At 39.3% G+C, this 72,089-nt stretch overlaps 1 protein-coding gene across 1 annotated transcript; it reads right to left on the bottom strand.

Annotated features, from left to right (window-relative positions):
* Positions 1 to 1,992: 1,992 nt before the first annotated feature.
* LOC140715102 (G-protein coupled receptor 26-like) lies at positions 1,993 to 54,338 on the bottom strand. The gene is made up of 4 exons (XM_073026835.1): positions 53,671 to 54,338; positions 47,014 to 47,127; positions 24,100 to 24,290; positions 1,993 to 2,077 (listed from the first exon to the last, which is right to left on the bottom strand). Exons 1-4 carry the CDS (start codon positions 54,336 to 54,338, stop codon positions 2,055 to 2,057), a joined length of 996 nt encoding a protein of 331 aa, XP_072882936.1. The 3' UTR covers positions 1,993 to 2,054.
* Between the last annotated feature and the right edge of the window lie 17,751 nt (positions 54,339 to 72,089).

A 72,089-nucleotide genomic window follows, 5' to 3' on the forward strand; every position in this document is an offset into this window, starting at 1 on the left:
TGCCAGAAGATTTACAAGCACACTCTCCGCTCCAATGGAGTACTGCATAAAAGTCTAATGCACCCTAGCTCTGTGTGTGTGTGTGTGTGTGTGTGTGTGTGTGTGTGTGTGTGTGTGTGTGTGTGTGTGTGTGTGTGTGTGTGTGTGTGTGCGCGCGCGCCTAAGACGTTTGCATAGTTTTAAAGAAAGACACACTAAGCTTATCCTGTCATTTGCTTCTATACCATGTATACTCTCCCCCCACCCCCACATTTCTCCTTCATTCCATGCAGTTTAGAAGACAATAATTCTTGCAGAAAAAATGTTGCTGGCAATTCTCCAGCAAATTTCCGAGGGGACTTACTGTTCTCTGAATCCAGACAGGCTAGACACCTGTGGGATATTTGACAGCTGAATATGTTTCTGTTCTGGTTTGATTATCACAAACTAGTGCTCTTTGGTATAGTCATAAGACTGCCAACAACAATAGTAAATCTGGATAATTGGGACACACTACTACCAGTCAATTGGGATTGGTGTTCTGATCTTGGTTACTGATTAGAAGCTCCAGGTCTATAGGGCAGAGTGCTGCCTTCTATTGCTGAGTAGCTGGCCTGTCCACTTAATTGTTATTAATGTTAGTCATAGTGAAAAATATTACATATTTCTTTTCAATTAAGATTTATTTACCATTAAAACGTTAAGTGTCGATCTTCAATCTGTCAATCTTCCCATTTCCAATTTTTTTTGTGCAAGCTGTGAATTTTCTGGAGGAAGTCTTACTGCTGACATTTTTCAGACAGCTTATTATGTTGTCCTCAAATTTCAACTGTTGACATCCTTAAACATCAAGGACAACTGCTCAGAACCAATCTCCCTTCTAAGGTGCTCAAACCCTTTCAGGTTTTCACATCAGCCATCTTGTGTTCTACTTTTGACATTGTTTGGACATATTCATTGGCTGATCATATAAATAACCCAGATAAAAGTTATCATAATCTATTCTATTTCAAAATTATTATGATGAAATACAGGACAGTGGACACATAGAAAGACAAAATATTAGTATTAGTTTATAATTGTCACATATACTAAGGACAGTGAAAAGCTTGCCTTTCAAAGTACAAAGTTTAAATTTCAAAGTAAATTTATTATCAAAGTACATATACAATGCCACTATATACAACCCTGAGATTCATTTTCATGCAGGTATACTCAATAAATCCATCATAAAATAATAACCATAACAGAATCAATGAAACACCGCACCAACATGGGCATTCAACCAATATGCAAAAGACAACAAACTGTGCAAATACAAAAATAATAATAATAATAATAAATAAATAAGCAATAAATATTGAGAGCATTAAGTGAAAGTAAGTCCATAGCTTGTGAGAACATTTCAATGATGGGGCAAGTGAAGTGAAGTTATCTCCTTTGTTCAAGAGGTTGAGGGGTAATAGGTTTTCCTGAATCTGGTGGTGAGAGTCCCAAAGATCTTGTACCTTCTTTCTGATGGCAGCAGTGAGAAGAGAGCATGTCCTGGGTGGTGGGGGTCCCTGATGATGGATGCCATTTTCCTGCAACAGTGTTTCGTGTTGATGTGTGCAAAGGTAGGGAGGCCATTACTCATGTTGGGCTGGGCTGTACCACTAAGTTATATAGGATTTTCCATTCAAGGGCATTGCTGCTTCCATACCAGGCTATGAAGTAGCCAGTTAATATGTCTTCCACTACTCATCTATAGAAGTCTTTCAAGGTTTTAAATGTCATGTCAAATCTTTGCAAACTCCTAAGGAAGTAGAGATACTGTACTTTCTTCGTAATTACACTTACATGCTGGGCCCAGGACATGTCCTCTGAAATAATAACACAGAGGAATTTAAAGCTGTTGACGCTCTCTACCTCTGATCCTCTAATGATGACTGGCTCATGGACCTCTAGTTTCCTTCTCCTGTAGTTAATAATCAGCTCTTTGGTCTTGCTGACATTGAGTAAACGGTTGTTGTTATGGTACCACTCAGCCAGATTCTCAGTCTCCCTCCTATATGCTGATTCATCACCACCTTGATTCAGCCAACAACAATGGTGTCATCTGCAAACAAATATGGCAAATCATTACACAGTGCATTAAGCAAGAATAAGGTAAAACAATAACAATGCAAAATAAAGCATAAATGCAACCAAAAAAATTCAGTGCAGATAGATGATAAAGTGCAAGATCATAAAGAGGTAGATTGTAAGGCCAATAGTCCATTTTATCATACAAGAGGTCCATTGAAGAATTTGATAACAATAAGATGGAAGCAGTCCTTGAGCCCAGTGATATATGCTTTCAGGCACATGGGAGAGGGGAGAAGAGAGAATGTCTGGGGTGGGTGGGATCTTTGATCACACTGACTGAGGTAGCGAAAAATATAGATAGAGTCCATAGAGGGAGGATAATTCTTGTGATGTGCCGAGCTGTGTCCACAGCTCTCTGCAGTTGCCATACCAAGCCTTTATGCATCCAGGTAAAATGTTTTCTATGGTACATTGATAAAAATTGGCAAGAGTTGACATAACATTCTGAATTTCCTTAACCTCCTGAGGAGGTAGAGGTGATGGTGACCTTCCTTGGCCATGACATCAACGTGGTTGGACCAGGACATTCCATTGGTGACGTTTACATCTAGGAGTGTGAAGGTCTCAACACTTTCAACCTCAGCACCACTGATGTCAACCGAAATTATGCACTGCCCCCCCCCCTTCTGAAGTCAATAACCAGCCTTTTTGTTTTATTAACATTGAGGAAAAGGGTGTTGTCCATATCCCATATCAATAAGCTCTCTACATCCTGGTTGCATTCTACCTCATGGTTACTCGAGATGCAGCCCACTACAGTGGTATCAACTGCAAACTTGTAGACAGAGTTAGCGAAGAATTTGGCCACACAGTCAAAGGAGGACAGTAGGGTGCTGAACATGCAACCTTATGGAGCACTAGTGTTGAGAATAGTTGTGTGAGAGGTGTTGATGTCTGTCCCTACTGATTGCAATCTGCTGGTCAGAAAGTCAAGGATCCTGTTGAAGGAGACATTAACTCCTAGGGTCCAAAGTGTGGTAGTAAGTTTGCATGGAATAACAGGTAGCATTGTAGTCAATAAACAATAGTCTGATATTAACACAAGAGATAATTGAGAGCAACACACACAAAACGCTGGAGGAACTCAGCAGGTGAAGCAGCATCTATATAAATGAATGAACAGTGGTGTTTCAGGATGAGACCCTTCACCAGGCCTGAATAAAGGGTCTTGGCCTGAAACTCCGACTGTTTAGTTATTTTCATAGATTCTGCCTGATCTGCTGAATTGCAATAGTCTGACATTGATGTCTTTATTGCCCAGATGCTCCAGAGATGCGTGCAGGGCCAGGGAGATGACATCCGCTGTAGACTTGTTTCAACAGCAGGAAAATTGCAGTGGGTTGAGGTTATCTGGAAAGCTGAAATAGAATCTCAATAAGCAACCGCCAGAATTGCAGCATTATCTTCTTTATGACGGGGCAATCTAGCCGCAACTTGTTTGTTGTACCGCCAGGTTATGTCACCTCCATTATATGAGGTGCCAATGCCACATTTTCTTCTCCAGATCCTCCTCAGTCTCTTGTTATGCGTCTAGTTCTCAGCTACTCAGTTGTGCTCCTTCGTGAATGGAGGATACAAGTAACTGTTCAGCGGCATTTTCAGAGGCAGAGGGAATTGTAAGATCCTGCTGAATATGCTTCCTGAGCTGAGCCATCTTGTACCATTAAGAAAACAGGAATCTACTCTATGATTCCACTTGTGAGGAAAGCGATCACTGCTGAGGAGCGCAGGAGAAGTCTCATGTTTAACAAGGCACTGTACCCCTGCATTCCCAGTTAGTGCTGGTTATTGAACCCCTCGAAAGTGTTGATTGCATTCAGTCCAGACTGGTTGCACTGAAAGTCAGACTTCTAGATACCTTTTTTTTGCTTTGACCGTTTGGGCTTGGTTGCAACCTGCTGAGGCTCACTTTAGAAGGCTCACACTTTGGGTTGAACTGGCCTTAGGCCAGGCAATTAGATTTGAGGTAACCTTGCATCAAATGTCCAACTTTCATTCCTGTGCAAGTGACCCTATCTCTGAAATTCAGAAATCAGCCTTCACTTCAATATAGTGTTGAATATGCTTTGGATCGTTGCAGTACGTTCATATCAGCACTGTGGGATCCAAGGAATTCCCAAGATACAAGCCACTTGCTGTCTTTGAAATTGTTAAGTACCAAAACTTTTTGGTGGTTCTTGCCTTGGCTTGAATCAAACTTTTTTTCCTGTGTTCTTTCTCAGCAATGATCAATGTAGGAGATATTTTAAACTGTACAGATTCCTCAGCCGAATCGGAGCCATAAATGATCTGTGTCCAAATTACCTATGATTTACTATGATCAGGGAAAAAGCAGGTGTTCCATGAGCAAGAAGTTCACAGGTACATTTCCAAGGGCTAATTATTGTATTTCTTTGATTTTGGTGCATTTTAATGATTTAATTTACATTTTATTAGATTTACTTTTAAAGTCAGGTTCCATAAAATAAAGGGTCTAATTTTAAATGCAGTGCAAAATGAGGTGACAAATCAGTAAGCCCTATATGAACTGATAAGCATTACCCCAATTTATTTTCAATTGTCATCTATAACTTCAAAACCATATGTGCAAAGCAGGAGATTGGAAATTAGATCCCTCAGTCAGATAGGCAAACATAGCGGGAGGTGGCAGTATAATAAGGCAGGAAATTCAACTCTGTGAGCAGCAGTGGCTTTCTTATTGAGAAAGAACCATTGGCCACTCTTTGGAAAAGAGCAAACAGTTGACATTTCAGGCTGACACCCTTAATTAGGGCTGGAGAAAAATGACGAGAAGTCAGGACAAGAAGATGGGGGAGGGGAGGAAGAAGTACAAGTTAGTGGGCGATAGAGGGGAATGGGTGAAGTAAAGAGCTGGGATGTTGATTGGTGAAAGAGATACAGGGCTGGAGAAGGGGGAATCTGATAGGGCAGGACAGAAGGCCATAGAAGGAAAGGAAAGGGGAGGAGCACCAGAGGGAAGTGATGGGCAGGTAAGGAGTAACGTGAGAGAGGGAAATGGAAATGGGAAATAGTGAATGGGGGGGGTGCTTTATCCGAAGTTCAAGAAATTGATGTTTATACCATCAGGTTGGAGGCTACCCAGACGGAAAATAACGTGTTGTTGCTCCAACCCGAGTTCCTCATCATGGCGGTAGAGGAGGCCACGGACCGACATGTCGGAATGGGTATGGAAAGTAGAATTAAAATGGGTTGCCTCTGGGAGATCCCCCTTTTTTTCTGGCAGACAGAGCATAGGTGCTTGGTGAAGCAGTCTCCCAAACTACAATATACAGCAGGACACACCAGGAGCACCAGACACAGTACATGACCCCGACAGACACACAGGTAAAGTGTCACCTTACCTGAAAGGACTGTTTGGGGCCCTGAATGGTAGTGAAGGAGGAGGTATAAGGGCAGGTGTAGCCCTTGTTACACTTGCAAGGCTAAGTGCCAGGAGGGAGATCAATGGGGAGGGAGAAATGGACAGTGGAGTTATGTAGATCTGCTTGGTGGTGGGGTCCCGTTGGACATGGCAGAGGCTGGTGGAGCTGTAGGTGAGGATTCTTTCTAGAACAATGAATTGCTGTCAAATTCCAGTTGAAGTTTTCTGATTGCCATAGAAGGAACCAGTTCAGAGATGTTAAGTAACCTTCAGCTTACCAGGAAATTGAACAGATGGATATTTACTTGCTGTGTCGTTGTATCCAAAAGATGAGCATCAATTCCTCGCTTATGTTCTCCCTGTGACCACATGGGTTTCCTCCAGGTAATCTGGTTTCTTATTTACAAAATAACACATGGTTAGGGTTAGTGAGTTGTGGACAAGCTATGTTGGTGCTGGATGCATGGGGACACTTTCAAGCTGCTAAACGCTGATTTGATTTAATGCAAAATGATGTATTTCAGAAATAAAGCTGATATTTTTAAAAATCTATTTCCAATTGTTATCTACCCCTTAAACAATGAGCAGGGGATGGATGAAATTCTCTGCCCTGGGGTCCACTGCTTGCACATCTAGGTCACTAGTTTTTTCTGTATATTGTTAGCCTTGCCTCCCATGGATTCTTTCAACTGCTTTTAGATAAAGCACTCTAAGAGTTTTCCAAATACATCTGATCGCAGCCCTTCATGAGGTCTTTGATTTTGAAAGAGAAATACTAATTATTTAATGGATTTGCACTTCGCTGGTACTTTATATAACAGGGTAATAAATAAAAGTATGCATTCTTTGTTTCTTTGATATCAGTATGCAAATTAAGAATAACTGGGAGATGCTTGCTAATTTAAAAACAATTATGCAGAATGTAAATATTAACATTTTATAAAATCCTCATATTGACACTTCTCTGCATCACACAGGTTTGATGATGAGCACACATCATCCACCATCAGCAATCTATTTGTTTATTTTATAACAGGGTGCGTTATACACATTTATCAAAAGAATGGAAATAAGAGTACGATGTCAACATAACATACAGATCATTAGTCCACTTTTGAGTCCTAAGTGAGTCAAATGCAAAGAGACCCTTAACAGTGTTGATGAGCAGAGGGGTCTTGGTGTCTAAGTTCAAAGTCTCCTGCAGGTGGCTACACAGGACGATAGGGTGGTTAAGAAAACATATTATGCTTGCCTTTATTAGTCGAGGCATTGATTTCAAAACTCAGTCAGTTATCTTTCAGCTTTATAAAACTCTAGTTAGGCTACATCTGGAGTATTGCATATAGTTATGGTCACCTCATTATAGGAAGGATGTCAAGGCTTGGAGAGGGGGTAGAAGAGATTTACCAGGATGCTTGCCTAGATTGGCGGGCATGTGAAAAACCAGAGGTTGGACAAACAAATAGATTGGGGAGGTCAATACTCCCCAATGCCATTAGGCTTTACAATTCAACTGCCAGGACTTAAGAACTTTTTAAAAGCTATTATTAATGCTTTTTGAGATAGTGATTTAGATGCATATCATATTTTTTACTGAGTTAAGTATTGTATGTAATTAGTTTTGCTACAACAAGTGTATGGGACATTGGAAAAAAAGTTGAATTTCCCCATGGGGATGAATAAAGTATCTATCTATCTATCTCTCTAACTTGGGTTATTTTCTCCGGAGTCACGGAGGCTATGGGGAGATCTGATAAATGTTTATAAGGTTATGAGTCGTAGATAGAGAAACAGACAGTATCTTTTTCCCAGTGTTGAAATGTCCAATACCAGAGGGCATGTATTTAAGGTGACAGAGGGTAAATTCAAAGGAGATGTGAGGGGCAACTTTTTTCTTAAACTGAGAGTGGCAGGTGTCTGGAGAATGCCTATCCTGGGTGGTGGCATAAATGACTTTTAAGAGACATTTAGATAGGAACATGAATGTGAGAAAAATGGAAGCATATGGACTCTGTGTATGCAAATTATTTTACTTGTCCATTTGATTATTGATTGAATTGGTTTGCCACAACATTGTGGGCCAAAAGGTTTGTTTCTGTGCTGTACTGTACTTCTCAATGGTTTGTGTTTTAAGGTATTAAGAGCAGTGACATAGCAGAAAGATCACAAAGTGACTATGCGCGAGGTTAAAAATTGTACATTAGCAGCTGTTCAATTAAGGTTGTGTAACATTCATTGATAGCGAGAATATGAAGACAGTTTTGCTCTGAACTTCTAAACTTATTCCTGACACTGGGATGCTCTGACACTGGACAGACATTGTTGTTCTTTGAATCTGTATGAATTTTGAAACTTCCAGGCAAGTGTAGTTCATATGCTAGTATTTGTAATGCAAATATTCTCAGTGGTAGAACAGTGATTTAAAATATCAGGCTTCACAAGCACTGTAACACTTAGAGCAAAAGAACCTGTTTATGTAGCTATACCAATTAAAATTTCATGAAAGGTGATGCAATTTGACTGAGTAGTCATTGTTTCTTAGTCATAATTAGCTGGAGAAACGAAATGCAAAATAATACCATTGGAATGGGATATTTGTCAATCAAATGAGATTAATAATTAAAACAAAGAAAAGGAAATGATTGCCGACATGCATGCGATACACAGACCTCCCAGCTTTATATTTATCAATTCTAATCAGGCAATTTATATTCCATATTCCCAAACCTTTAGCCGTAGAGATAAAATAAATCTTTCTTACAATAAAATGAAGACTGCAAAGTGGGCTCATTAAACCAACATGAAAGACAAATGGATCAAGGAAAGAAAAAGCAGGTAAGACAGAATAAGTAGTCAGTGATAGATGTAAATGATATTGAACAGATGTGTTGTGGGTTTCTTTATAACGTGACAATTACAAAGTCTGAGAACCAGTGGTCTTCTCACAGTGTAGTCCTGAAGTCCAGGATAGGAAGGGCCTCCTCTTGTGCTAAGATGAAGCCACCCTCAGGGTGGAGGAGCAACACCTTATATTCCATCTGGGTATCCTCCAACCTGATGGCACGAATATCAATTTCTTCTTCTGGTAAACAAATTCCTCCCCCACCCCATTGCCCGCTCTGACCTGTTACTTCTCACCAGCCTATTGCTTCCTCCTGGGTCCACTCCTCCTCTCCTTTCTTCTCTCAACTCTTCTCTGCTGTCACATTCCTTCTTCTCCAGCCCTTGACCTTTCCCACCCACCTGGCCTCATCTATCGCCTTCCAGCTATCCTCCTTCCTCTCCCCCCACCTTTTTATTCAGGCATCTTCCCCCTTCCTTCTCAGTCCTGAAGAAGGGCCTCGGCCCAAAACATCGACTGTTTATTCATTTCCATCGACATTGTCTGACCTGATGAACTGCTGTAGCTTTTTGTGTGTGTCACTTTGGATTTCCAGCATCAGCAAACTTTCTCATGTACAAAGGGCCTTTTGTTGACAGTAGCAATTTCTACCAGCTCCTCTGCTGGCTCCCTTGCATTCTCCTAATTAACTCTCCATGAACTTGATCTTCTGTACAATTCCTTGTCAGGGGGTGAGGGTCTGCCAGTTGACCCTGTGCCTCATTAAGTACCACAGCCACATAGAGTCATGGAGTCATAGTGCATTACAGCACAGAAAGAGGCCCTTTGTTCCATCAAGTCAATGCTGAACTATTACTTTGGCTAATCCCATCTCCCTGTACCTGGACAATAGCCCTCCATACCACTCCCATCCAAGCTTCGCTTAAATGTTGTAATTGATCCCACATCTACCACTTCCGCTGCCAACTCATTGCACATTCCCAGCACCCACTGAGCGAGGAACAGCCCACTCATATCCCCCTTAAATATTTCAATTTTCACCTTTATAATTACTTTTAATTTGAGAGATAAATATGAAACATTTTTGGAAATTTGGCGCCCTTATTTACAAAAGACAGGATTAAATATATAGGTGCTCCGAAGATAAAATAATTGGTTATTTGGGGAAAGAAATAAATATATATACTAAAGTTATTATGAACTCCGTGGAGCAAGTGGGGATCTTCCGATATCCAGGCATTCCTTCTTTCTTTCTTTTTCTTTTTCTTTTCTTCTATAGGGATGTTAGGGGGGAGGGGTTAAGGGTAGGGGGGAAGGGTAGACAATTTTTTTTTCTTTCTGTAATTATTTGAAAACACAATAAAAATTATTTGGAAAAAAAAATTTTCACCTTTATCCTATGACCTCTAGTTCCAGTCTCACATTAAAACTTTTAGGAAATCGTTGCTGGGAGAATGGTGTCGATATTTTTATTTCATACAGTTATTGTCAATCTATTTAGCAGTGAGTTTTTAAAAACATTTTATGTTAAAAATAACCAGTAATATTAGCACTTTTTATTTTTTACTACTGCCCTGGGGTTTTTGAATGCCTGTTCAAAAACCCCAGGCTCAGGTAGCCCAGGATCTTGGGAAGTCGGGCATCACTGACTGAAGCATGCAGCAAGTACAGCTGCAAGGACCTATAACATATGACATATTAATCTTTGAACTTTGCACTGCAATCCTCTGTACTGGCTCATGCTGATGTACTAGGAGCAGGACTCCCAGCATGAAGAGATAGCATGGTCGATTGGGTTGTTAGATGGACTGCAGGTGTCTTTGGAAGGTCTGCCCCAGATTTCACTGCATGAATATTGGACTATTCATTTTGAAACCATCACCAAGGCGGCTCTCTACAATTTAGAGGAGTCATTTTGATTACTTAATATATGTGACACTTTACTAATGACTACTGTCAGTGCATATTTTTCAGAAGTAGGAAATTTAATATAATCAACAGCTTCATTATTTTGACCATGAAGTTTGCTTACGAATCTGTTAGCCTTTTTTTTCTAATTCATCAGATTGAAACTGACATTTGTACTGGGATAGTATTTTATAAACCTTAGAGTTTAGGGAAATGTCAAATGATTTCATTGTTGTTCAAAGCCAAAGGGGTTTTTAATCTTTCTCGTCTTTCAAGTTAAACTATGCTTCCAATAAATATTCAACAGATGTAGTCTCAGCCTGTCATGAAAATTTCATTATGCAGGTTCTAAATTACATTTGTAGTTCTGCGTGTCACAACTTTTTTGCAGATTCAGACTGTAACAAGTTAATTGTTTTAGCACTGAAGTTATTGTGTGATTTTCAGTAGAAGTTCTAACATTCTCTGTCACGGAACTGCTGTGATCCCAAAGAAACGTGCAAACAAAGTTACATAATTACTAAAAACACAAAATGCTGGCAGAACTCAGCAGGCCAGACAGCATCTATGGGAGGAGGTAGTGACGACGTTTCGGGCCAAAACCCTTCATCAGGAGTGAAGTAACATGGGATGGTCGACGGGGGATAAGAAGCAGGGGGAGGGATTAAGTGGAGAGCCGGGAAGTGATATGTGACTATAATACCGGGTCTGGGTTAGCGTCTGGTTCAAAAGTTTCAGGGCCGAAGAAATAGTAGGTTGGGAGCAGAGAGAGAGGCTCTCGCTGAACTCCTGTTGGAGAGAAGATCTGAACTTCTTCAGTGTAGGCATCACTGGAAGAGGCTTTGCAGCAGTGAATTCAAAGGCAACACGAGTGAATCTGCAGATGCTGGAAATAAATAAAAACACAAAATGCTGGCACTACTGTTATTGAGAAAAAATATATATGTATACCCAGGCAAAAATAAATTTCAATGGTTATGGTAAACTTTAGAGCATATTCTGGAGTTAGAGTATACAGCAGAATATTAACTACAGCAACCAATCTTTAGACCTGAACGTGGATTGTAGATTAAATTTAAAAAGCAGCTCTGGACAATAGTTTCCTGGCACTGTGGACTCCAGTTAACTGAAAACCAGACGATGCTGAGTAACATTCATTTTGGGTGTCTGGAGTGTGGGTGCGAAGAAGGAGGTGTGAAAATTATATGTCATTCAAAGGAAGCATTGTAGATACATTATCACTACAGAACTGTCCTGCCGCTACCTGTGTTCTTTAGCATATAAAATGTCATGTAATATTGGGTCAAACAGGCCCCTTCCTCTGAGAGTGGCTCGTTTTGTTGAATAAAACATTTCTGTACCATTAGCTTCTCCAGTGACTTTGTTCATATTACAGCAGTGAAGCTACATAGAAGACAGTGGGAAGCATGTCAAGTGATTGGGAATAATTTAATTGACACAGCAAATATTTTCATTGTTTAACATTGATTTAATTTAATAAAATCCCAATAAATATTTTTTGCAAATTCCAACAACATTGCCATATATTAAAAATAGAATACAGTATCTAATATTTCTTTATGCATACACACAGAATCACTTTTAACATCACAGATGTAACATACATCATATCGTGTTAAACACTTTCCAGCCTGGTTCTTGGCAGTTAAAGTTTGTTCACTGTTTCAACGTGCCTTTAGATGAATGCACTGCCACACTGGCATTGCAATGTTAGCAATAGATTCTGTTGCTGCAGTCACAAACAGGCTTTCAAATGCATCGGTCACTATGAACAAGGTCATTTTTCAGCACTGTTAGCTGAAAAAAAACCCACATTAAGCCGCAGATATAACTTGGACGACCACTCAAGAAGCTCTGCCAAGGGAAAATGCGCCACTCCACATAAACTTTTCACAAACAGAAACATAGTCGAATTTTTATGACAATGCATTAGCTAATTGGCCAACAAATGAGACAAAAACATTACTGTACGTGAGCCATCTTTGTCATAAACTTCAAGTGTTTTTAAAGTTATAAATAATCAAGAAATCTAAAGCTATACATGAAATTTAATGAAATAAAACTCTCAGGGATATTTGATTATGTTTCAAAGTTAAGTGGAAAATAAAATCTGTTAAACAACCGATATTGGATAATCAATGATCATTATGTTTTGCCCCAACAACAATATGTCAATAGAATGAAAAATCCATTAAGCATACATAACCTCCAGTAGACTTTATTGTCTCACTGAAAGTAAAGGTTGCACAGGCACTATTCAGACACTAGACTTCAGGAAACTTCATGCTGTTGTAATCTTCAATTGTTCCAGGGAAATAAGTGGAGTAACGGGATTGGTTGGGCAGCTAGCAAAGACTTAATGAGCCAAAGGGTGTCCTTTCATATTGCAGGAAAATATGGAATATAATAGTCATGTCACATGAGTGAAGTCTTAATGACCCAGACACAATTACTTAACACTGGAAACAAATATCAAGTCACACTGAGGTTCGCATTGCTTATTAGCTTGAAGATCACTGAAAGGGAATTCAATGTTTTTGTATATATTAGAAGAATACATAATTGTTTTGTTTTGTTCAAGGACACTGTGAACTGATGTATAATCGTAGTCCATTAAAAATAGGGCAGGGTTGCTTATTTGCTCTGTCATTCGACAGTGTACTGTCAGAATAAGCTACTGAGATAGTACAAGTAAAGACAAATGCAGACTGAAAATAAATACATAGAGGAAGGAAAATACCTGTGATGTGAGTCTACTAACTCTATTTTTGTTTCATACTGCAATAAGACTTGCAAATTAATATTCCCAAAATTAAGACAGAATCTGTAGATTTAACCTTTAAATTAAGATTGACAGTGAAAGTTAATGCTTCTCCCCTATTCCTGTGGGAGTAATGACTTTCGCCTCATAGTTAAGTTAGATTGCTCAGGGGAGTTAGTTTTCAGAAACTAGTCCAATGTGTAGCATTAATCAATTATTGCACAGATTGCAAATCGGGTGCATTCCTCAGAAACGATGCACTTGATTCCATGTTTATTGGATTATCATTAAAATTAGGAAGCGGTGAATACAAAATTACGTGACTTCTATGAGTGCACATCAATCAAAAAAAAATCACCATATACTTAAGTGAAACCCAGTGAGATATGTAGTCAGCAAACCTCACTCCTTATTGATCTAGTAGATTCCCCCTTTATTGAAGATAGTTATATATGGTTATAAGAATTATAGCATTACTGCAGCCAAGTATCTCTATCAATTGAATGTATTCCTTGAAACAAAACAGAGGACTCTTAATGCACTGTACTTAATGTACTTGATGGAGATAGAGAGCCTGTCTGAGATACCAAAGTGCTGGGTTATGGATGGTAGTTTTGATGGACTTTGGATTAAGGTCTCTTTGGGGAGCTTCTGCTGTTGCTTGCTTGTTGATGTGGTGGTGGGGGGGGGGGGGTCAGTGATTCTGTTGGCATGAATTGGGGGGAGGGGTTGATGTTTTTGCTGCCATTTGTGCGAAGGGAGGGGGAGAAAGCACTTTGCTGTTTCTGTTATTCATTCTATGGGGTTTCTTGTTTCATGGATGTCTGTGAAGAGTACGAATTTCAGGTTGTATACTGTATATATTATCTGATATTAGATGAACCTTTGAATTGATTGTGTTCCTCATTTATTAACCTTTACTAGTCTACCTACAAAAAACTAGAATCATAGACACACCCTCACTGCTTTTCCGTTAACTGAAAAAGACAGTACTTAAATTCATCATTTATTTAATGCAACTGAAAAGGTACTTACAGAAGAAAATAGGAATTTCAAGTCAATCTGTAGGGAAATCAACGCAGCATCACTTAATAGATATCAAACGAAATTTGTGAGGTTGCCCTACTAGATGGCAGCAGTCCCTAACATTTTCTATGGTATATTGGATTACAAGATATTTCTGACTTAATTTTTAACAACTAGGTGTATTGTAAAGAAAATGTGTGGCAAACATTGGGAAGAATGCAAATTCTGATAATATTTAACCGTTAATATGTCACGATGAAATAACTGAAGTTTGACTCAGGGCTTTGGCTAATGCAGTTGGGTAAAAATTGAAATTGGTCAATTGCTTCCCAATTGCAGTGATGATGAAATTTACTGGCTAATTTTCAATTATACTATTTGCTATTTTTTAAGTTCTCCAATTAAAACATTGACAAATACTATAAGGACTCTATGGATAAATTTTGATTTCCGCTTTATTTCACAATAGTCAAGTTTACAGATGTTATAGAGTTTCTATTAGTACATTTGGCTCCGAAGGCATCCTAAGCTCTGGTTGAATACTATTAAGGACAAAAAGTTCCTTTTTAGGTCATTTTGCTTTAATCTTTTGACTATAAATTATGAAAACTGCAAAGAACATCAGTAAAGTTTGGCAGCTGGTTTAGTTTGACTTTATCATTATTCTGAGTGAGCTTTATTCATAATAAGAATTTTGACTACTTGAACATTTTTTGATTGACTTTCTCTTTCCATTTGATTGAAGGGAACTATGGTAATTATTTTTTTAGCCCATGGCGTGACTTTTGAGATTGAGAAGATTAAATAGACTACATTATGTATTAATAATGAGAAATATTAATGCAAAAAAATATCCAAATCATCTCCTTTTGACCTTAACACTTTAAGTGTTAGTTATAGCAAAACCTGGAATGATGGAGTGGGGAGGGTGGTTCTACACTATTGAAATTACAGTCTTCCAATACTAAAAGTTAATTTAGCTACAGCTGTCTTTCTAAAATAGACTTTAAAGCTTCCAATATATTGTAGATGGATACTTGTACTATCCTTGTCATTGCTAATGTAAATGTGCTCTCCTATTTCCACCATTACTATATGGTTAAAATAAGTTTTTCATTAGTTGTGACGTGCTTTGGGATTATGTTAGAGTGTTTTTTTTAATTCTGAAATGATTGTACTAATTTCAGAAAGCATTTTTAACTAACTTTGAAAAAACAAGAAGTTTGCATATGCGCTGCTAAATCCACACTTTGGACAGTGTAATTAACAGGAAGTTATATTTACAGAGAAGAAAGCAATAATATAATTACCGAAACCATTTGGGTCTGAAACTAAAGTGCCACAGTGGAAAAACTTCAATTATGAGTAGGAAGATTATGGAATGGATTTGTTTCCACAAATCTCATTTGTGGGACTCAGCACTTAACACTTGAATTCAAAGCTGCAGAGTGTATTGTGATGATAGAAGGGTTGCCTTTCAGTGGAGATATTAAAATAAGCTAACATATTAAGTAAAAATAAAATCTCTAGAAAAGGGGTCAAATGCTTAGTTCAATCTACCAAAACAGATTACTAGCAATGATCACAATGATGTTTTAGCTAACTGGCTGATATGGTGGGGGGGGGGGGGGGGGGGGGGGGGAGGGGGAGACTTCTGCGCTGGATCAAAATAAGCTGAAGAGAGTTGTAAAATTAGTCAGCTTCAACATGGACACTAGCCTCCATAGTAATCAGGACATATTCAAGGAGTGATGCCTCAAAAAGGCAACATCTATCGTTAAAGGATCCAGGCTGCACCACCCAGGACATGCCCTCTTCTCATTGTTACTATCAGGGAGAAGGTACGGAAGCCTGAAGGCACACACTCAATGATCCAGGAATAGCTTCTTCTGTCTGATTTCTGAATGGACAGTGAACCCAAAAACACTGCCTCACTACACTTTTATTTCTTTTTTTGTATTAATTTAACTTAACTATTTAATATATATACTTACTGCAATTCACATTTTTCCTCTCTGTTATCATGTATTGCATTGTACTGCTGCCGCAGAGTTAACAAATTTCACAACATATCCCGGTGAAGTTTAACCTGATTCTGAGATTGTTGCATGCATATTGTCACTTACAATGACAATACGTGAAAACAAACATTGGCTATAAATCATTTTTGGATGACATAATGCCTTTTACGAGGCTGTATAAATCCATGCTTGACCTTTTCTTTCCATCTATGTTGCTAACACGCCTATATTCTAGGGGATCAGCAGCTGCTGTGATCATACGAGGAGGTAGGACGGGCACGACTGGTAGTTAGACAGAGGGCAAACGTTTGGCCTTTTCTTGGGAGAATTCAAAAAGCTACCAGCAGTAGAACAGAGGATAACTGCAGAGAGCAAAGGGATTTGAAGAGGCAAAGGGAAGGTGTATAAAATAGAATGAGTTATGCCAAGTGTGTGGGGGGAGGGGAATGAGAGGGAGGGTGATGACTGAAGGTGAGTAGGTGAAGTGGAGATGGGTGTATTTTCAGAGAACCTCTATATGTATATGTTAATAGAACCAAAGGCCCTCCTTGCCACTGTATCAAGTTCTTACTGTCTTGTCTTTGTGGTAACTGATGGCTTCCTTTCCTCACACTTCTAAAGTGGAAACAAGTCACTCCAAAACCCAATATGACTCCAAGGAAACAGCACATGAAGGATGTAAAAAATGTACTAAATAATACCCTTTGCTTTGCTAATAAGTTTATTCACTCAAACTATCAACGTGTGAAACTAGAAGCATGATTACAAGTGAATAATTGACCTACAGTAATCAATTAGTGAAACTTGAGAATAGAGTAATTTATTTATTTAGAGATACAGTACTGTACAACAATCTTAGGCACATATATATAGCTAGGGTGCCTAAAACGTTTGCATTATACTGTATTTGTCATGGAGAACGAGTTTGTAAATCCGGTGGGAGCAAAGGATGTTGGGAATGGCAAGGGTGGAGTGCCATGGGAGGGGTGTGGGACAGGTGACAGAGAAGGATTTCCAGGGGCTGAGACACCAGGCATAGTAATTTGATTTCTAACAATTGGTTTATGAAACTTAAAGAATGTCTCTTTGGTGCTTCCACTCCCTTCCCTCTCCTTTCCCCTTTTCCCAATCATGATTCCCCTGTCCCTGCCCCTTTCACACTCTCAGTCCTCAATAGAGATCCATATCAGAATCAGGTTTATCATCACTCACGTATGTCATGACATTTGTCTTTTTTGTGTGGCAGCAGTACAGTGCAATACAGACCTGTGCCCAAACAGCCGTGCTGCCTAGCTCCCCACCTACTTAACCTTAGCCTAATCAGAGTGCAATTCACAATGATCAATCAACCTACTAATCAATATGCCTTTGGACTGTGGGAGGAAACCGGATCATCTGGAAGTAACCAATGCACCCATGGGAATAAACAGGAATTTCGAACTCTGCTGGCCCACGCTTCAATAGTATCACACTAACTACCACACCATTCCATGCTGTGGCCAAAATATCAGGTGAACTCATGTTTAATCTCATGTTTAAGCCTTTAATCTTTAGGAGCCCGAGCCCAAGTGCTTATTTGCAGTCTATAGCAAATTTGTACTGACTGATCAATCCAAACTTTCTCAATGGCACGGAATTTTTCTTCTGATTCATAAAATATCAACATAGCCTCACTGTTACAATACCCTAATGAAACAGGATGTGATGAAGATCATCAACCTGAAATGATAACTTGATTCAAACTAATGTGCTGATTTCTTCAGAATTTTCTGGTTTTACTTTCACTGTACAAAGTTACAAAGGGGATAGTTAGAGTTTATGTAAGGGAAGTAAATAATTCTTAATTGAATCTGACATTTTGGCTTTTCAGTTTGACCCAGACAGCTGATGTTTCATTTCCTAAAAGGTGTCCAGAAATACATTGTATCTGATGTTTTCGATAGAAATACTTCCAAAACGTGGGGTGTTGGGGTGGAGATAAGTCTTTGTCAAAGGAGGTGTATGGTGCTCTATCCCTCCATTAGCCTGCAGATCACCCGTGGGCAAGGTTTAGCTCCTGCTTAGCCCTACCCCCCTCCCCAAATCAGGGCCACGTGAAGCCATGGGAGCAGGTGGTGGACGGTCGTATGAGCAGCTGGCGCATATCAGAAGTCCTGGTTATGCGATCACTGATGCCAGGCAGACAATCTCTAAAGAATATTGATCATGGTTGGGGTCACCCGTCTTGTAAAGATACTGCCCAGAAGAAGGCAATGGCAAACCACTTCTGTAGAAATTTTTGCCAAGAACAGTCATGGTCATGGAAAGACCATGATTACCCACGTCATACGACACGGCACATAATGAATGAATGAAAGAACCCCCCCCCCCACCAAAAGAAAGGATTTGGAATGCAATATTATCCCAGAGTACTCTATAAGATGGGAAGTCTTTAGATAATTCATTGCTGCAGCGTCTATCTGTATTAATACCACAGTGATTCTAATTCCTCTGACTGCATCTTAGAACCTATTATTTTCAAACAGTTAAACTATTATTGTACTTACACTGATTTTCCTGGGGCTGAAGTGAAGCTTATTAAAAAAGAATAATAACTATAATGGATTTATGTTTAACTCTGCAAACCCGTCTTCATGGCCACTGCAGTTAATATTTTATTAGGTATTTAGAGAGCAGTGGGGATTTGGTGAGCTATTCTTTATCCTTTAGCTCTCTGGCTTGAAAAATACATTCCACCCTCATAGAATTCAAATAATTTTAAGTACATTGTTTGAAATGAGAGAAAAATATAAATTATATAACAGTTGTTTTTCTCGCTTTATCTATTATAAATGTAGTTTTGCAAATTCCAATTAACCTTTCAAAGTTTGTTAAGGACCTTGGCAAGTTAGTAAGCAGCCTTGTATTTGTTTATGTCAACCATAATAAAAACAGGAGATACTGAAACACTGAGCAGATAATGAGCAGCTTACAGGAAAGATTTACAAAGGTGTTGCTGGGTCTGGAGGACCTGAGTTATAAGGAAAGATTGAGTAGGTTAGGACTGTATTCTTTAGAGTGTAGAAGATTGAGAGAAGATTTGATAGATGGATACAAAATTGTGAGGGGTATAGATAAGGAAAATGCAAGAAGGCTTTTTCCACTGCGATTGGGTGTGTCATGGGTTAAGGGTGAAAGGTGAGAGGTTTAAGGGAAACATGAGAGTAAACTTCTTCATTCAGAGGGTCATGAGAGTGTAGAACGAGCTGCTAGCACAAGTGGTCCATTCAAGCTCGATTTCAACATTTAAGAAAAGTTTGGACAAGTACATGGCTAGTAGGGGTATGGAGGGTTATGGTCCCAGTGCAGATCGATGGGAATAGGCAGTCTAAATAGTTTCAGCATGGACCAGATGGGCCGAAGAGCCTGTTTCTGTGCTGTACTTCTCTGTGACTCTCTGATTCTATCAGGCAGAATCTGTGGTTAGTAATTCAGATCAGAATCTGATGAAGGGTGCCTGACCAGGAGCATTACCTGTTTCTCTCCACACATATACTGCCTGTATTGCTCAAAGTTTCTAATTTTATTAGATTCCATCATCTGAATTCTTCTTGGATTTTCATTTTGCCTCTATAGTATTATAGTGAAAATATGTTTGTTTTTGCATACAGTACGTTCATTTAGTCAGCTCTGGCAGACTGGGCGGATAAGCTCTGCAGAGAAATCTGACAGCCAGGCTACAATGCTGCATGGAGAGCGAAGGGCATGCCCATGTACATGAAATGTTGTGGTCAACCACTGGGACAGCTTGCGACACTCACTCGTACCACCGGACTTGGACTTCTGAGGTCAGGAGCGTGGGACCACCCCAGTGCAATGGCTTTTCCACCTTAAAGACTCTCCACAAGGTTTCCTGTCATTGTCAGATATGACGGACAACCACCACCCACCGATATAAAGAAATATAATCTTTGCAGAGAAGCAGGAATACAGTTTGATTAGTAAATAAAAAAGCTTAGCTAATATCTTAAAGGTTTAAATATGAAGTATGACAATGGGATTTTAATAAGATTTGATTCAATTTCCATGCTGGGAAAAAAAGCCTTTATTCATATTTGTAGTCTCTAATACTCAGTCGATTAGGCCTATCTAATCAAGACAGTAAGATAGTAAGAAATTATAACGTGGGCTCTCCTCTGAAACCTCTCAGCTGAATGCTACCATTTTAGTGTGCAGGAATGTGGGTCACCCTCCAAGACGCAGCCAGCAGGGTAAAGTTGTGAGGAGCAAATTTGTTTGTAAATGAGTGCAGTACTCCTATTCCCCTTAATCCAACAAGAAAAATTTGGATTACACTATGAGCTTTAAAATAAAGTCATTGATCTCTTTCTCCCTCCAGTGATGCAGCCTGACTTACTTTTAACTTCCAACACTTGTTTATTTCACATTTCAGCAACTGCAATATTTTGATTTTGAGCTCTTGGTCCAACAGGAAACAAACTTTATCTTCTCGTTAAGGCTTCTTGGTAAAAAATTTAAGTTGAATTCAGGTGATAGTTCTGTTGCAAGTCTACATGATTAAGGAGGATCTTGCTGCCAGAGGTAATGAGCTCCGCAGGAAAGCGGAGGGAGTTGGGCTCTGAGGTTTTTAGAGAAACCTGATTTGGTTAAATGCTGTTCAACGAGGATCGTTAATCATTTAGAGCTCCTTCTGTTTCTCAAGCGACTTTCCCTTTGTAATGCAGTCTCCTGGTGCTTTTTGTTTAAACTGGTTAAATTTATTTTAATAGGCTCAGGAATGTTGGTTACATTTAAATAGACACCCAATTAGCGCTAATCATAGGGTTCTAGTTTCGAGAATGTTACATCTCGTGGTGAGCCTCCAATGTTCCATGTGAATTCTTATGAATAAACTCTGGAAGGTGTCTCTACATTGGAGTCTGTCTTTCCTCTGCATTTGGGTTCCAGTATTACCAGCACACACCAGATGTCTTCCTTCACTAAATAAATCGGTTATTATTACTTTAAGACAACTGAAATTTGTTGAACCAATATTTAAAACAATGATTTATAGACACTGGATTAAAGAAGATGAGTACCCAGCCAATGATTGAAGATCAGTACCCAGCCACACCAGAATAATTAAGCATCTGGGGTTATTTGAACAGTCAATACACCTGCTGAATTTCTGCCAGGCCATAGAGTTAAAATTGTCCTCATGAAACGATGAATATGGAACCTTTGCAATTCATTCATTTTTGAGATATTGTTGTATGTCACTCTGCTCCTTTGGCAGACAGGTTCATTATGCACCATGTAGTTATCAATGCAGCCTTAAGTTATAATGCAAAGTTATTGTACAAATTCATTTCTGATGCTTTCTAAAATCTGCTTTTATTAACAGAAGAGCAATTTAAAGCCCAATGACAATGGAAGAATAATGTGTAGCAGTGTGAACCTGATCTGAGATTTTTTAACTTCAACCTGCTGAACTAACTAGAGGAGTACTTCGAGGGAAAATCTTTACATGTCCATGTTGAGCAATCTATTTTACTTCGGAGACTGATCTCTTCAGCAAACATAACTATACAGCAGTTTTTCAGAGAAAAATTACATCTCTTGAAATAGTCAAGAGTTCATCCATTGGAATGAATGATCGATATATATTGTCCATTCCAAGGCACTCATAACTCACAGTAGATGAGCTCATAAATCATGGATTTTCACTCTACCAATCAGCTCTAAATTCATGAAATTTGATATTAATATGTATCTCCCTATCACGGACTCTTTGCAACCTGTAACACAGCTAATTTTATGCTGATTGACTAACCTGTCTGGTGTGAAGACAAGCATTTTAGGAAAACTGTAGCAATGATTTTTTTCTATATGTATTATGTATTACATTGTATTGCTGCTGCAAAGTTAACAAATTTCACAACATATGCCAATGATATTAAACCTGAATCTGATTCTGAAAACAGAGAAGGGTAGATCTGCTTTCTTCCATCAATACTATTGCAGGGACTTGATGCCAGCGCTGGTATCAGTCACGGTGGTAGGGGTATTTGCTGCCCATCTCATGATGATCACAAACTGTTTCCTTGGAATCCTCAAGAACTCAGAGAGGAAAGCCATTCTTTAATTAGCCTCACATCTCCTCTGTTGGGAAACTTGCATACTGATCCCACACAAGTTGAAAACAATCTTCACTTGAATGCAAAACAATTAAATAGTAGAAAAAAATAAATATATATATGTCTGAGTGTCTGTGAATATCAATGACATTCAATTATCCCACTCATCTTTAAAGTATCATCTGTCTGGGTATTTCTCTGGACCAACAAAAGCACTGTGCTGCATGAGCCATGCTAAATTGCTTGGAGTTCAGTTCCCAGTGGAAGAGGAATTAGTTACATAGAAACAAGGCAGACTGTGATTCTAGGACACCAAAATTTCTGCTCTATTATACATGGAGTAAACTCCAATGGCCAAATGGCTTAATTTTGCTCCTATATTTTATGGTCGTAAATTTATTTTTGCATTAATTTCTATTCAAATCAAAATCTATATAATCTTCTCAATCAAATATTCTAAGATGCATGTCGATAGTGCAGTTGCGTTACCACTTTTTGGGTGTCTTCTTTAGTTGATAAAAGATAAAAAGAAGGGCATTTGTTGGTATATCAGTTACAAATTTCAAATATTAGACAAGGTGTGAAGAGTGAAACTGATTCCCCATCTATTCATCAATCTACTTCCTGGCCAATTTCTTACTCACTGGAATACCTGACAACATTCTATTATTCTAACAGGGAAAAAATATAATAGCTCAGAACATGTGTTATAATGAAGTTGAAATTTCTCAGTTCTCAGATCACTGGTGTATTCAAGTGTGGAAACCCTGAATCTGTTGAAAATGGTTCCACAGGCTGCAGTCATAGCTATGAACTTTATATGCACTTTCCTCTCAATAAAAGCATTGAAAATTGTGCACTGCATTGAAAAAGGTGAGAAGTTAAACATCATATTGAGTGATATGCTGAACAACTCTCTGGCTCTGAAAAATTTATGTCTTCTATAATACTAATTTGTATAATTATTTTTATATTATTTGGATTAGAAAATGATAAAGTATTTATTTTGTTATTATTTTTCAGCTTGTCCATAATATGTGTGTATTTAACAATATTTATTTTGCTTTCTGCGGAGTGCTTGTGAATCAAAGCTTTTTACCTTCTATTTTGCTATATGTTGGAATTCATCAAATTGGTTGCTTAGTCAAGACAGCAATGGTACTGGATGCCACACATTTCTTACAGAAATTACTTGACAGCATTTCATGTTGAGAAAGGGGAATCCTATCCATCCGAACCTAACGACTGATCTGTGGATTTTTTTTCTTTACTGAGATCAACAGTAGAAACCATTTGGAGACAAAAACCGATGGATAAAAGTGACAAATCTATGATAATGAATCTATGACTGATGTGACAAGGTATTTTATATAGAGATAAAAGTTGGTCCTCATTGCAGAGATGGGTATATCAAATTCTCAGAAAATAACTGGACAAGTAATGGTTTCTCTCTTGGTAGTAATGTTTGATGACGTTCTTGGTTGAAAGCTCAGATTTAACCAAAATGTAATCAATTATTATATACTGATATTAGAATTGGCTGAGATCAAGTTATACTTTTCTATTATCCATATCTCTTAGCTTAAGGTGCAGTATATTCATTTACCGGTATATGCATACCCACTCACAAACCATACTGGGGAAATTTTAAAAAAAAATTACTGAAAACACATGCCAATCATCCAAGAACACTTAAGAAACAAAAAAAATTACAAAAGTGTAAAGGTGATCTGTGAAAACCATTCCTTTAAACATTAATTAAAATATTGTCTAAAGTAGTAGAAAGCAGATTAAGGTCAAAAGTTCCATAACATAGATTTCAGTAAAAATCCAAATACACATGTTTGTCGCACTGTTCTTGTCATGAAATTTATTTCATTCATCTGTTTGTACAAAATTGCTATTTTGTGTTTCACCTGTTAGTGCAGTGGAGTTCAAGGAGCTTCTTTTCAGTAGCCTATTGATAATGTCCATCCATGTCTTCTTATACTGATGTCGCAGCAAAGAGTACACAAAGGGGTCTGAGACTGCTTTGCTGTAAGCCAGACATTTGGAAAGAACTCCCCAGTAAGGATTGATTGGTATTGTCTCAGATAACTCCACCAGCCTGTCAAAAAACAAAATGTTACAAGGAATCTTCTACTGCAAAATTAAGAGATTACACTCTACTGAAATCTGTAAACAGCTTTCTTCCAATCATATTTTTTTACTTCAATACAAGCTCTTAAAAAAAGCAGAGGTTCCGTTACCTTCATATAGTTTTGAAAGATAATTCCAGTCACTCTGTCTTACACATCTTATTGGAAGAGTCACATTTGTTAGTTTTGCTTTCAATGAACTAAACTACAAAATTCATTGCAAATCTAACTATTCATTAATCAGGAGGTGAGGGAAGAAGATGAAATTCACCATCAAGAGGTTATTGCCTCTTACTATTTCAGAGTGTTGGTAGTGTTGGTGACAGTTCACACAGAGTATTATCACAGGTTTCCCTCAGTGTCCCATTATTAATTTTTTCTTAACTGCCCGTAACGCCGCTAACGTATAGAGCAGCACTGGAGGTCCCTCAACTCTGTCTGTTCGTAGTGATGTATACAGATAGAGAAGGATGCTTCATTGCTTTTTCTGTAACAATTTTTTTAGCCCTGAGTTGAATCCCCAAACTCAGAGGACTTGTAGACCACTCTTAGTTTGGCTTCTACCCTTTGACCTGTTTGGCATGGGTGACAAAAGCCAAGGCACAAGGCCCAGACTCTCGCCAGCATAGCTCTCTGGACTACTAAAGGACATAAGCCTCCAAACTCTATGGTGAGGTTGTGGTCCTTTTGGAGGTTCATTATTAATGGTTAACTCAATAAGGAATTGCAGCCATTTATATAATTTTTGCCATTTCCGTTCTCTTGAACTTGTGGATTAATGTTAGGAGACACACACAAAATTTGGAGGCACCTATCAGAAGGTATGTGGTAGGGCTCTCCTTGTGTTTCTGTAGCCTGCTTTTTCATAGTTTACTGTATATCATTAGGGTGGTGGGGTGGAGATTTGTCTCTACCAAAGGAGTTGTAAGGCATTCCTTCCTTCAACTAGCCTGCAGATCACCCTTGGGCAAGGTGTACCACATGCTTAACCCCAGATCACGATCACATGAAGCCAGGGAAGCATGAACAGCTGATGCATATCACAAGTCTTACTTATGTGACCAGTGACACCATGAAGACAATCTCTTAAAGTGTATCGATAATGGCTGGGGTCACTTGTCTTATAAAGACGCTGCCCAGAAGAAGGCAATGACAAACCACTTCTGTAGAAAAATTTGCCAAAAACAATCATGGTCATTGAAAGACCATGATCACTCATGTCATACGGCATGGCACATAATAATGATGATGATGATGACTGTACATTATATCAATGTCTGAGTGAGGCACTTTAAGTGCATGTAAATATCTTTCCATCCTTCCTCCCTCCAAACTTCAGATCACCTGAATGGTCAATGTTAGAGAGTCTCCCAAAGACTCATCCCTGTATATAGATCTTCCATGAGCTCATATTGTCTTACCTCAGCAACTTCCTCCAACCCTCTGCTCTCTTTCACTCATCACAACATTGTTCTATCCCATCTCTCTGAACGTCCTTTTGGGGAACCTTTTTCCTCCCTTAGGCCTAATACATTCATTGTTGGGTTACAATCCATATAGCTCTCAACTTCTTTAGCTCAATGCACATTTTCCTCATGTTGAAGCAAGTTTTCCAAATTAAAAGAGCTGTATGAAAGTAAAATGATCTTGTCATTGGTATGGAGTACTTTGCCACCATCATAATATTAGGGACCATAACACAAAAAATAGGATTTTTTAAAAGATAAATAGAAATTTAGTAGTGTGTTGACAATAATGGCCATGCACTAATTAACTTTTGGACTGGTATTCCTTAATTAAGGCCAATGGGGCTATCAACCATCAAGTGGTATATTATCTCCAACACTGTAAATCCACAAATTAAACATTGCATATAGAACATAGATTATAGAACATTACAGAACAGTACAGGCTCATGACCTTTCAACCTACTCTAAGACCAATCTAACTCTTCCTTCCTACATCACCCTCCATTTTTCTATAATCCATGTGCCCAAGATTTTCTGAAATGTCCCTAATGTATCTGCCTCTACCACCATCCCTGGCAAGATGCTCCACACATCCACCACTCTGTGTAAAAAAATGTACCTTTGACTCCCTATACTTTCCTTCAATTATGTCCCCCTGTATTAGCCATTTCCACCCTGGGAAAAAGTCTCTGGCTACCCACTTATGCCCCTTATTATCTAGTACACCTCTATCAACCTCTTTCACCCCAAAGAGAAAAGCCTTAGCCCCCTCAACCTGTCCTCACATATCTAATTGAAGTGCACACATCCATATAAATTTAAATAACCTACAAGGCAAGAATGATAATTTGAACAACTGAGCAATTTTATGAAAAATTGGAAATGTGAAGAGAAAATAGCTTTCATGCTTGAATATTGTTTGAGAAGCCTGATACATCAGATTGTTTAGAGGCTGCGATTAAAGTGCAGCAGCCTAAATCTGATTAGCAGATTTGGATCTAAATTAAGTTCATATTTTATCCAAAGTCTAAGAGCTGATGAAAGAAATTACCTTTCAGAATTGGAGATAATGTATCACTTGACAAGCTCCTGAAGAAGCTATATTTAAATATGTGCCATGAACCTTCATCTCTCCACCAGTAAGAAGTAAAAAAGAGCAAAAAGTAAGACCCTCGTCATTTCAGCAAATGCAATTGTACATCATGTTTTAATTTAAAGGGTTGACTCCTTTCTTAAAGCTCAGATAGATGCCTTGGATTTGGAGAGTACCTACAAAAGCTCAGTAAAAGACTACACCTGCTATTGTGATAAGTCAAAGGTAAAGTTGAATTTATTGTCATGTCAACAAATTCGGTGATGGGGTGGAGATACATCTCTACCAAAGGAAGTGAAAGGCACTCCTTACCTCTGCTAGCCTGTAGCTCACACTTTAGCAAGGTGCGGCACCTGCTTAGCCCCCACCCCCTACCCCAACGATCAGGGTCACATGAAGCCATGCAGCAGGTGATGGATGGTTGAATGAGCAGCTGGTGCATATCACAAGTCCTAATAATGCGAGCACTGACGCTAGGCAGACGACCTCTGAAGTGTATTGATAATGGCTGGGGTCACCCATCTTGTAAAGACACTGCCCAGAAGATGGCAATGGTAAACCACTTCTGTAGAAATTTTTGCCAAGGACAATCATGGTCATGGGACCATGATCACCCATGTCATACAACACGACGCATAATGAATGATGATGTCAATAATTACATGAGTGCTCGGGTACAATGCAGAACTTCCTTGCAGCTGCATCACAGGCATACAATGTCATATAAATTGTGTATAAATTATATACAGTTTCAACAAGAAACATGCTTTGCAGTAAGTGAATATTTTGCCTTGTGATGCACACTAAGGAAGTAAGCCAAGGGTCTAAAGTGCTGACTCCTAATCCCTGTGGGGCAGGCAAACTGAGGTAAGTTATTAAACTGCTTTGGGGTGAATGACAAACTCCAGAAAATCTGCAGATGCTAGAAATCTGAGCATCACACACAAAAAAAGCTGGAGAAACTCTGCAGGCCAGTCAGCATCTATGGAAAAGTGTAAGCCGTTGAAGTTTAGGTCCGAGACTCTTCATCAGGACTGGGAAAAAAAGATGAGAAGTCAGAGCAAGAGGGTAGGGAGAGAAGAGGTAGAAGTACAAGGTGGTAGGTAATAGATGAAACTGGAAGGGGGAGGGGTGAAGTAAAGAGCTGGGATGTTGATTAGTGGAAGAAATTACAGGCTGGAGAAGGGGAAATCTGATAGGAATGGGTAGAAGATCGTGAAAGACAGGGAAGGGGGAAAATCACAGAGGGAGGTGAAAGGCAGGTAAGGAGATAAGGTGAGAGAGGGAAGTGGGAATGAGGGAACGGTGAAGACAGGGAGGGGCAATTGCCAGAAGTTTGAGAAATCGATGTTCACACCATCAGGTTGGAGGCTGCCCAGACTGATTATAAGGTGTTGCTCCTCCAGCCTGAGTGTGGTCTCATCGTGGTGGCGATATGATGAATGGTCACATGCCATGCTTTGCCTTAGGGGGGTTGGTATTGGCCTAGATCAAGAGTTTGGTAGATGGTTTGTTCTACAATTGAGGAACCTGAAGTATAAGCAGGTAAGTCAATTTCATTCACGGGGCATAACATCCATGAATCAGGTCTTCAATGTCAGCGGAGGTTTACTCAGAACGACTGTAAGGGTCCTATTTAAGAAGTGTGAATGGATTTTCAATTACATTGTTATGAAGGGAAAGAGTCATTCAATTGACTCTCCTGGCTCTGGATAATCAGTCAGGAAGACAGAAAATGTGGATCAATTTGTGATTGGAAAATTGTGACTACATTTAATAGAACTGCATTGGGTCAACATTCAAAGGGGAAAGTCTTCCATTGATCTTCATTTTCCTGCTGCTCGGTGTAGGATGTATACCAAAGGAGCTGAGAAAACGTGGAACAGATTTTGCAGTAAGGTTTTTAGCTTGTAGCAGACCATGAGATCCATTTTGCCAAGAGCTGTCATTCCTCCAGACGGCACCAGTTTGTGGGAGCATTGTTTCCCTCTGTCAGCATACTGCTTCCATTTTGTGCATCCTACACATGTGTGTACATGAATTGGCACTGTGGACCCTAGGTGTATCATCAGTGGATATGCACTTCAGTTCAGTGGCCACCCCAGCGGTTTGCCGAACAAACTCAAATGCACCGGCAAAATCGAGATACGATTTTGTTATCCCCAAAAATTTTCTCCTATTTCCCGAGAAACAGCAGCAAGTTCAGGATCCAGACTTCCAGTGTTCTCTGTCTTGTCTTCAAACATGAGTTCAGAATTAGAATCAGAATCAGGTTTAATATGTCGTGAAAAGTGTTAGCTTTGCAGCAGCAGTACATTGCAATACATGATAATAGAGAGAAAAAAACCAGTGAATTACAATAAGAATATACAGTATAATTAAATAAGTAGAGCAAAAAAATAGGAAATTAAAAGTAGTGAGGTAGTGTTCGTGGGTTCAACGTCCATTCAGAAATCAGATGGCAGAAAGGAAGAAGCTGTTCCTGAAACGTTGAGTGTTGTGGTTTCATGATTCAGTATCTCTTTCCTGATGGTAGCATTGGGAACAAGGCATGTCCTGAGTGGTGAGGGTCCTGAATGATGGACACCACCTTTCCGAGGCAGAAGTTCATGAGAATACCTGACAACAAAGTACAAAAGCTACAGCAATTCCCCAGACAGGGAATCCACTTGTATGACCAGTGGCAGCCAACCTGAAAAGGATCCTTTTATTTCCACTCGCTGCCTCCTACCAATCAGTCAATGCTCTAACCATATTAGTAACTTTCCTGTAATACGATGGGCTCTTAACTTGGTAAGCAGCCTCATGTGTGGCACCTTGTTAAAAGCCTTCTGAAAGTCCAAATATACAACATTTACTACATCCCCTTTATCTATCCTACCTGTAATCTCCTCAAAGAATTCCAACAGGTTTGTCAGGCAGGATTTTCCCTGAAGGAAACCATACTAACTTTGTACTATCTTGTCTGATGTCACCAAGTACTCCATCACCTCATCCTTAACAATTGATTCTAACATCTTCCCAACCACTGAAGTCAGGTTAACTGGTCTATAGTTTCCTTTCTGCTTCTTTCCTCCTTTCTTAAAGAGTGGATCGACATTTGCTATTTTCCAGTCCTCTGGCATCATGCCAGAGTCCAATGATTTTTGAAACATCAATAATCTCTTCCTTCATCAGTCTCAACAATTGCAGCAATGGATGTAGATTTCAAGCATACTCCTGTTTCTGATATATACCATCAATATTGGCCTTTCTCCAATTTAGAACCTCAACCAGTGGACCAGACCTATCTTTTTGCATTTAATTTTGAAGCTATGGCATTGTGATCGCTGGATGCAAAGTGTTTCCCTACACAAACATCTGTCACATGCCCTATTTTATTCCCTATTACACACTCTTGTTGGAACTTCTACATACTAATTAAGGAAACTTTCCTGAACATATTTGACAAACTCTTTCTCATCTTGGCTTTTTACAGTATGGGAGTCACAGTCAATATGTGGAAAGTTCAAACTAACTATAACAGCCTTATATTTCTTGCAAAAGTCTACGATCTACAAATTTGTTCCTCTAAATTCCTTGGACTGTTGGGTGGTTTATAATATAGCCCCATTAATGTCATCATTCCTTTCTTATTCCTCATTTTCACCCACAACACACCACCAGACGAGTTCTCCAGTCTGTCCTGACTGAGATGCTATGATATTTTTCTGACTAGTAATACCACCCCTCCTCCTTTGCTCCCTCCTGCTCTGTCACATCTGAAACAACAGAATCCCAGAATATTGAGTTGCCAGTCCTTCCCTTCCTACAACCAAGTCTCACTAATGGCTACAATGTCATAATTCCAAGTGTTGATCCACGCCATGAGCTCATCTGACGTTCCTACTAGACTTCTTGCATTGAAATATACACAGGTCAGGACATTGGTCGCACCTTACTCAACCTTTTGATTCCTTTGTGTTGATGTATTTCATGTGAAATGCACTGACACAAGTTCTATCACATTTTACCATGAATTCTATTCTCAATTTGCAAGTTCCTCAAAAATAATTTTTTTAAAAAAACAAGGCACATACTATAGCTGCAGGAAATCGAGTAAGAAATCTAATTTGCCAACTGGCTGCAATAGGGGTGAAAATTTAGTCATCTGTAACCAAAAAGGACGGAAGGCAACCTTCTAATTAGTCCTGCGGTAGTTTCTGCACGGATGCTAACAACTAATACTTATTATTATGCATTACCTTTTTTAACGTCCTCGAGAGAAAAATAGAATATAAAAGCTAGGATGAAATGCTGAGGCTATTTAAGGCACGGGTCAGACCGCATTGGAGTATCGTGAGCAATTTTTGTCCCCATATCTAAGATAGGATATGCTGGCACTGGGAAGAGTACAGAGGAAGCTTATGAGAATGAAAGGGTTAATATGCGAGGAGCATTTGATGACCTTGGGCCTAAATTTTCTTTAGAAGAATAATGGTGTGAGGGAAGAATCTCATTGAAACCTACCAAATATTGAAAGGTCTAGACAAAGTGGAAATGGAGAGGATATTTCCTATATTAGATATTATATTTCCTATATTATATTAGACTAGAGGACACAACCTTAAAGTAGAAAAATGTTCTTTAGAACAAAGATGAGGAGGAATTTCTCTAGCTAGAGGGTGGTGATTCTGTGGAATTCATTGCCACAGATGGCTGTGAAGATCAAGTCATTGAGTATATTTAAAGTGGAGGTGTATTGGTTCTTGATTAATATAGACATTAAAGGCTATGGGGAGAAGCCAGGAGAATGAGGTTCAGAGAGAATATAAATCAGCCATTAATGAATGGGTTGAATGGCCTAATGGCTAATGGTCTTATGGTCAAAATAAAACACTGGCCTGTTCAAATGCCCCAGAATGTGGGTATTGCACTTCCCACAATGGAGGTTCATGGATTCTTCTTTTTGTGATTTGGATTCAGGGTTCTGGAGAGGCAACAGACTGATGTTTCTAAGCTCAACATATTAAATTACTAATGGCTCCATTGGGAAAGCCTCGATGTTTATTTTCTGCTTGGTTAAGTCTAAACAGAAAGCAATTGAAGTCAAGAGCAGGCCATTTATAGTAAATTTTATGCTTTCCCTATATAAAACACAGAACACAAGAAAATACAAACAGGAGAACCCATCTTGTCCTTAAAGCCTGGCCTGCTATTTAGCAAATCATAACTGACCTAACTTCTAGACCCAGTAATATAGTCTTGGCTTCTAGTCTCTCCCATGAGGGAAAACAGTTTTCCAACATTTACCCTTAAGAATTTTATCCATTAACATCACCAATGAGTCCAGACCTAGCATGTCCAAACTGTTCCCATAAGCCATTCATTCCATACCTAGCACCGTCCAACTTAACGTGCTCTGGATCCATAACATATACAAACATAACAATCATAGAAATGTACAGCACAGGAACTGGTTCTTTCGTTCACCTCAACCATGCCTACATTTTGCCCATCTTCACTAACCCCATTTGCATGTTATAGATCTGTGTCTTTTAATGACCTGCTGAATTCCTCCAGCAATTTGTGTGTGTTGATTCTATCTATGACTGGCCGACCTAGTGCCTGGATGTTCAGACTCCCAGTCTATTCTGTGGTTGGCCAGCAGGGGCAGACATAGTTTTTTTCCAGAACTGATTGGATTCTCTTATTGATCATTGAATGCACACGTTCCCAATTAACACCTGTGTACTTAAACCTTGCTTCCTGTACAGTATTTTCCTCAGTCTTAAAGTGTGATCTTGTAAGTAGCAAGAGCTTCTATTTTTTTAAAATAAAAATGACTTTTACTGATGTCTGCTTGCTGCCTGCCATTTCCGGATCTTATTTGTGCATCAAGATCTTGGATTACTGACTTTGTGTTTTGATTACTGCATTGTTGAATTGGAATGGTTTTCCCATCCTGGCTAGAAGAAAGTAAAGTTGGCTTTTGAATCTGCATTTCAACTCCTGTCTGCATCGTGGTGTCTGCGGCTGGGTTTACTCACAATCTCTAGTGACCTGAGTTTGATTCCTGATTGGGCCATTTCCCTTGCACCTTTCTAAATGTCTCTTAAATGTAGTGTTTGTATCTGATCCCATCGCCTCCTCATGCAGCAACTTCCAGATATCACCTACTATCTGTGTTGAAAACTTTCCCATAAATTGCCTTTACAATACCTTCATTTCACCTTGAGTATCTACTCCCTTGTTTTTGATATCCCTAGCACAGGCAAAAGGATTTTTACTGTCTACTATCAATGGCTCTATGAACTTCTATCAGGTCATCCCTCAGCCTCTTTCACGAGAGAAAACCAGCCCAGTTTATCCCCATAAAATGCAGTTATCCAATGCAGAACAATGTCCTGATGAATATCCTCTGTATTTTCTTAGGCACATTCCACATTCTTTCTTTGGTGTGATAACCAAAACTGCACCTGATAATAAAATTCAAATAGCTGGAGTAAAAAATCCTTATTTCTATACTTCAAACCACTTGAAAAGAAATTCCAGCATTGAATTTACCTTCCTATTTATGTGCTGCACTTGAATGTCAACTGTCTTGTTTCACATGTAAGGATCTCCAAAATGTTTGGTGCTGTTGGGTTTTTTTTTGCTGCCCTTTATTTAAATAATGCTTTAACTTAAATTATTCTGAGCTCTGATGAAGGGTCTTGACTCAAAATGGACTGTGTATTTTGTGTTGCTCAAGATTTCCAGCAATTGTAGAATCTCTTGTATTTTAAGTCATTCTTCTTTCCAAAGTTGCATAACTTCATATAAAAGCATTATCAAGGATGCATCTCACCCTAACCATGGACTATTTACTCTCCTCCCATCCGGTAGGTGCTACAGGAGCCTCCACTCCCGCACCAGCAGGCACAGGAAGAGCATCTTCCCTGAGGCTGTGACCCTGCTGAACCTCACATCACAGCGCTAAGCAGTATTGCACCCATATTGAACTGTCTCAATACTTTTACATTTGTGTGCTGTAGCACTTTTTATTCGCAGTTATTTTGTAAATAACACTATTCTTAGCATTTCTGGTTAGATGCTAACTGCATTTCATTGGCTTTGTATCTGTACTCGGCACAATGACAATAAAGTTTAATCTAATCTAATAATACTCCATCTGCCAACTTTTTGCCCATTAATTTAACCTAGTAATATCTCTCTGTAAGATGGACTTTCTGTTAGATGTTAGGCTGACTGGCTTGTAGTTACTGCTTTTGGCCTCCCTTTCCTTTTGAATTAGGCTATCACATTGGCACTTTTCCAGAGCTTTGGCACCACTATATTATTGAAGGGCATTTTGAAGGTTACAAAAAAATCCACGTCTCTCTTAGATGCAAACTCTCGGGTCCAGGGACTTAATGGCCTTTTGTTTTTAAAGTTAGACTAATGCTAGTTATGGTGATGATGCTTAATTCCACCCATATATTAGGAAGGGGAGGAGGGAAGAGAAGAGAGCGGTAGTGATAGAGGATTCTATAGTCAGGGGGGCAGATAGGCGATTTTGTGGGGCAGATCGGGAGTCTCGGATGGTATGTTGCCTCCCTGGTGCCGGGGTCCGGGACATCGCAGATCGGGTGCAGGTTATTCTCGAGAGGGAGGGCAAGAACCCAGATGTTGTGGTCCATGTAGGGACCAATGACGTGGGTAGGATGAGTGAGGGGGTCCTGCGTAGTGAGTTCAGGGAGTTGGGTGCGAAGCTGAAGGGCAGGACCTCCAGGGTAACAGTCTCAGGATTGCTACCTGTGCCACGTGCGAGTGAGGCAAGGAACAGAAGGATTATAAAGATTAATACATGGCTGAGAGGATGGTGCAGGAGGGAGGGCTTCAGGTTTTTAGATAATTGGGCTTTGTTCCAGGGAAGGTGGGATCTGTTCCGACGGGACGGTTTACACCTGAACTGGAGTGGTACTAACATTCTTGCAGGAAAGTTTGCTAGTGCTGCTTGGGGGGAGTGGGTTTTAAACTAAATTTGCAGGGGGTGGGGATCCAGAATGTGAGAGAGGATAGCGAGATGAAGAATAAAGGACAGGTGGGGACTACACAGTTCCGGAATATTAAGTGTGTAGTAGAGGAAGGTGGGGCGGAACAAGTGATGAGGACTCATGTAAAGAGGGATGGTCTGATGGAACATGGAGTTAAATGTGCAGAAAGAATAAGTAAATTTAGGAAGGACAACAAAATTCAAGGGCGTAGAGCCCGATGGGAGTTCGGGGAGCTGGGTTAAGCACATTAGGCAGCAATTTAAACAGAGAGAGGAGAAATGGGCTAAAATTTCTATATCTGAATGCATGGTGTCAGAAATAAGGCAGATGAGCTTGAAGCTCAGGCGCGAATGGGTAACTATGATGTTGTTGGGATAACGGAGACATGGCTGCAGGGAGATCAGACCTGGGAAATGAATGTACAAGGGTATACGTGCTATCGTAAGGACAGAAATGTGGGCAGAGGGTGTGGGGTGGCCCTGTTGGTGAGGAATGAGATTCAGTCCTTTGCAAGGGGGGGACATAGGATCAGGAGAAGTAGAGTCTGTGTGGATAGAATTGAGGAACAGTAAGGGCAAAAAGACCCTAATGGGTGTTGTCTACAGGCCCCCAAACAGTAGCATGGATATTGGGTGCAAGTTGAATAGGAAGTTAACATTGGCATGTGGCAAAGGTAATGTCGCAGTAGTTATGGGGGATTTCAACATGCAGGTGAACTGGGAGAATCAGGTTGGTGCTGGACCCCAGGATCGGGAGTTTGTAGAGTGCCTACGGGATGCATTCTTGGAACAGCTTGTACGAGAGCCGACCAGGGACAAGACTATTCTGGATTTAGTGTTATGTAAAGAACAGGATTTGATAAGCGATCTTGAAGTAAAGGAGCCATTAGGAGGTAGTGACCATAATATGATAAGTTTTTATCTGCAATTTGAGAAGGATAAGGGCAGATCGGAGGTGTCAGTGTTGCAGTTGAACAAAGGAGACTATGGAGCCATGAGGCAGGAGCTGGCCAAAGTTAAATGGATGGATATCCTATCAGAAAAGACAGTGGAACAGCAATGGCAGGTATTCTTGGGAATAATGCACAAGGTGCAAAATCAGTTCATCCCCCGGAGAAGGAAGCATTCAAAGGAGAGAAAGGGGCCACAGTGGTTGACAAAGGAAGTCAGAGATTGCATAGCATTAAAAAAAAAAGTATGACAGAGCTAAGGTGAGTGGGAAGACAGATGATTGGGAAATTTTTAAGGAACAACAGAACTTAACTAAAAAGGCAATACGGAGAGAAAAAATGAGGTACGAACGCAAGCTAGCCAGGAATATAAAGGAGGCTAGCAAAAGCTTTTTTAGGAATGTGAAGAGAAAGAAGATAGTTAAGAACAATGTTGGGCCCTTGAAGAATGAATTGGGTGAAATTGTTATGGGGAACAAAGAAATGGCAGAAGAATTTAATAAGTACTTTAGATCTGTCTTCATTAGGGAAGACACAAGCAATCTCCCAGATGTATGGATGGGCCAAGGACATAGGGTAACAGAGGAAATGAAACAGATTGACATTAGGAAGGAAATGGTGATGAGAAGACTGATGGGACTGAAGGCTAACAAATCCACAGGTCCAGATGGTCTGCACCCTAGGGTACTAAAGGAGGTGGCTCTGGAAATTGCGGATGCATTGGTAATCATTTTCCAATGTTCCTTAGATTCAGGATCAGTTCCTGAGGATTGGAGAATGGTTAATGTTATCCCACTTTTTAAGAAAGGAGGGAGGGAGAAAACAGAGAACTATCGTCCTGTCAGCCTAACATCAGTAGTGGGGAAGATGCTAGAGTCCATTATTAAAGATGAAATAGTGGCATATCTAGATAGCAGTGATAGGATTGGGCTGAGCCAGCATGGATTTACCAAGGGCAAATCATGCTTGACTAATCTATTGGAGTTTTTCGAGGATGTAACCAGGAAGTTAGACAAGGGAGATCCAGTGGATGTAGTGTACCTCGATTTTCAGAAGGCATTTGATAAGGTCCCACATAGGAGATTGTTGTGTAAAATCAGAGCTCATGGCATTGGGGGGAAGATATTGACATGGATAGAAAACTGGTTGGCAAATAAAAAGCAAAGGGTAGCAGTTAATGAGTGTTTCTCGGAATGGCAGGTGGTGACTAGTGGGGTGCCACAGGGCTCGGTATTGGGACCACAGCTGTTTACGATTTACATCAATGATTTAGATGAAGGCATTGAGAATAACAATCAGTTTGCTGATGATACTAAGCTGGGTAGCAGTGTGACATATGATGAGGATGTTAGGAGAATTCAGGGTGACTTGGATAGGCTGGGTGAGTGGGCAGATACTTGGCAGATGAAGTTTAATGTGAATAAGAGTGAGGTTATCCACTTTGGGAGTAAGAACAGGAAGGCAGATTATTAACTGAACGGTGTAGAGTTAGGTAAGGGAGAAATACAAAGAGATCTAGGAGTCCTTGTTCATCAGTCACTGAAGGTGAATGAGCAAATACAGCAGGCAGTGAAGAAGGCTAATGGAATGTTGGCCTTTATTACAAAGGGAATTGAGTACAAGAGCAAGGAAATCCTTTTGCATTTGTACAGGGCCCTGGTGAGACCACACCTGGAGTATTGTGTAGAGTTTTGGTCTCCAGGGTTAAGGAAGGACATCCTGGCTGTAGAGGAAGTGCAGCGTAGATTCACAAGGTTAATTCCTGGGATGTCCGGACTGTCTTACGCAGAGAGGTTAGAGAGACTGGGCTTGTACACACTGGAATTAAGGAGATTGAGAGGGGATCTGATTGCAACATATAAGATTATTAAGGGATTGGACAAGATAGAGGCAGGAAATATGTTCCAGATGCTGGGCGATTCCAGTACCAGAGGGCATGGTTTAAGAATAAGGGGTAGGTCATTTAGGACAGAGTTAAGGAAAAACTTCTTCTCCCAGAGAGTTGTGGGGGTGTGGAATGTACTGTCTCAGAAGGCAGTGGAGGCCAATTCTCTGGATGCTTTCAAGAAGGAGCTAGATAGGTATCTTATGGATAGGGGAATCAAGGGATATGGGGACAAGGCAGGAACCGGGTATTGATAGTAGATGATCAGCCATGATCTCAAAATGGCGGTGCAGGCTCAAAGGGCCGAATGGTCTACTTCTGCACTTATTGTCTATTGTCTATATTAGTAAGGTCTTCTATTATAGAGAATTCACTGTCTATGTCCATTACTATTTTGCTGGCCTTCCTATTTAAGGGCCTTTTATTCTCTTTGATCTGCCTCATTCTTTGTATCATCTTGAAGTTCTTATCAGTTGTTGCATTTCTTGCTAGATTACCCTCGTAATTTTATTTAGTTTTACTGGCACAAGATTCTGAATATATCCTAAATTTTACCATGTTACACATTTTCTCCTTTAATAACTTTCTTGGCTAGACTCTGGAGAATCTTTACTTCTCTTTGGCATATATTTTTGCTGGGAGTTATGAATTGTCTCGATGTCTACTTGCCACTGTTTGTCTATCTAACTGCCAGATAATTAATGAGCCCACTTCACTTTTGCCAACTTCCTCCACATTCCTGTGTAATTTAAAATTTAATTTAAAATTAACTCAGTTGTTTCAGACTCAAGTTTCTCACTTTTAAGTTGAATGCTAAGTTTTATCAAGCTCTGTTTACTCTGAGACTGTTTTTTAAATCTAGTTTATCAAATATTACCACATCCAACTTGCATACTGCTCCTTGTTTGTTTCCACAGTGTAATACTCTAGAAAATGATCCTAAATGCATTCTGTGAATTCATTCTCTAAGCCACTATTTTCAATTTACTCATCCATGGGGCACTACAGCACAGAAACAGGCCCTTTGTCCCATTTAGTCCATTCTGCCTAGTCCCATCGACCAACACTTGGAACATTGGCCCTCCATATCACTCCTGTCCATGTACTTATCGAAACTTTTCTTAAAGTTTGGATTCAAGCCCACATCCATCACTTCCTCTGGCAGCTCATTCCATACTCACACCACCCTCTGAGTGGAAAAAGCGCCTTCTCAAATTCCCCCTTAAATATTTCACCTTTCATCCTTAACCTATGACCTCTACTTCTAGTCTCACCCAACCTCAGTAGAAAAGGCCTGCTTTGATATCTATACCCCTCGTAATTCAAGTAAGTCAATTTATACCGGGACTAACATCACTCATGTTTAAAATGCTACTCTTTCTACACACTTCTATTATCCCTTGATGTATACTTTTTACTGGATAATTATCTAGACAATCTATGACATCTATTTTAGTGTATTTACCAAGCTGGTAGTAACATTTTTCACATATTTTATCAAGTTAATTACTGTGTATTGAATAACTTTAAAATGTTTTAGATAGAGACTCAAAAATGACTTGATCTTCACTTTCAGAAAAATAGAACAATTTTGTGAATTTTCATCCCGAGGAACCCAAACTCCAACTGGGAATAATGATCTGGGTGGAGGGTGTTCTAATTTATTCCCATATCCCAAACATGTGCTGGTAAGTTATAAACACAAGAGATTCTACAGATGCTGGAAATCCACACAAAATGCTGGAAAAACTCAGTAGGTCAGGCAGAACTTATGGGGAGGAATAAACAGTCGACATTTTGGGGCCAGATGTCCTGATGAGGTAACAGCAAAAGGCTCAACTTTGTGGACCTGTATTGTGCTGAAGGTTTTCTATGTTTTTATGAATCAGAAGAGGAATTGCTGGTGATGGGTGAGAAAATAAGTTGCCAAGATGTTTTTTTAATTTAATTTTTTCATTTTATGTTTGCTGCCTTCAAAATATAGTTTCTGTTTGGAGAACAAGTTAAAGAAAAACTGTCTCAACTGAAATTGTAAATAAGCATGATTTCATAAGGAGATATATTAATCCATGGATAAAATGATTCTTTTCTAACCAGCTTTGCCATATATTAACAATATGGTTGTTATATGTGATATGATTCTAAGGCATTGTTACAAAAGGAGAGTCACTGTAGTAACAGCAGTCTGAATATTTCTATCATGTCTGCTTTTCAGCTCAGAAAACTTTATATAATTAAGACAGCTCAAGAGATGCTGGAAATCCAAAGCAACATGCACAAAATGCTGAAGGAACTCAGCAGATCAGGCAACATCTATGGAAATGAATAAACAGTTGATGCTTTGGACAGAGACCTTCCATCAGGACCAATCATGCAAAATTATGATAAAATTTCTTCATAAATTCTCCAATTCTAAGTTGTTGACAATTTTTGCTATATTATCTAAAACTTCTCAACATATTTTTAGTGCATGGAAGGTTTCATGGATATAACTTTGTCATTCTACATGTCACCAGAAGATTTCTCATAAGCCCATGTTCAAAATCTGAATTGCTACTTACAAGTAATTGTATTTTCCTCCTGGAGGCTGACTTTACCTGATTAATGTGTCCAACATCATTTGGTAGATACTTTCAATAGGTGAAAGCAGCCAATCGTGAGAAAAAGAAGTGGTAAAGGGGTGTTGTATTATTTATGCAGTCTGGTGTGAGACTGTAGGATTCGAAAACTGACACGATGTGAGCAGAATACCTTTCTTTAATAATTCAGTTATCTAGTCTCCTGGAGATGGAGGACACAGAGAAGACACTCCAGTTTGATCATGTTGAGCCTCCTGTTGATCATGGTGATTTTTCTTTCATTTCCATATCTCCATGCACCAGTGAGGAATCATGGAACCACAAATATTTCTGATATAAAAGGAGGGGGGATCATTCTGTGGTTACAAAATTATGGACAGCATAATTATGGATTAACTAAAATGACAAACCAATCTTCAGGAAATAAAACCTGTATTCAAAAAGCATAAAACCATAAGATATAGGAGTAGATTTAGGTCATTTGGCCCATCAAGTCTGTTCTACCATTTCATCATGTCTGATCTATTTTTGTCTCAGCCTAAATCTCCTGCCTTCTCCCCGATCCCTTCATGCCTTGACAATCAAGAATATGTCAACCTCTACCTTAAATATATGTAAAGACTTGGCCTCCACAGTTGCCTGTAGCAATAAATTTCACAGATTCACCTCTCTAGCTAAAGTAATTTCTATCCATCTCCATTCTAAAAGGACGCCCCTCAATTCTGCGGCTGCGTCTTAGATGCTCCCACCATAGGAAACATCATTTCCACATCCACTCTATCAAGGCCTTTCAACATTCGATAGGTTTCAATGTGGTCACCCTCATTCTTCTGAATGCTAGTGAATACAGACCCAGAGCCATCAAATGCTCTTCATATGACAAGCCATTCAATCCTGGAATCATTTTCGTGAATCTCCTTTGAACCCTTTCCACTTTCAGCACACATCTTTCCTAAGATAAATGGCCCAAAACTGCTCACAATACTCCGTGAGGCTTCACTGGTGCCTTGTAAAGTCTCAACATTACATCCTTGCTTTTATATTCTAGTCCTCTTGAAATGAAGGCTAACATTGTATTTGCCTTGCTCATCACAGACTCAAACTGCAAATTAACCTTTAGAGAATCCTACAAAAGGACTCCCAAATTCCTTTGCACCTTTGATTTTTGCATTTTCTTTCCATTTAGAAAATAGTCAACTCTTTCATACCTTCTACCAAAGTGCATGACAATATACTTCCCAACACTGTATCTGATCTGCCAACTCATTACCCATTCTCCTAATTCGTCAAAGTTCTTCTGTAGCATCTCTACTTCCTCAAAACTACCTGCCCCTTCATCTATCTTCATATTGTCTGCAAACCTTGCAACAAAGCCATCAATTCTGCCATCCAAATCATTGACATATGATGTAAAAATAATTAGTCCCAACTCAGACCTCTAATCACCGGCAGCCAGCCAGAAAAGGTTCCCTTTATTCACAACCTTTGCCTCCTGCCAACCATCCAACAATTTTATCCATGCTACAATCTTTCCTGTAATACCATGGGCTCGTAACTTGTTAAGCAGCCTCATATGTGGAACCTTTTCAAAGCCCTTCTGAAAATCTAAGTACACAACATCAACCAATTCTCCTTTGTCTATCCTGCTTGTTATTTCTTCAAAGAATTCCAACTGATTTGTCAGGCAAGATTTTCCCTTAAGGAAACCATGCTGACTATGGCCTATTTTATGATGTGCATTTAAGTACCTTGAGACCTCATCCTTAACAATCGACTCCAACATCTTCCCAACCACTGAGGTCAGACTAACTGGCCTATAATCTCCTTTCTTCTGCCTTTCTCCTTTCTTGAAGAATGGAGTGACATTTGCAGTTTTCCAGTCTTCCAGAACCTTGTGATTCTTGAAAGATCATTACTAGAGTGCCTCCACAATCTCTTCAGCCACATCTTGCAGAGCCCTGGTGTCCAGGTGACTTTCAGTTTCCCAAGAGCCTTCACATACTAGTAATGACAAATTCACATAGTTATGCCTCCTGACACTTTGGAATTCTCCATACTGCTAGTGTCTTCCACAGTGAAGACTGATACAAAATACTTATTTAGTTCATCTGCCATTTTGTTGTCCCCCAGTACTATCTCTCCACATTGTTTTCCAGTTAATCTATATTCACTCCTGCCTCTGTTTTACACTTTATATATCTGAAGAAACTTTTGGTATCCTCTTTAATATTATTGACTATCATGTGGGTGTGGGATATGGGGAGAGACAAAAGAAGAATTTTTCTGCTATAAACATATTGGGTTGTTAAAGGTGTATCCCTGCCACTTACGAACAGTCCTGGCAACACCAGCCCGTTGCTTCACATCTGACTGTTTCTAATGGAAGCAGACCTCCAAATGACAAGGAATGAGAATGCTAGTGCAGGAGACACAGAATATGTCTCACCAAGTCAGGAATAAAGTGTTAAAGTAATGGGAGGAGACCCTAAGTAAGGGACATTTTTGCTGCCCTACTTAAATAGAACCTCCTTAATGTCTGGCCTTCCTGGGACAGAATTCTGTCTAGGGCCCAAGAGGAGGGTATGTTTGGGATCATTCTGGGGTTATTCAATTATGGATGGAGTAATTATTGATTCGCTAAAATGAAACTATTCTTCAAGAAATAAACCCTTTTCATAACTTCCAGCTGATACTTTGCGGCTTTGGAACATTCTGATTCTGGTCCTTTGAAACTACAAAGGGGAAGGCAATAGAAAAATATTCCTGCTATTAGCCAGTTTGTTGAAAGTGTATCCCTGCCGATTAATACACAGCTCTGAACAGATCTGTTTTGTCACTTAACTTTCTGGTTAGCCATATCTCTCAATAGTGTAACAAAAGGGGAATATTTTTGGTTTCTGGCTTTTGGAATCATACTGAATATTCAGAAGGTTCTGCTGCTTGAGATGTGCTACCATTGGCAAGGATAACTTGATTCACCACAATTCTGAACAGATCCTAGAACATACAGTCTCACTGTATAAGGCTCTACATACAATTCATGTTCTCCATATTAATATTTCTTTATTTGCACAATTTGTCTTTTGCACATTGGTGTTTGTCAGTCTTAGTTTATGTATAGTTTTTCATAAGTTCAATCATAATTGATTTTCCTGTAAATGCCTGCAAAAAATGAACCTCAAAGTAATGTATGGTGTCATAAACATACTTTGATAATAAATTTACTTTGACTTTGACTTGAGTAAGTGGCTTTGGCAGTTGTACTACTGTTGTTCCTCTCAATGCCTATCAGAAGAAATTGTCAATTCTAGGGAAAAATATGGAAGCAATTTTCTCCATAATTAAATCATCATCCATTCCATTCACTCCTTAAGCACAGGGTGCTGCCACATCAGCAGCGGACCATGTAGTTCATCACACTGTGGCCATTATGTTGACAGCACTTCAACAACAGCACAAAGCAGATTGGCTTCTGCAGAATATAACCAGTGTATTCACATTATGTGGGAAGTAGATGGGCTCTGAGGAGAATTCCAAATGTTGGTAGGGCTTATTTGTTTGTTTATAAAGGAGAAGGCTATATATGAGCAAGTAGGAAGAAAAAGGGAATGTGTTTGGAATGTATGATGTACCAGCAAACACCAGAAGGAAGTAATGCAGTAAGATAAATGCCAAACTGACTGAAAGAAAATTAAAATTATCAGGAAGCCGAGAGCTGCAGTTGAGAAGGTAGCCTGCAATGAAAATCTGAACAATGGTCATATAGGTTGATGTGGGACAATTAGAGTTGGGAAGTCAAGTGAGTTCTATGCCTGCATACTGAGTCTCACAAACACGGATTCTGGAATCTGGAGCAAGTGGAGGAGTGCAGCAGGTCGAGCTGCTTACATAGAGGGAAATAGACACGTGACGTTTTGGGTTGAGGCCCTCCATCTGGACTGATTGGGTGGAGATAGCCAGGATAAAAAGGAGAGGGAACAAGACCTGGCAAGCAACAGGATCTTGGTGAAGATGGGGTGACAGGAAGGCCAAGAGTGAAAGTAGCAACAGAGGCTGGGAGATGACAGGTCGAAGCAACAAAGTGCTTTACAAAACAGAGTAACTGTTTCAGTGAGGTGTGCTTATGAAATATATAGAAAGAATATCAGGAAGTCAACCATAATATTTTATCTGAAACATAATATAATCCTATTATTATTATGTTGCTATATTCTCACAACTGATGGTCTCACTTTAAGGACTCTATCTTGTTATCTTATTTCATGCTTTCATTATTTATTGCTGCTTATTTAGATTTGCATTTGCACAGTTTGTTCATTGATCCTGCTCTATAAATTTGCCAAGTATGCCCGCAGAATAAAGAATCTCAGGTGACATGTATGTAGTCTGATAATAAATTTTACTTTGAACTTTGTTAAGTATAATTTCAAATAATGAAAACTTGTGAAACTAACAAATTGTACTCAGTAATATAACAACAAAGTTCTCAACAAGGCCTGAAAACTCACTGATATTGGCCTCGACAAGAATTGACTGAGTACTGATCAAGCTTTATCAAGTATAAATCATATATTCATTTAGCCTAAAAGAGCAGCAGTTCCTGACAGAGTATTTGATTACTCACACTATGCAGGTATAAGAAAATTGGCTACCAGTAACATTCACCTCCATACCTTTGAAGGAATTAAAAGTGTTGAAGTGAGTTGAACTAACAACTGATATTTACAAGCTCATCATTTGTGGCCAAGGATTAACTGATCCCCTTATAAGTTTGCACAATGATCTCACCAGTGCAGTGACAAAACAACTGATGAGAGCTGCCATCTGTTAATGCCACGAAACAACCATTGAAACAACGAACAGTAAAACAAAGTATCTTCATGATCCATAGTTGGCCTCATCTCACCCCAGAGTCAATCAATCCACATCTCAGCTGATTAAAAAAGTAATGTAGTCACAAAAGCAATATCAGACCATCAAGTTTATGCAACGCAAGCCTTTTGTTGTTGCAGCTCATGGGCACATTATCATTTAGCTAGGTAGTCAGCTAAAACATCTGATCATAACAGATGGGGGATTCGCCTGTAGGGAAACCAGTGATGCTGAACCTAAGAGCAGGTTTAAAATGTAAAACACTGGGCAGAAAATACTGCCAGGCAGGGGGCTCCCCAGACCCCTCGGTTAACAATGGGGGGGCGGGGTCCAAGGCACAAATAAAGTTTGCGAGCCCATTCTGTAAAGCATCCTTCAAGCAGCCAGGATTTCAGTGCTTGGCAATTATCTTGCTTTTCAAATGGAAGTTTTATTGAAAACTTTCTGCAAAAACTTTTTTCTGTTGCCCACCAACATTTAATCAACAGCTACAGAAAGCAGAGATCACAATCCACTTTGTCTCACCAGCAACTTCACAACATTCAAAAAGTTGTTTGAGAGCTACTGTTGATTCACACTACTGATGTTCCATCATTGTCCTCAGCAAATATTGAAACATGCTGCCACGTACTTTATATCTGTTGACTATACATTGATAATGCAGATTCTTCACTGCCAGGCAATATTGCTCCACGCTGCTAGGGAATATGGATCAACAGCTATATGCAAACTAGAAAATCAAAGTCACTTGCCTATAAAAATAAAATACTTTAAAAACTTGCACATTTTTTTGCACAAGAGGCAGTCACCCAGTAATATACTCTAAAACAGGAGTTCTCAACCTAGGGTCCATGGACCCGCTGGTTAATGGTAGGGGTCCATGCCATAAAAAAGGTTGAGGACTCCTGGCCTAAAAATATTACATTATTTTCTGCTACAATTTTCTGTTTTCATAATGTTGGAAAGTATTAGTATAACATTTAAATCTCAAAAACAAGACAAAATCTGTAGATGTTGGAAATCCAAGCAACACACACAAAATGGAGGAACTCAGCAGGCCAGGCAGAACCTATGGAAAAAAAGTACAGTTGACATTTTGAGCCGAGACCCTTTGGCAGGGCTGGAGGGGAAAAAAAGATGAGTAGATTTAAAAAGGGGGGAGGGGGAGTGAAAGGTAATAGGTGAAACTGGGAGGGGGAGGGATGAAGTAAAGAGCTGGGAAGTTGATTGGTGAAAGAGATACAGGACTGGAGAAGGGGGAGGCTGATAGTGGAGGACAGAAAGCCATGGAAGAAAGAAAATTGAGGAGAGCACCAGAGGTAAGTGATGGGCAGACAAGTAGATAAGGTGAGAGAGAGAAACAGGGATAGGGACTGGCGAAGGAGAGGGCGGGTGGGGGGGAACAATTATCAGAAGTTTGAGAAATCGATGTTCAGACAGAATATAACGTGTTGCTCTTCCAACCTGAGTGTGGCCTCATCACGACAGTAGAGGAGGCAGCCATGGATAGACATATCAGAGTGGAAATGGGAAAGTGGAATTAAAAATAGGTGGCCACTGGGAGATCCCGCTTCTTCTGGCAGATGCTCAGTGAAACGGTCTCCCAATCTATGTCGTGTCTCACCGATGTACAGAAGACCACACAGGAAGCAGCATTTAAATATCAAAAGATTTAAGTTCATTTCCTTAACAATAAAAACTTGAACTATGCAACTCCACTTATCGCGTCTTACAAATATTGATATCTTTATAATATTCTACAATATCAGGTGACTATTAATGTGCTTCATCATTATTAAAGTATAAGATCACATTTATATATCACACCTTGTAATTACATAAGGTGCAAAGCACAGTATAAAGGTACCGATGAAAGTACTGATCTTCTTTGTTGCTCGTTGTCTTCGTCGCTTCTGCTCTTCCAGGCAGCGTTGCCTTACACTGCAAAGAAATATAGATAAACAACTATACACAAACTATAAAGTCAACATCACTTGCCTGTAAGAGTCAAGTACTTTAAAAATTAGCATTCTTTTTCTGAAAGGCAGTCACCCAGTAATGCACTCTGAAAATATTGCAGTATTTTCTATGGTAATATCAGTATTCATAATGTTGGAAGGTATTAATATAGTTATATAACAGTTATTCTTGCATGAAATGTCAATTTATAAAAAATAGAACAAATCTTTTCAAAATTTCTTTTCTAGTGACCTCAACAGCTGTTAGGTTGGTATATTATTCAAACAGCAATCATTGTCCTGCATTCACAGGAAAGAGAGTTAGAAATGAATTTGCTTGGCACTTATTTATCAAAGGTTGTCTCTGCCAATATCGGCAAACTCAATAAAATAATTCTTGACCCATTCACCTTTATAAGCCGCCACGCCATCCCTAACCTCTCTCTTCCCTTTAATATTCTTGAATGCATTATAGCTGTTCAAATTTGTACCCATCTTATTGGAATTCATTATTTCGATCCCTTCAGTCAGAATTCAACAATTGAATCCATATCACATTGAATCAGATTTATTATCACTGACATATGTTGTGACATTTGTTGTTTTGCAGCAGGAGTATAGTGCAATGCATAAAATATACTATTAAAATATAATAAGAAATATATAAAACATAGAAATAGGGCAAAAAGAGAGCAAAAACATGAGTTAGTGTTAATGGGTTCATTGTCCATTCAGAAATCCAATGGTAGAAGAAAAGAAGCTGTTCCTAAAACTAATCTGTTTCATTGCCACAATATGAATATATTTTTGTTAAAGTCACTAATGATTTCCTATGTGATCATAACAAAGGCAATTTATGCTTCCTTGTCCTGTTCAACTTGTCTGTAACCTGACCATCTCCTCTTCCTCTGAAATCTCTCTACCATCTGGCAGAGGGATGGGGTCATATTCTCTTCAGTCCTAACTTACTTACCTTGGAAATCACCAGTAATGGCATATATTCATATTACAGTGGCACTATCTGACCACCTCCTATTTCTCATTATCCAAAGTGTAGTTTCAGTTTTCACATGTACAGAGATGGCATCCATCCAAATATCTTGACACTTCCAGTATTTCCAAATTGTCATGCTGTTTGTGTTACATTCAGTTGTATATGAACAGAAATTTCCTCAAACCAATTCATAAACTCCAAATACCTTCTTCCCCCTACCAATTGTCTGAAATTGAATCAGTCTGTCGACAAACATGATGTTACTTTGGCCTTAATGTCAGTTTTTACCCAAGTTCTCTAAGATCTCTTATTTCTGCCTCTGTAATATCATCCTGTCCAAAAGCCACGACCATGCATTAGTTACCTCTCAATATGACCAGCCTGCCATGGTACTGACCGGTTTTCCTTGGTCAACTATTCATGATCTTCAGGTCATCCTAAACTATGTAGTTCCTTAATCTGGACCATTTCCCATGTACCTGTGACTCCTACCTTTGCTGGCTTTATATTAATTTTTTGATGTTATCTTTGTTCTCAAGTCTCTCCGAAGACTCATACCTTCTCTTTTCTGTAACATTCTTTGCCTCTACAACTTTCCAAGTTTGTCTGCACTCTGAATTCTTGGCCACTCTTGAACTTAACATTTTGATTACTGACAGCCAAAGGCCGACATCTGGCATTTCATCTCCCAGCCTCTCTACATACGTAATTTTTTTCACCAATTAAGATGGTCCTTGTAACCTTCCTGGTTAACCAAACTTTTACTCATTTGCCTAACATCTTACATGGTCCAGTGTAGATTTTCTTTGATCTGTAATGCTCTGCAAAACGCCCAGGGATGCTTTTGCAATATTAAGAGCATAATATATATAGAACATTTTGTTGTTATCAATAGATCATAGCCAAGGTGGATAGACCTTCAATTGTAATGCAAATCAAACAATGTCTAATATATTATTAGGAGTCCTAAGAAATTGATCTATCTCCAATTTAATATCATATGGAAATTCTAATACTTGTATGACAAAGATTATGTATATGGTTTATGTGATAGCGCTCACTAAAAATAGAGTGCACAAAATTTTGTTCTTAGCTACTTTATATCTGAATTATGTGATCTAGTAAATGAGAGACAAAAGATTCAGCTGTTGTCTATATGGCTTCAAAGAAAAAAATAATTTCTGTTATGTATTTCATTCTAATCAGTGGTGAAAAGGACAGTGTGATTCTGCCTGTATATAATTTAATTGTCCAAGTCAAAGGAAAATAACTTTCTCTATAGGGCAGATTTGTTTCATTTTCAGTTTTTGCTGTTACATGATTATGTGCAGATACAATTGCCAATATATTTTTCATGTTTCATTCTGGGAGAATTCTTGATCAGTGACATACAGTAGATTAACTGGACAGCCAGACTTTTCCCAATGTGAAATGCTGAACACGCTGAGGGGGTAGATCTTTAAGGTGAATGGAGGAAAGTTTCAGGAGGATGTCAGAGATAAGTGTTTTTTTTTTAAATAGTGCGTGGAAAGCTCTGCCAGGGCTGGTGGTAGAAGCAGATACATATTACGAGCATTTAAAAAACTCTTAGAGAGCTGAACTATGTCAGATCAATTGCGAGAATGTGGCACTTGCCACTGATTGATCATGCAGTGAATCGACTGGGCTTCCCGCATGCAGGGGGTTCTCTCTTTTGCCATGGGCTTTCAAGTGTGCATGTTTTTGGCTCGGTGAGCCTGTACAGTGGCTAACGTGACTCAGTAAAAACATTTAATTCCGTTGCTTCATTGTCATTCTTGCTCCGTGCATACAGTATGTAATAATAAGCTCATGGATGAAAGATAAATGGTGGGCTATGTGGGAGGGAAAAGTTAGATTGATCCTAGAGGAGGTTAAAAGGGCAGCACAAGACAAAAGACCAAAGGGCTTTAATTGTACCATAACGTTCAGTGTTCCACCATTTCTTTAACCTAAAACCATTACAACAATTACTGTGATACAAGTTGGACCAAATGTGGCTTAGAGCAAATACTAGCAATAGTCTATGTTCCATACTATGAAGAGAATATAACTAGTCATAGACTATAGCTTAATCCACAGTAATTATTCCTAAAGTAAAGCATTCTACCAGCCTTATGTCAATTGTGTTAATAAATTATTTCAAATATGAACACTACCAAACTTTTCTGCAACAGAAGTTCTCTAGACTCCCCCACTGTCTCTGATACATCACGATGTTTATCTGATGTCCTGAATTGGAGCAGAAGGAATTTCAATCATTCAAACAATGAGAGGTCCTTGTCCCTGGCCATCAGATTGACTTAAGGACTTCACAATCTTGACATCGTTTGTAACACTGAAGTAAGACTCAACTCAATAACTTCTCCTTCATGAATTTTATTTTCTCTCAGATGTACCTACATATCATCATCCATTTCTGCCCCTTCTTGGCTTAGGCCATTCTGTAAAGGAAGTTGGGTGCTTGTTGGACATCCCAGTACTTATTGCTCTGAGCAGGTAGTGGTGAGCCTCCTTTATGAACAACAGCAATCCGTATAGGGAATTCATCTGTATAGGGTGAATTTCTCTTGTCCAAAGTGATGAAGGTCATAATGCAAATTGAGGAAGTGTTAATTGGATGACGCTATTCCTATCAATTTCCTCGTCACTTTGATAATAAACACTGGCCCTCCACCGGATATTAATGGTCACTGTTTTATTGATTGTAATGCTATTCATTATAAGAGGTGTAGACTGCATTTTGTTGAATGCAGCCATTGTCTGAAACTGGTGAAGCGCAAATGGCACTTGCCACTTTAAAGCCATATCCATACTACATGCAAGGAAAAGTGCATCATTATCCAAAGAGCTGCAATTGTAATGTGTGTAATTATCAGCAGCATTCCACATCTGACGTCATGAATTATGAAAATTAATTGAGAAGCAGCTGACGGTTGCACCTACGCACATTCTAGGTTGTGCTACCTGCACTCTACTTCGACTAAAGCTAGTTCACCCATGCCACTTGTTCTCCTGAGTCACATGGCTTTTTGATCCAGTGTTGTTTCAACATTAGCGTTCTGTTCCTTGCTCTCTGTTCCCTCCAAAACATTGCTCCTCCATATCCTCCACCTCTATTACCCTGTGGGACATCTGTTCTGTTCCACTCTTGAGCTTTGTCATTCCTAACTTTAATTACTTCATCGCTAGGTCTCTCCCTGCATCTACTCAGGCCATCTCCCCTCCCTAACTCTTCTTGCACCCCTACCTCTTCCTCCTCTTTTTAAATGCTCCCAGATGGCTCAGACTTAAATTTTACTTGTTAACTGTCCTGTGAAGCATCTTGAGATATGCCTTAACCTTGGATAAATGGTTGTATACACTGTTATTATAACTTTGAGCCATTATATCTAATTTAACTGGCTGAATTTCTGATGTCATTCAATGACTGTAGATTTGCTTCTCAAAGGTAATTACATTTAATAAGAATTCAGGTGGAGGTAGCATATATCATGGTTATGTTGAAGCACTGTCTGGGAGACAAGGAGGCATTTCATTGGCCAGTGAATGGTGAATCTGCAGAATTCTTTGCCACAGGTGGCTGTGGAGGCCAAGACACTGGGTATATTTAAGGCAGAGATTGATAAATTCTTGATTTGCCAGGGCATAAAGGGTTAAAAAGGATTGTGGGCCGAAGGGCCTGTACTGTGCTGTGCTATTCTATGTTCTATGTTATAGAAAGAGAGCAGGAGATTGGGGCTAAAAGGGAAATGGATCAGCCAAGATAAAATAGCGGAGCAGACTTGAAGACCCAAATGGCCTAATTCTGCTCCTATATCTTATGGTCCTATGGTCTCTTATTTAACATTTAGATATAAAAAATGATTACATGGCACTGCATCCACAGGAAAGTGACCAACTATGGATGTTCATCAATATTGGTACCCTAGTTAATCTGTTCAAATCTGAACAGAGGAAAATTTAAGATTGTGGACAGTGCTGAAGTTTGTTGGTTGTTCAACAATGAGAAACCTTTTCATATTGGATGTGCAGGAGTACATCCTGCAGTTTAAGAGACAAAGTGATAGGAAAGCTGGGCTCTATCAGAAAAAAATAATATAAATAAAAATATAACTTTCCACTGCTCAGAGTTTACTGTGGAGAAAAGTTAGATAAAACTGGTCCTAATGATCACTATAATTTAAGAATATTTTAAAACTAAAACACTTTTGCTTAGAGACGCAGACATATTTTTCTTGCTGGCTCTTCCTAATATGGACATTTTCCACGGCAAGAAATATATTTCCTTCAGAACTAATCCTTTATGTATAAAATGGTTTTGTCCTTGAAACTCGATCTTACAAACCAAGAAACCGAAAATTAAGAGAATGTACTAAGAGATTTTAAAGGCCATTCCAAAAATTCTAGGAATTACCGGCAGATGAAAGATGCAAAAACACATACTCAAAAAGTACCGCACTCTGTCAGAATGATACTTAGATTATTATACAGCAAAAGGCTGACTGAAGATTCCTTAGCATTAAGAGCACTCCGTGGGAAACCACATGGTCAAGATTCCAAATCAAGAATTCCCACTGGAATAAAAAGGGATTGTTCAAAACTCTTCGTGTACTGGAGACACTAGTTACTGGGGAAAGTGTTAGTGAAATGTATTCGCTTTGTTTCGGTATATCCCTGTGGAATTTCAGCAAAGGCATCAACTGAGATCTTATTCGAGTAAGTCGCCTTACCGAGCAGCGGTATTCCATACAGCGGCATACGGGGATCAGGGTTTAGAATTGCTAAAGCACCGCATGATCATCGATTTCTTTCAGCGACATTACTTGATACATTCTGAAATATGATCAGCTTTCCCTTCCACTTCCCAGTAAAAATACTCATGGATGGAGTAATTCATGTGGGAAGAAGCCGTCCTATCGGCGTATTAGAGATTAGGACTTTAAATATTGGTCTGTCGTAATTTTATATTGCATGAGCACCAGGTACCTTTGCACACTTAGGCTTCTGGGAGTCATTCAGTTTTTCCTTTCGTCAGGATGCGACGTGCAGACCGTTAAATTGTACCTTGTTCACAATCTGATAATGTCAGAAGTGCGGGGGTTACATGATTACGTCAACTGACACAGAAACATCCCATACAATTAACACGGTAGACTTGGGAGAAATTTTTAACATCTCTTCAAGTTCCTCTGACGTGTCTTTCCCTGTGAACCATCAGCTACCGACTTCCGTATTACCGAAAAAAAAACAGCAGAGTAAAGTACTCTCTGTTAGATTTAGGGGTAACCCGAACTTTTCAGAATATGGGTACCCTTAAATATAACACTTATCTGGCTCTCAGTTATGCGCCGGAGACCGGGTAGCAAACGCACCTACTTATAAATGTGGGAAAGAATCCTACACGATTTTATGAGATCTAGTGAATAACCATTTATACATTTATCAAAATATACATTCAGAACAACAGCACAAAAACACTGGCGGGACTGCCTCGCGCACTAGGTCGCTTACCTTGGATGGATGTCCACCAGTAACACTAGTGTCTGCATGGTGATTACATCTATCCTCTTGCAGTGAAATCGCGCCACTTTCAGCACTTTCAGATAGGTGAAACACAGCACCACTAGCGAAAGCAGGAAACTGAGGGTGTGAAAAACTACCGTAAAAACCACAAACTGGATCCGGTCGTCAGTTCGGGTTTGGCTGAGGGTGCAGGAGGCGTAGAGGTGGTTGTATCCGACCCAGGAGAGGCAGACTGCCACCACGGGAAAGCAGAGGGAATGGAACCACGTGTAACTCAGCATGATGGCAGCGTCCTTGTAGCGCATTTTGGAATTGTAACTTAGAGGGAAAACGACAGCAATCCATCTGTCAGTACTTAGAGCAGCCATGCTCAACATGGAATTGGTGACCAAGAAGGTCTCCAGGAAGCCTACGATTCGGCACACGGTATCGACTCCGGGTTGCTCTTTGCTGATAATCCCCACCAAAGTCAACGGCATGTTCAGCACTGTCATCAACAAGTTGCTAAGGGTCAGATTGATGATAAACATCCCAGGAACCTGTTTCCGGATCTCTGCGCTGCAGAGGAAGCAGATCAGCACCAGGACGTTGGAAAGCAACGACACGATCATCAGAACTACTACAAAGAAAGATAAGATGACTTCCACTGTGCCCATGGTGTTACGCGCTCAGTGTCTCCCGCAGCCAGTTCTGTTGCTCCCAAATCTCAGAAAATACATTTTTGTGCCGATTTGTCCTCGCTTCCCGCCCGCGTCAGCCCAGTCACATTTGGCAGCCGAGCTGCAGTTTGAACAGCGGCGATGGCTGTAACACGTCGCCAGCTCGGTTTAATGTATGGAGCACCAGCGAAGTGCCTTAAAGTGAAGCTCTGGACTGATCAGCCGGGCTCACCCGCTGTCTGCTAGTCCTTTCGACGAGTTCACGGGTTCCTTTCAGAGCCCAATCAGAAGTGATCAGAGCTTATTGGCGAGGAGCTGTCCCGTCAGCTCGTTATTATTGACATCCTCACTTGAACCTCCGCGCTGCCTTGAGTGCGGGGTAGATTTATTGGGTCTGCCCGTCACATGAACATCTGAGTCACTGAGAAACTGTGATCGAAAGTGCCCACTAACTAGATGCCATCCCTCATACCAATCGTGATATTTACCGTAGCGATGGGCACAGTGAGTAGATTTTCGTATTCCTAATACTATTCATTAAAATAACTTACCTTCATCTGCTTAATTAAGAGATTCTGCTATTAAATACTAGAGTCTATCATTATGTTACAAAGCACTAAGTGATGAAGATACTACATTTAATCCATATATTGTTTTCCTTTGACGATCACATTCACAATCAGAAAACTGAAGGGAATGGAAGGAGGCGAAGCATTCAGATCAGCCGTGGTTCCCTCACTGCGCCCGGCACCAACTCAGTAAAGAGCTTTAACCAGCCGATGCAGTCCACACATTGCGTACGAATTGCCTCTAATTGGTGTAACATATATGTCACGTATGGCCAGGACATACATAAACCTTGCATCCATAAAACGTAGTCACTGCAGAAAATACTGGCGAGTTACAGCATCGTTTTAACAATCACTGTAAGAACATTTCTTCCACTATATTGCAAATATTTTCAGCTACCAAGTACAGTTCAATGCTAGATAATTATCCGGCGCTTTGTCTAATAAAAAAAAACGTTTCTCACAACATACCAGAAGAAGCAAAGGATGCAGGGGGAAGACTACAGTTGCTTTCAGGGTGGATCAGATTGAATTCAATCCCTAAAATTGCCCAGAACAAAATTACATTCTTAGGCGGGAATACATTTTTGGGTTGGGGATGAAGACATCTCCAAGAAGTCCAGGAGCCCAGGAAACAAAGAGATGAAGACTTTTGAGGAAACCGAGACTTTCAGAGTTTCTGGAATCAAAGGAGGAGCTCTATAATCCTGTCCTACTCTCATAGAATCAAAGGTAGGGACAGCATAAAAGGGGGTCATTCCCAGCCAAGATCTACCTGAGGAAATGCAAAGCCCAGTAGATGACAACACATCAAATGCACACCCACGTACAGTTTAAACGTGCTAATGTTTTCTTTCTCAACCACCCTACCAGGCAATGAATTCCAGACCTCCAGACAGTCACTTGGCTTGGTTCTTCTCCACTCAAGTGCCCTCTAGTTCTTTTATTCTTCAATTAACCTATTCTCATTGGTTTACTGACCATTTCTCCAAGTCATATCTCAAATTATTTTTCCCTAAACCCCCTCTGTTCCTACTCTACTCATTATTTTCATATATATAAAAGAAAAACCTTATCAGTCCTTAGAGCATCCCTGTAGAGTTCCACCTTACTCTAGTATTCTTAATTGCAAGAATCAATGTTCAATGTAAGTTTATTGTCAAAGTATGTATATGTTACTATATACTACTGTGAGATTTATTTTCTTCTGGGCATTCACATTAGATCAATGAATCAATGAAAAGCTACACACAAAGACTATCAAACCCCTATGTGAAAAAGAAGGAAAACTGTGAAAATACAATGATAATAATAATAATAATAATAATAATAATAATAATAATAATAATAATAATAATAATAATAATAATAATAATAATAATAATAACAGTAATAATAATCCTAGAAACTAAGGACTTCCTTGTGGCAGTTCAGGGCCAGGTGTTTAACATAAAAATTATCAAACATACATAATAACAGACCAACAAATTCAAGACAATAAATGCAGAAAATGCCAAGAGAAATTAGAAACAATCCAGCACATTACAGCATCCTGCAGCAGTTTAATTCAATCTGATTACTTATGCAGGTGCAATCTAGTGGAAAGCATCATTCACCAAAATCTTGCTTAAAAATACAAACCACACCTTATTATAAACGCAAGCTTGATCCAGTTTTAGAGTCAGAGTTCCACAAATTATATTACAACCAATCCATTATTACAGAGAGGATAATCTATAATAACCGCCCAGATATAATAGTACAAGATAAACAAGCAATAATAGCTTACTTAATAGATATAGCCATTCCAAATGCACATAACATACAAAAATCAATATGAACAGGGTACACATTGTCCCAATAGTAATATATACAACTGGTATCATCCTAAAGTCACTGCACAATAGCATTAAACAATTAGGCATACACAGCAATCTTTATGAAAATCTTCAGAAAACTGCAATACTAGACACCACTAGAATAGTCTGAAAGTTCCTAGCAATTGAGAAATTAGTGTTCCAAGCTATGCCTGTACTTCAGGTATTACTAGCTTGAGCTGAGAAAAATAAAAATATAATTAGAAGGAGAAGAATAATCAATCAATTAATTAATTACAAGTATAAATACTGAGAACATGGTTTGTAGAGTCCTTGAAAGTGAATCCATTGGCTGTGCAATCAGTTTAGTGTTGAGGTGTGTGAAACTATCCACCCTGGTTCCAAAACCTGATGGTTGAAGTGTAATAACAGTTCCTGAACCTGGAGCTGTAGAACCTAAGGATCCCGTACCTCTTTCCCAATGGCAGCAGTGAGAGGAGAGCATGCGCTGGATGATGAGGGTTCTTGATGATGGATGCTCCTTGTTGTGACAGTATTCCTTGTAGATGTACTCAGTGGCAGGGACTGTGCAGGACATGGCGGCTGCTCTCGACCAAATTTTGCAGTAGTTCTTTTCCTTTGATCAAAGATATCAAGGTAGGTGCAGCACAGATTCTTTCAGCCTTATTGTAGCTCAAACAGGAAGTCTTCCCTGCCACAGGACATTACATCACTAACATAATGGACATTATCTACTTCAATAGCAACTCACTTTGGGGGGTGGGGGAGAGAAAAGGGTCTTGTTTTGTTTCTTGATATGCTCTATTTTGTTGTGTTCTGTGTTATTCTGCTGAGCAGGTGGCAATGCTATGTTGGCACCAGAATGTGTGGTGACACATGTGGGCTGCCCTCTTGTGTGTTGGTTGTTAATGCAAATGACGCACTTCACCATACGTTTCGATATATATATGATAAATAAATACAAATCCGAATGTTAGGGATCATCCCGGTACATTGGATGACATGACATTTCTGTAATAATCTAGCAGCAGTGGAGTAAAATGATTAGGAAAAATTAGTCCAATCTAGTCTACATATGCATTTAATAATCTGATGAGGTGCAACAATCATTTAATGACCTCTTCAGAATTTAAAATTTATTTCTACAAGAGTTTAGTTTCATTTCTTGAGATTTCCATTTTTGATGAGAAAAAGATCACTGATTTGACTCTCCTCTCATCTTTGTTTTTGCTTTCTTTCTACTCAGTCTTTAATTTCCTCTCAAGTCACTTTGTTTTGTGAGTTGACTTTGAACTCTAGAAATTAGTTTTTACCCTCTTTTAGTGTGCTAAATATATGGCTGCTGCCCAGGCTGACACGCTAAGTTCATGAAACTAGGAGGTAAATCTGTTAAAAAGCAGTACTATGGCACCTAGCCGTCCGTGCCTGAAGTGGTACCTGTGTGGTTTCCACTGTGGGCTGCATCAAGTACTTGTAACTATTGTTTCATTGCTGGATAGATTACTGAGAACCAAGTGAAAGATGAAGAATTTGTGCACCGCCAGGTACAGAACAGTGGCAGAAAAGTCTAGCATGAAGATAAAGGAAAACATGAATTTGAGTTTCCACCCACACAATGGCTTGGCCCAGTCGACTCCATACTGTGAGGTGTGGGCTGATCAATCTATTAGTAATTGCAGCATGCAAGTCAAAAGTGAATTGAACAAAAAGGCTAAGATCATTACTGAATCATTTTCCATAATACTGGCTATTGAAAACTGAAGCCAGCAAATACTGTGTCCAGAACTTCAGTGCCGTTGTGTAGACCCTTTCATTGCCATTTCATTTCTAACCACTGAGCAGCACTCCCAGTTTTCCACACTCAGGGAAGTTCTAAGATAACCTTCAAATGTTCTCATTTTCCTTGGCATTGGAGGGAACAAATGTTGTATTATTTATGATAACCTGGCATGACCAATCCAGAGAAATGCCAGCCATGTAAACGTGAATTGCACAACTGTTACTCAAGGCCAATTCTATGATGCCTGTAATTTCAGTCTGAAGTAATCCTTCTTGTGATTTACCCCAGGTGAAGCCAATCTTTGCAACATTTGTAAAAATTCAAAGCTTGAGTACATAAAACATTTAAAATTTATTAGGCAAGGAAGTACAAGGCTGCTTTTATCCCACTCTCATGAGTCCCATTGCTTATAGAGCTTAATATATTTTTGGAGGGTTGATTGACAGGAACATAGAGTGAAAAGGAACATACATAGGAGGCCTTTGGGAAAATACAGCAATAGTAAATAGCCAGAGCAATTTGCCCTAACAATATATAATCTAGTCCAAAATAGGAGTTTGATTACTGTATACGAATTCATCAGTGGTATACATGAGAGAACGTTCATTAGCTTACCAAGAAAGTAAAGACAATCTAAACTCTTGAAGGGGTTTGTTTTAAATAATAGGGAAGAGTGATTGCCTCAGGCAAGTAGGTCAGCAAATGGAACTGATGGATTTAAAATAGCAGTGGAATGAACTAGAGGGGAAATGAGCAGAACTATTTTCACTACAATCAACCTTCCTGAAAAGTCGGTGGATTCACATCCAAACGAGCTTCCAAAAGAATGCATTTGAAGAAGATATAATCAAAGATTTAGCAGGGGAGAAGGCTGATGTGTCAGAATAAGTTCAAAAGCTTTTTTCCAAACTGACAGCATAAATGAAATAGGCAATTTTTTTCCCAGCCTGTACTTCATTATTTGAATTAAGGGTAACATTTTCCCATCTTTGCAGAGCAACATAGAACATTACTGAACAGGTACAGACCCCTCAGCCCACCTAGACTGCCTTACCAATCTCATGAATCTTAACTGCCACACATTTCAATTCCATTCAATTTTAATTGTCATTCAACTATACATGAACACAGCCAAACGAGGGAGCGTTACTCCGGGGCCAAGGTGCAAAATGCAGTACCAACAGTTACACACAGCCCAAAGCACACATAGCTGACATAAGATAGGAAGATACAGTCACTGAATAAAAGACTAAAAGAGTCAAAACTCAAGCCATCCAACACCATTGAGATCTGTAGCTGACCACAGTACAGCTTGTCTTCTGTCAAACAAACACTGGGCGAGGCTGGTGAGCACTGATTCCAAGCTGGACATGGTCTGTATCCCTCTGTTCCCTGTCTATTCACGTGCCTGTCTAAATGTCTCCTTAACATCATTTTCATACCTGCTTCTACCACCTCAACTGGCGACACATTCAAGGCAGCTAGTACTCTGCATGAAAAACACTTGCCTAACAAAATCTAAGCTTTATTCATTCACTTTAAACCTCTACCCTCTAGTATATCACAAACAAGAAAAAATCTGCAGATGCTGGAAATCCGAGCAACACACACAAAGTGCTGGCGGAACTCAGCAGGCCAGGCAGCATCTGTGGAAAAACGTACAGTTGACATTTCGGCCCAAAATGTCTACTGTACTTTTTCTCATAGATGCTGCCTGGCCTGCTGAGTCCTTCTAGTATATGACATTTATACCCTTGGAAAATGATGATGATTATCTTCTCTGTCTATGCTGCACAGAATTTTACATCAAGAATACTGCAGTCTCTGACATTCCTGAGAAAACAATCCAATATTGCAACATGCAGGTGAAACTCTACTTTTTGATCCTCTCTAGAGCATCCATATCCTTCCTATAATGTGGAGCCCTGAACTGCGTACAATGCTCCAAACATGAGCTAACCACATATAGTTATCAATTCATGCATTTCAGAAAGTTCCCTTGAGTTTAAAAGCATTGGACAGGATATAAACCACAGAACTATCAACTTTTATTCAATGCAGACTTTACACAACAAATAACACAAGAGAGTCTGCGGATGCTATAAATCTTGATCAACACACACAAAAATGCCAGAGGAACTCAACCAGTCAGGTAGCATATATGGAGGGGAAAAATCAGTTGACAGTTAGGCTGAAACCTTTCGTCAAGGCTAGGAAGGGAGGGGGAAGAAGCAAAGAAGGTGGGGGCAGTGGGAAAAGGGATGGGAAGGAATACAAACTGGCAGGTGATATGAGAGACCAGGTGAAGGGGAAGGTGTGTTGGTGGGTGGGGGGGAGACGTGATGAAGTCAGAAGCTGGGAGGAGATAAGTGGAAGAAATAAAGGGCTGAAGAATGAGGAATCGGACAGGAGAGGACAGAGGACAATGGAAGAAAGGGAACTAGAAGGAGATGATGTGCAGGAGAGGAGAAAAGAAAGGGTGAGGGGGGAAGCAAAATGAGGAATCAGAAAAGAGAGAAGGAGAATTTTTGGTTTTTTTTGTATGTTGTAATAAAGAAGGGAGGAAGGAACAGGATGTATTCATGGAATAGCTTAAAATATATTATAAACAACTAATTCCTATTGAAGAAAATTAATAGATTGCCATAAACTTAAAATTTGAAATAATAGAAAATACTGTTCTGATGTAAGGTCTGCACCATTAACTCTGTTTCTCTTTCTGCAGATGCTGCCTTCCCTGCTGAGTGTTTTCAGCATTTTCTGAATTCATGTCCAAGATTATTTGAAGATGAGTGGACAAGTTGTGGAGGTTGCAATTACAACACATGCATTTAATTACAGTCTTAGTTTTAAACAGAGATACAGAATACAAGATAGAACTCTTCTAGACAGGCTGCACTGTAACACTGTGCCCATTTCTGTGCACCATACCATAACTACAATGGAGTGAACAGAGGAGATTTATCAGAGTCTACAGTGAAGAGTGACACCAAAAGATATGGAGATGGAAGAGAAGTCCTCAGAGCAGAGGTGGCTAAGGACAGACTTAATGGAGCTGTTTATTTTTTTTAATATAGAATTGTTTACTAAGACTGGAACATCAGTAAGCACCAAACACAAATTTAAGATGATAGGGAAAGGATGTAATTTTATTTGGCAGATCAGAAATCAGATTAAAAAGAAACTTTTAACAAGGAATTTGATATTTTCATATAAAAAGAAAGCTGTGTAAGAATGGGATAAAGAAAGTCATTGGGACAAATTGGTCTTTCAAGGTCATGATGGGACAAACGTCCTTTTTCTGGGATCTGGGATCCTGTGATGTGTGATGGAATAGTTTTAACTGCGCTATGGAAAATGAACAGCATTACATAGTTCTGATTATGATTGAAAATACTGTACCCAATTGGCTTCTCTTTATAATAAAATTGCATGTATTTACTCATTTAAAAATAAATAAGTCTATTAAATGTTATTACTAATATTTCAAATTATATTTTTTTTATGGACTGTTGATTTTTGTCACCAATATTTTCTGTTGCTCCTGCAGATACTTTTTAGCTTGTAATATTAGAAAAGAACTTAAAGTTGAAATTTCTTGGTAGAATAGCATTATTCTCTGTATCAAGAGTTGTAACAAAGCAATGTTTTAGTGCTTGCATCTGTTGGGCTGAAATAAAAATCTAAGGGGGCTAGTTATCCAATAATTAACAACAAAAAATCCCGGAAATTAATTAAACATGCAAATTATATTCTGATGAAATATGTTCAATCTGAAACATTAACTCAGTTTCTCTTTCCACACAGACTGCCTGACATGCTGAGTGTTTACAGAAGTTTCTGTATTTCATAGTGTTGTATTTTTGAGTCACTATATGCATTCAATACCTTTAGTCTAGTGCTATCATGGTCACGTTATTTCTGATTATTTTCCTATTGGATTTCCTGTAAATACGTGTGTGTGTGTGTGTGTGTGTGTGTGTGTGTGTGTGTGTGTGTGTGTGTGTGTGTGTGTGTGTGTGTGTGTGTGTGTGTGTGTGTGTGTGTGTGTGTGTGTGTGTGTGTGTGTGTGTGTGTGTGTGTGTGTGTGCCAGACTTCCCCTGTAATAAACACAAATGCTTAAATATCTAACACAGTTTGAGCAATTGCAGGGTCCAGAATATAATGCACAATGTACTAAGCTGTGATTTCTGCATCAGTGCTGCTCAATTATGGATGCTCAGGACTTCGGTGCCTATTAGTGAGTTGTATTAAGGTGAAAAATCACTGACAGCACATAGTGCATCTCCAGCCGTTCCCACTAGTGTGACACAGACTTATCAGTGAAAACCATTCAGACACATCTATTTTTATAATTTTTAAGGACACAACAGCTCCTGAGAAGAAGTGCTTAGAACAATATCTCTAAGATTGGGTCAGTTGTGTAAAAGGTTCTGGTTAGATTTATCAGAGTCTACAGGGAAGAGTGACACCAAAAGATATGGAGATGGAAGAGAAGTCCTCAGAGCAGAGATGGCTAAGGACAGACTTAATGGAGTCATAGAAAAGTACAGCACACAAATAGGCCCTTCGGCCCATTTAGTCCATGCCAAAACAAAACAATTTAAATTGCCTACTCTCGTCGACCTGCATCGTCCTCCACCCATGTACCTATTCTAAACTTCTCTTAAATGTTCAAATCAAGCTTGCATGAACCACTGGCAGCTCGTTCCCCACTTTTTACTCTTAACCCATGACCTCTAGTTGTAGTCTCACCCAAGGTCAACGCAAAAAACCTGCTTGTACTTACCCTATCTGTACTCTTCATAATTTTGTATACCTCTATCAAATCTCTCTCAAACTTCTACGTTCCAAGGAATGAAGTCCTAATCTGTTCAATCTTTCCTTATAACTCAGGTCCTCCAGTCCCAGCAACATCATTGTAAATTTTCTCTGTGTTCTTTCAAACTTATTTACATCTTTTCCCCAGGTACATGACCAAAACTGAGCACTAATACTCCAAATATATTTGGCTAGAATTTGAGCATCTTTTTAATATGAGAAAAATATTAAACAGTACTAGCTTATCCTTGTGAGATACTAAAGCAGTAAAACCTAAGGATGCAGAAATATTATTCAGTGAAATACAAACATTTCTTCTGGGGTTTTCATTTTCTATTCAGCAATTATACAAAAAAAAATAGATTGTAAAGAAACTTACCAACGCCCATATATGAAGATTGCCATGAAGGGGCAAAAAGAGATGAAGTTATTTAATTCATTGTTGCTCCCATCTTTGTTGTATGTCAATTGGGTGCTGTGTTAGCATCCTTAACAGCAGTGGCTCTATTTCAAGATTAATTTGCATGAACCAATTTGAGACATTTCACAAAGGCTGTGGTAAGATGCTATATAAATCTATGTCTTTATTTTTGGTAGTGTGAATATTTATACTGAAGACAGCCAGAAATCATCTGTTGGAAGAAATATTGACATTAAAATTATAATTATGTAATTCATGCTATTAAATGCACAAAGATTGCAACTGATTAATTGCTTTTAAGCACAAATACAGCAGATGCCATTTTCCATTATGAAGATGCAGTGTCCAGTTCAGAATCAATATTTTAAGATTTAGTTGCACTGTGCCAAGAAAGGAAATAAAACTTTCACTGCTAATCTTTCCATTTGATTGAATTGATTTTTAGTGTTGAACCTCCTGAAAACAACAGCCCAGCCATTGTTAGAATATGCATATTAATATTTTATGCACACTACATGTGATGTGATGTTATTCATTTTTAATTGTGCTTAAAATTATCTGAATTATGGACACAGAATTGCAAGGAAGAATAAAAACAAGCACCAATTGAAGTCCAAGAAAAGTTGTCTTCAATCCTCAGCAGCTAAGGCAGCATTTGTGGAGAAGGATAAGTTAATGTTGTTTGACTGATTGATAATTTCCAGCACTTTCTTTAATCATTTCAGATTTCAACCATCCGCATAGTACTTTCTCATTCATTCCTGAAATGGGGTCATTACCATAAAACCAGTATTAAGTGGCGAGCCCTAAATGCCTTTGGAAAGATAACGATAAATCACATGTTTCAACCACTGCAGTTCTTGTGTTAAGGGGATTCCCTTGGCACCAAATATATAAAATATAGGTGGACTGTTACAGAATTTTGATGAAAAGATGATGGAAAAACAATGGTGTATTTCCAAATAAGGATTGTCTGTAACTTGCAGGAAGTAGCATTTAATCCAGGGATTCCTGACTGTTTTTGTGCCATGGACCCCTACCATTAACCCGAAGGGTCCATGTCCCAAAGATTGGGACCCCTGATTTAATCGATCTTCCATCCTTGCTCTAATGGGTAGTTGAGTTTAAGTGGTTGGGAGATACTGTGGAAGAATTATTGGTGAATTGCTAATGTACGTTTTGTAAATGGAATACATTGCTGATCCACTGGTAGAGGGAATGATTGCCCCACTCCTTGCTCATCTCTGGTGTTAGTTGGTCTGCACTCATTCTGGCATTTGAATATTACTTGCTGAAAGCAAAATTAGAAAATGCTGGAAACACATTTCAAGTTGACCTAAAGTATTAATTCTTCTCATTTCCACAGATATCTGCCAACCTACTTGGTGTCTCCAGCATCTTCTGTTTTCATTTCTTATTTTCAGCATCTAGAGTTCTTTGATTTTAATTATTCCTTGAAACTTCTGATGTTGATAGTGACAGAGCTTGGTGACTTTGCCTATAAGTTTCATTACAGTATCTTCAGCAGAATTTATTTAAGTGGGTAATGAAGGTAAACTTCTGGTCAACGGTGTAATGGTGATCGCCAGGGTGTTGATGGTGGAGGGAGGGAGGAATTCAATGTTTGAAATGCCCTTGAGTATAACGACAAAGACTTTTGCTAAGAGGTGATGTCCATTACTTGCCACATATAGTGCAGATGTTACATCAGCTCATATATGAATTTCATCCAAGCAAACATGAACTGATTCATTACCTATGGACACTCGAATAGAACATAACATTTTACAATCATCAGCAGACAACCACATTTCTGATTATATGCTGGTGGGGGAAGGCCATTGTTGAGGCTACAGAACTCTACTCTGCGCAAGTCCTTTAGCAGTGTCTTGGATATAAACTAAATAAGTGCTTTACAAAGTTTAATGTAAGCTTAATCTCCATGATTGGTGACCAATCTACAGAGAATGTTTCCAAGTGATCCTTACTGAAAAAGAATATTTTACAGATCTATTATTTCCTTTATCATGATTAAGAACCAATAAAAAAGGTCTTTTATCTCTTTGTTAGAGACTTGTTTGTTCATGTCTCACACAGGAACTGAGCACATAACCAAGCCCAATATTTTGATGCTGTGGAAATGCTACTTCCACAAATTTGTTGTCTTTCTGGATGAGATATAAAATGGGCCCAACAATGAGCAGCGTAGCTCACAGCTCTGAGATCAAATGCTTGTCTCTTAGAGGCCATGCTGATTTGCTGGTATGGGAATCAGCAAGCTGAACATACATCTAGCTGTACTAAGCATAAACCAAGCTATTCTGTCAGTTTGAAACTGACAGCTCGGAAATAACAGCTGTGCAATGTTGAAGTCATCACTATAGAGTAGACTTCCCAACCTGGGGGTCCATGGAACCCTTACTTAATGGTATTGGTCCATGCAGTAAAGATTTACTAAGATTATTAATTTCTGATACAATTGAAACTGCAACATCGGCTGAGATAGACTCTCACCTAGCCATTTATTTGACTGTACAATTACTGGGATCCAGCTCATTTTATACAATGTGGGGTCAGCTTGAAATGTAACCTTGAGATAAGAATATATTTTCTCTTCAATGAAAGTTAGATAAAGAAATTAGTTTAAGGGAAAACTTTAACTTCCTTGTGGAAATCACCTGAGCGAAAGATTTAAATAGAGTGTCTACCATTCTCGGTGAAATTTGGACCTAGAAAGCAATCTGCTTTATGCTTCAAGTGTTCGGGTAATGTGGGTCAACCTAAAGCAGACTGCATAAAAAGAGAAAATAATTAGATGTTCGATTCCCTTTGTAATACCATCCTAAAACTGATGTTGGTTTCAGCAGTGACCTCTATTGATGTGTTATAATATAACTCAGCATTTGAAATGTTACAAGCCAGCTCATAAAGAAACATTCTTTCTGCTATATATAGGAAACACAAGGATTGAAGAAACAGGGCCTGAGATAGGCTAACCATCCCCTTGAGCCCAATCTAATCTTGGCCTCAACAGCACTATCCTGCTCTTTCCCCATATCTCTTGTCTCCCTTGTAATTCAAATATCTGTCAATTATCACCTTCAATATATTCAATGATTTCATTGAATTCTTAGATAGAGATTTCCAAAGATTTATGGCTCCCTGACAAATGAAATTCCTCCTCATCATTTTAAGCGTACGACTCCTCATTCTGAAACTATGCCCAGAAACCCCACTGGGGGAAAACGTCATCTTGGCAGTCGCCTTATCAAAGCCCATCAGAATGTTATATGTATCAATAAGATTGCATCTTATTCTTCTATATTCCAATGAGTAAAAACCCAAACATCAAACTTTAGATATTGCTTCCTTCATCCTCAGAAATCAATTTATCAGCCCTATTCTGCCAAGCCTCTAGTGCAGACTCATCCTTCTTTACATTTGGAAACCAAAATTGTACACAATGTCCCACATACAGTCCCATCAGTGCCCTGTAAACTTGCACCAACGTTCTTTAACTTTCATATTCCATGCCACTTGGGGTGAAGATACATCTCTACCAAAGGAGATGTAAGCGGCTTTATCCGTCCACTAGCCTACAGGTCAACCTTGGGTAAGGTGTAGGCCCTGATCAGGTGGTAGATGCTTGTATGAGCAGCTGGTGCACATCACAAGTCCTGATCATGTGACCACTGACGCCAGGCAAACTCTGAAGAGTATTGATAATGGCTGAGGTCACCCGTCTTGAAAAAATACTGCCTAGAAGAAGACACTTCTGTAGAAAAATCTGCCAAAAACAACCATGGTCATGGAAAGACCATGACTGTCTGTGTCATATGACATGGAACATAACAAAATTAATGAGCAACTCATAATAAAGGCATTAAACATCCCACCAATGGTTCAAAATATTGTTTGTATTTGCACGCAAAATGTACTGGTAACTTCAGATCTCTTTGTACTGCAACATTTCATACTCATTTTATTTAATAATAACTTGTTTCTTTTCATCCTGCCTTCTAAAACACATAACCTAACATTTTCTCACATTATATTCAATCTGCCAACTCCCTGCCTTTTTACTCCACCTATCCATAACCCTTTATATGGCTTTTGCAGCTTCCTTAGGTCTCACAAACCCACCGATGTTTACCTTCATCAGCAAATTTGGCTACAGTCTACTCCGTCTCATCATCCAAGTCATTAATATAGAGTAGAAACAATTGAAATCAGAATGCTGATATCTTTGGCATTCTATTAACTGCTGATTGCCAGTCTGAAAATAACCTACTTATCCGTCGTCTCTGACAGAAGAGACTCAGCAGAGGCTGGAAAACTGAGGCAACAGATACACATGGTGTGCCTGGAACTCAGCAAGTCAGGTTTCATCGATAGAGGGAAGCAAACAGTCAATATTTCAGGCTGAGTCCCTTTGCCAGAACTGGAAGGGAAGGAGGCAGAAGCCAGAGTTGTTCCAGCATTTTGTCTGTCTCATCCTTACTCCTGGTTCAATCCTCCGTCTATGCCAGTAAATTACTCCAATCTATTGTGCATTGCAGGAGAATGTTTCCAGCAAATTGCTGCATGCTACAATGCTGCAGGGAGATGAGAGAGTCCTTCTAAAGGTCAGGTATGCCTGAGGACAGGGGTTCCTAACCTGGGGTCCACAGACCCTGTGCCTAATGGTATTGGTACCATTAAAAACCTGCTCCAGCTGAACAGTGCTTCATGCGTGGGGGCCATGAAATCCTTCGAGGGCCACAGCAAACACCTCCACTCCAGTTTCTGGGAAGGTCTCTGTACTGACTTGAGTGCACTCAGTTTGCCTGTATTTACTCCAGCTGGTCCTGCGCTCTGAACAGAAAGTAGGAATCTCCACTCTTTGAGTTCGGAGTTTGGCTGACCCTTCCTAATGAAGCGCTGAGCGGTAAACTGTGGGTTGTGGCAGAGTTCAATGATTGGAGCCTAGAATGATCCTGAGGATAGGAGAAGCAGTCATGCCCCACATGTGAGATATCGAGGATCAAAGGACATTGCAGATACCAGTGAGTATAAAGAATGCAATTTAAATTCTCTTTCAATCACATTATTTGGAGAAATACAACTGTAAATCATGACTAATATTACTGTGGAGAGAGTTCCGTCTGGTTGCATCACTGTCTGGTACAGAGACATCAATGGACAGGATCATTAAAAAAAGCTGCAGTAGGTTGTAAACTCAGCCAGCTCCATCATGGGCACCAACCTCCCTACCATCGAGGACATCTTCAAAGAACAATGCCTCAAGAAGGTGGCATCCATCATTATGGACACTTGCCATCCAGAACATGCCCTCTTCTCATTACTACATCAGGAAGGATGTACAGGAGCCTGAAGGCACACACTCAATAATTTAGGAACAACTTCTTCTCCTCCTCTACTTGATTTCTGAATGGTCCGTGAACCTATGAAGACTGCCCACCATCTTGCTCTCCTTTTGCAGTACTGCTTTATTTTTTATACTTTTTATTGTAACATAGTATTTTTATGTATTACACTATACTGCTGCCACACAAAACAATTCATTTCACAACATATATCAGTAAAAATCAACCTATTCCGATTCTAATTCTGTCAGCCTTCAGAGCAGTGAGGTTAAGATTTCACTGCAGGTGGAATTCTCGGTGATTTTTATCCCCTGAAAGAAGCTGAAGCAGGAGTAATATCCCACTGGGAAATAGGGAGATGAAATTATGAATGCTGAAGCACCCAAGTATTTGTGCTAACTTGCTCTTCTTTGCCTTGACATAATTTCCAATGGCAGAACACCATTTTCCTGTTGGTTTATTTGAATAGATGTCTAGGGTTTGGCATTAGTTCAGCATATTTTGCAGGGAACTGGAACTTCGTCTCTGAATTGATAACTTATGACATCCTGAGTACAACAGTGCTGTGCTCTCTGGTACACTTCCTTCATGGAAAGGTTGGCATTTAAGCAATTATGGCCCTTAATGCCTGTAACCAAACATGATACTCAATTAAAGCAATTAAGGATTGTTTATTCTGGCATCTTCCCCCTTCTTTTCCAGTACTGAAGAAGGGTCTTGATGTGAAATGATAATTGTTTATTCATCTCCATAGACACTGCCTGACTTACTGAGTTCCTCCAGCATTTTGTGTGTGTTGCTAAAGATTGTTGAGTTACAATAATAAAATAACATCCAATAGACCAGAACCTCTGCCAGTCGGGCATACCAAATTCGTATGCATGCCAGATTATTGGAGTTTTACTGTTACACTATCACATGGCTGACTCTTGTAGATTCTATCATTTCAAGCAACTTTATTAACCGACAGAAAGTGAACATTTTCAGACGATCAGGCACTTTCCGTGGAGAGGTTAATGGTTAATATTTCTGAATAATGACTCTTCAACAAACTTGTGAAGGTCAGAAGAGGGAATGAGGAGGGAGAGAACAAATGGGATAACAGTGTTAGGGTGGAAATCAAAGCTGTTCATATGACACATTCCTTTCAAATCCATCTAAATCTAAATTATAATATTTTAAAATCATGCTTATCAAGCCATGATAGACTTATTTCCATTTAATTGGAACCACTCAGCCATTTCTTAGTCATTGATTTGAACAATGCTCTTATTGAGGTTAGTTAAGCTGCCTTGACAGCTTTCTCCTCAACATGCTGTGGTTAGCTTATTCAATTAGGTAGTAACATTTCCCATCTGCTTAATTAATGAAGAAAGCCACAACAAAGAACCGTGTAGCATTCATTATGTGAACTCCTTTTCTATGTCCCAGGTTGTGGTAACCTCTGGCACTAATTCTCAGAAGATGTACAATCAATAGGCGCATTTCTTCTTTCTCAGTTTACTAGACATCTCACAAACAGTGGGCATGCCAGAGCCGGCTGTGCCAATGTGCAAGTGTGCCAGTATATTGATCCATGGACTGAAGATACCAAATCAAAATTTAACAGTTACTCACAACATGGATTTTTATCAACTGAAGTTAGCTCTGAAGCTACCCACCGTGAAACATAAAGGCACCTTCACCTCAAAGTCATTAGGACCTATTTATAGGTGGCCCCTGTGCCTGTGGTTATGGAAGATGATGTCCACATTATGCACAGATGCTTGTGGGATCACGTCATTTTCGTGGGAGCATGACCATAGTGAAGGTCCGGCAGAAATGGGTGAATACTGATTGATCGTTCTTCTCCAGCAAAAGCAAAGAGCTGATTATTGACTGCAGGAGGAGGAAACCAGAGGTCCGTGAGCCGGTCCTCATCAAGGGATCAGAGGCAGAGAGGGCCAGTAACTTTAAATTCCTCAGTGTTATCATTTCAGTGGCAGACATCCCACCTCTCCCGGAAGTTCCAGGAGTCTCCCGCTTATCGATAGCAGCTCCCTGACACCTGCAAATTATATACAATATCCCGGAAAGAGAAAGAGAAAGGGGGGGGGGGGGTGGGAGGAGAGAGAGAGAGAGAGAGAGAATATAAATTAATGAATTCTGATTGGTCTCTCTTTGTGCTAAGCAGACCTATCAGTTTTCTCTGTGGGCGGGCTTTACAGTCGACCTCTCTCTCTCTCTTTGTCCATCAGTTCAGTTTGGTGTCCTGCTGTACCATGGCAGTGTTCCAAAAAAAGAAAATATAAAATGTACTTCACCCCAGACTACACTGCCTAATAGGGGTCAAAATAATGACAGTGTTGCTCACTGCACTGTTTGCAACAGTGACTTTTCTATCGCCCGTAGTGGGTTAAATGACTGTAACAGACATGTTGATGTGAGTTTAACAGGTGTCATTCGTTCATTAGACTTCCGGCAAAATGCTCAAATCTGCCTAGCAAGCAAAATCACAGTACAAGGAAAGTTTGCAAAAGAAATAGAAAAGCTATTTGCATTAGCATTTAGCTATTAGCATTGAGACTGCCAACAAAGTACTCAACAAAAAATATATATGTATCTGTGTGTGCGTTTGTGTAAATAGTTTCAATATGTGATCAAATAAATTGTTGTTTTCTTTCATGATCAAATGTCCTGTATACATACACCCTTGGAGGTCTCCCGGGAAGGGGGATATGGGGTTGAGGGGCGGGGATGGTGATGCTATCTCCCTGAAATGAGATTTTGCAGGGTGGGATGTCTGCAGTGGCTCTGTTCTGAGCCCATCATGTAAGTACCATTACAAAGAAGGCATGGCAGAGCCTGTACTCTTTTCTAAGTTTGCGTAGACTTGGCATGTCATCTAGAACTTCGATAAACTTCCATAGATGAACAGTGGAGAATATCCTGACTGGTTGCATTACGGCCTGT

This window comes from Hemitrygon akajei, chromosome 23 (genome assembly GCF_048418815.1).
Source record: "Hemitrygon akajei chromosome 23, sHemAka1.3, whole genome shotgun sequence".
Classification (NCBI taxonomy): Eukaryota; Metazoa; Chordata; class Chondrichthyes; order Myliobatiformes; family Dasyatidae; genus Hemitrygon; species Hemitrygon akajei.

Excerpts from the sequence above, each read along its gene's own strand:
- LOC140715102 (XM_073026835.1), bottom strand. The coding sequence starts at position 54,338 with ATGGGCACAGTGGAAGTCATCTTATCTTTCTTTGTAGTAGTTCTGATG. Across the intron at positions 47,128-53,670 it reads CTGGTGGACATCCATCCAAG|TGTAAGGCAACGCTGCCTGG; the intron begins GTAAGCGACCTA and ends ATTTCTTTGCAG. Across the intron at positions 2,078-24,099 it reads GAACTCCACTGCACTAACAG|ATGACACCATTGTTGTTGGC; the intron begins GTGAAACACAAA and ends ATTTGTTTGCAG.